Raw genomic sequence first — 55,870 nt, forward strand, 5'->3', positions numbered from 1 at the left:
ATAGCTCAAGAGCTACATCTCTGCTTTCTTGTGAGGGAGAAGAGCAAATTACAATGAATAATTTTACATTTGTAATAACTTTGGAAAAGTGGGCTTTTGAGACTCTTTTGTTTTGTGCATAATACGCGATAATGGCGGAGGAGAGGGTGCAAGGTGGTTTTACACAGTTCAATGTGTCTGATTTGCAAATGGCATTTGAAATCATGTTTAATTTATTGAGAGGCGTGCTGCTTTTTGTCTCTCTCTCTCTCTCTTTTTTTTTTTTACAAACAAACCCATGGGCGTGCGAATCAAGCAGGAAGGTAGCTAATGATCTGTAAGACACTGCTGAAATAAAAAAAAAAAACACTTTTTATTTGTTAAATGTTTAGATGAAGTCAAGATTAAAAGTGACATGACATGACATTCAGCCAAGTATGGTGACCCATACTCAGAATTTGTGCTCTGCATTTAACCCATCCAAAGTGTGTGTGTACACACACACACACACACACACACACACACACAGCAGTGGGCAGCCATTTATGCTGCGGCGCCCGGGGAGCAGTTGGGGTTCAGTGCCTTGCTCAAGGACACCTCAATCGTGGTATTGAAGATGGAGAGAGAACTGTACATGCACTCCCCCCACCCACAATTCCTGCCGGCCCGAGACTAGAACTCACAACCCTTCGATTGGGAGTCCGACTCTCTAACCATTAGGCCACGACTTCCCAAAATAAAAGCATTCTGAAATAAAAGAAAAACTAAATATACTGATTGCACAATTAGATCAAACCATAATTCACAGCAATCCATGCTTTTGGAAAGCAATTTGAGGAAAACAATTAAAAAGTTCAACCAATCATGTCATTCAATATCGGTATTACTTACTTTCTTCTGTCAAACATAAAAGATGAACGATCTCAAGGATTGTGCTCTGCATTAAAAAGAAAAGTGCATGGTGATTTAAATGGTTAAATTCCCAAAGGCACAAAAAAGCATCAATTCTGTAGGATGCATTCTTTTGTCAGTTCAAATCAACATACTCTTTTGCTGTACTGAAAACAGTGACTAAAATCTTCTCACAGAAAAAGAAAAAATAATAAATAAATGAGGTCAGAATGATGTCAAATTCTAATTTTTGGGTGAACTATCCCTTTAAATGAAATGCATACAAATATAAACTGTCCAAGGTAAACACTCGAGTAGTAACGTGCATGAAAAACAAGGAGGTATTTGTAGTCCTGACATGATGTGGGTATTTCTCGTGAGTCAGTGTTATCTTGTCCATATCCCCACCAGCATATTCTTCATTGGCGAGCAACCCCTGGGGACCATGGTCATCAGAATACCCATGAGTCTCTGCAGCCCAGCTACGTTCCAAGTCCACCAGTCCCATACAGCGCTTCCCTGGTGATTAAGGGAGAAAAGGTTTGGAAATGAGACTAATTATGAAAAATTATCTTTATTGAGCACCGGAAGGAAATCTACGCTGAGGACATTATTCAGGTTAATTATGGTCAAGAAAAAGCCCAATTTTACTGAAATCTAAATGCGTCTTAACTATTTTTTCTGAGATCTATTATCAGTCAATTAAATAAACCTCACACTTAAATTAATGCTCTGGTTTTACTACAGACATTTTAACCTTCAATCCGCAAAAAAACAAAAAAAAAAAAAACACAATGAGAGTCTATAGGGCAATACACTCTAAAGAGTTCTAAAGCATAACTGTGTAGCTCACATTTTTCATAAATTGCTTATACTGTATTTAGCAATTAGGACAAATGTGTGTTAAATGAGCTGTAAAAGTTGTCCCAACTGTCCTTAAAGTTATATATATATAATGCAAAAGGGGTTGCATGAGTTTGCTAAATTCTGACCGGTAATATTTTTTTTAAAGGATTTCAAATGTTTACCAAGGCTGCCTTTATTTGGTAAAAAAAAATGCAGTAAAAATAGGAGTTATTTTTACAATTAAAAATAACATTGATTTCTATTTTATATATTTATTTAAAAAGTTTATTCGATGTCACATGATCCTTCAAAATTATCAATGTTAAAAACAGTTGTGCTTCTAATTTTTCTAGAAACCATGATAAAAAAAAATCTGGATTATTTGATGAAAAGAAAGATCTTTCACATTTAATAAATTAATTAAAAAAAAAATCAAAAGTGGAATTTCAAATGACTTTAATAAAAGACATTTCTTTAAAGAGACTGTTATCTCAGGGATAAAACAGTGAAACTTTAAGCAGTGCCTTTTGAAAACGCACTAACGACTTTAAAACAAACTTTACCATCGTATCAAACTGTAATTAACAGCTCATCTCAACGCAAAGATATCTGCCTTTGAAAGCTTTTGGAAAGTCTTGGCTTTGACTGACATGGCAGAGGAATCGGTGCTGGTTAGCATGTGTTTTGTGAAGAGGCTGAAAAGCTGTCATCTCACCAACTGTAAAAGATGGGCAGTGGAAAGAGAGATGACAGTGGCGTCAGATTTCTGTGAGAGTGCGATGAGACTGAGAAGCTGAATGTGTGCTGAGAAATTTGACGGAGAGAGAGGGAAGATGCATCCGATACATTGTTAGAGATTTACCATTTATACTAAACTAAAATGCTTCATAAGAGTTTATTGGTAACCTATCAAGTGCTTTTGGTCCAGAGAAACATTTACAAAGGTTTTTGACTGTCCAAATGGAAATGCAAACAATAAACCCTGATGCCATTTATTTTCAAAAGTGTACACTGAACCATTATATAATAATATATATTTGTTGCAGCAAAATCAATACCAAGCAGTGTTTTTTTAGTATTTTATTAATTTTTTTTATTAATATTGCTATTTTTTTTTATTTGTATAAATTGTAAATTTTCATTTTAAAGGTGCTGTATGACTTTTTTTTTTTTTTTTGACTGCACTAAAGCTTAACATCTTACCAATTAATTGTCGTTCTGCAGAGTAAACTGAAAGCCGTCTGGTCTGTGAACCTGCACAGGATCGTATACTCCTGTGGAAACCATATAACATACCGAAAACACGCAGACACATCAATAAACACACTTGCATCTGAATGTACGTGCACAAAAATATCTAAAAACAGCATGCGTGCGGCCGAGCTAGCGTAAAATGCAGAGAAACATCGATGCATCAGATCGTTAGGGTTGTGGTGAGGGAACAAGCCATTTATCAACTCTTACAACCAGCCATTAAAGGCAAACCCAGTTGATTTTATATTAATCAATATACTCTTATTGCGTTTTTTGCAAGGAAGTTTGCAAAACGACTTCCTCTGCTGTTGATGACCAACGATGGCTTCAAGCCACCATTATTCTGCATTAACTGAGTCAAACAAGTGCTGATGGAAAGCAACATAACAGCTCTGGCAGATTGATTCCTCCTATCAAGTCTAATCCTCTAGGCTAATAGCTGCGATCAATGCTATAATTCAGCATAACGTCTCAAAAACAGGCTTTAGATAAGTGTTTCTAGAGCATTTTTAGTATTCGCACCAATAGGAAAACATTGCGTCGATTATGCTAGCTTGGAAAGAAGCACATAAAATCTTTATCAATCAATTTTATTTTTGAACACATCAAACTCAAATAAAATCCGAACAATTAAAAGAGTTTATTTTATTTTTTTCTGGGCGGAATTTCAATACACTGAAATCATTTTATCAATGCATTTAGTGCACTATGACTTTAAATCACAATGCAATGTATAACCTAGTCAAATTGAACAAACCAGAAAGAAAAGTATTTGTATCTAAACTGTGTGTAGATCCAATTTTGAGTGATATTTTCCCGTGCCAAAGTTGGTAGGGTGTTAAGGGCGGTTGCCAGGTTTGCTATGTATCACACCTACAGTATCCTCAAAACAGTTTAATTCAAAATTCGTTTTGTTCAAACTCCAATGGCTAAAGCAAAAGTGAGGTTTGTTTTGGCAAACAATACTAATTAAATGTCTGTTTGCTGTAGATCTACACTCAGGGAACTGCCTGTCTCTTTTAGGGCCCTATGTAGGTGATATCTCTGCAGGGGCCATGAGCGCAGTTTGAGAGAGGAGTCAAGTGAACACGGATGACTGTGAGATACGACTGATTAACCTCATCCATTATACTCACACTTCTGCCTCACTGTTCTGTCAGCGCCTGGAGATAAGACTGGGAAAAATACAACATGCAACTACAGTACATGGGCACACTATTCCCAGGAAAACCCTATTTCAGCAGAGCTCGAGAAAAACAACAATGAAGAGAAGGGAAAACAGCTTAACAGATGTTTTCTGCTCCTCGGAATCTGTGTTGAAAATATAATTTTTGGTAACAATTTAGATTAGTCAACACTATTCAATTATCTTTTAACCAGCTGCTTATTAGCATGCAAATTACTAACATATTGGCTGATTTTGTGTACTTATAAAGCATATATTGTGCATGATCCTATTTTAGATCCCAGAACCTAGCTAATACCTAAACATATCTATTACAACAATTACCTTATTTACTATGATGAAGCAGCAAATTAGTTTATTTAGCTGTTTAAATCAGTTTATTGAGGGAAAATCTTAATAGTGAATGTGTGTTGGCTAAACTAAAGTGTTACCTAATTTTTACACTAATAAACACTGGTCAATATTTTAAATCTATATGGCTTTCAAAGCAAAGCAAAGCACAACAGACGCAACACAGCAAAGCAAAGCAAAGCAAAACAAAACAAAGCAAAGCAAAGCAAAGCAAAGCAAAACAAAACAAAACACAACAAAGCAAAGCAAAACAAAACAAAACAAAACAAAACACAACAAAGCAAAACAAAGCAAAACCAAACAAAACCAAAGCAAAGCAAAACCAAACAACACAACAAAGCAAAGCAAAACCAAACAAAACACAACAAAGCAAAACAAAACCAAACAAAGCAAAGCAAAGCAAAACACAACAAAGCAAAAAAACAAAACAAAGCAAAGCAAAATACAACAAAGCAAAACAAAACCAAACAAAGCAAAGCAAAACAAAACACAACAAAGCAAAACAAAAACACAACAAAGCAAAACAAAACCAAGCAAAGCAAAGCAAAGCAAAACACAACAAAAAAAACAAAAAAACAAAGCAAATCAAAACAAAGCAAAATACAACAAAGCAAAACAAAACCAAACAAAGCAAAGCAAAACAAAACACAACAAAGCAAAACAAAACACAACAAAGCAAAACAAAACCAAGCAAAGCAAAACAAAACAGAAAAAAATATTAATAAAAGGATATTAGAACAGTGAATCAAAGTATTGAACATACATAATCAATTATTTAATTTTTTTTGTATATTTGATTTGATTAATATGACTTACAATCTGATCAAATGCTCATGCCACTTTACAACTGCTTTTTGTCAGTTTATTGTCTCAGCATTTTATTTATAGCATTACACATATTTTGGTAACACTTTAGAATAAGGTTCCATTAGTTAATGTTAGTTAATGTATTAATTAACATGAACAAACAATGAATAATACATTTATTACTGTATTTATTCATCTTCGTTAATGTTAGTTAATGAAAATACAGTTATTCATTGTTAGTTCATGGTAATTCACAGTGCATTAACTAATGTTAACAAGCACAACTTTTGATTTAAATAATGCATTAGTAAATGTTGAAATTAACATGAACTAAGACTTATAAATGCTGTAGAAGGATTGTTCTTGCTTAGTTCATGTTAATTAATACATTAACTAACATTAACTAATGGAACCTTATTCTAAAGTGTTACCCATATTTTATTTATAGCATTTAACATACTATAGTAATTTTTCATCTAAAATGTCATGCAGACTGCAGATTCACTATTCCCTAATTTCTATAACACACACGCAAAAAAGAAACAAATAACTTTTTACAAACTTTCCATCCATGGTCAGTAACTATAAAAAGAGCATCTTGAAAACAAAGTGGTTCTGATTTTTTTTTTTTTTTTTTAAGTTTTGGATTCCCTTACCCCTTTTCACACTACATAAAAAGGATATTTCATATGAATACAGGCATATTTTAAAAAGTAAAAAAAAAAAAAAAAAAGATTAATGCTTCCCTGGCAATTAACTGAAATAAATGTTTCAAAAAATGATTCAACATATTTATTAAACACTATAAAAGTATATAAATAATCCTACATTAACAATTGACATATAGCGTATTAGCATTAAGTCCTTTATTTTCTATACCAGTTCTCAAAAGCAGTCGAAGTTGGAAAAACAAGGCATAAATATCTGCTTCTATCAGGCTAACAAGACTCATTCCAATTATAGTGTCAGTAGCTCTAGTCAGTCATGAGCTGCACATGACTAAACGCTGCTCTTCACATACATGAGGCATATTATGAGGCTCTCCTCTGGAGTTTTCCCAGAAGAGTCTCGCACTCAGGACCAGGCAGTGTGACGTCGCACACATGTAGGTGATAATGAAAAGAGTGAAAGCGAGGGATGAAACACTTACCTTACAGCTCAAAGTCTGTGTGAACCTCGCACTGACTTAATGAACTCGCACAAACACACTGAGGCGCGAATGAAAAATGACATGACGTTAAAGAAAGAACAAGTTTAAGGAGAGGACAATCTATCCGGATCAAAGGAGATGCTGAAAACATTCTCTACAGACAAAAACACATGTAGCGGTTCGGTTGCGGAAATAAGCCGTGTGTAAACACAGCCGGATGTCTCTTGCATGATAAAGAAGAGCTCTGAAGCTCTTGGAGATTATGTGTGTGGTAGGTATTGTTTGCTACATTAACTGTCTGTCATCAGGTCGCCCTTTCTGGTCTACTGTCGAATGCCACAAATGACAAATCACTGTCATGGCAAAAATAAAATTCATGGTCATGGAAAAATAATTTCCGACTGCTCTTGCCACCCTGATGCTCAAGCCCTGCGGCGAAATTCCTGGCTGAGATAAAATGAAAGTTAACACCAGATTTGGAGAGAGATAGGTTGTGATTGGGGGAAAACTGATGACTGTTGGAAAGTGATTCTTACTGTTAGGAAACTTTAAAACACCCACTCTCCGTTTTACCTCATTTTTACATGTACTTGCCAACATTAAACGAGGCTCAGCTGTGATTGTTGATACAGGACATTCAACTCTGAGAACGATGATGTGAAGTATAAGACAGAAACAGACCCAATAATGAATGTTTATTATGGTTAACTATTTTTGATCGTGTTTTTATTCATTCTTGTCAGTACTTTTTTCTGAGTATGCAGAGCTTAGCATTTAATTCTGTGGATTATTATAGATCTATACTGTCACTGTGTACTGTGGAATTAGGCGAACAAATGAAAAGAAAAATCTGAAACGCAGTTTTGACCTCTTGGGAAAGTTGAACTTGAGTGTGTTTTGAATGAACCCATAGCAGCGAGGACTAATCACAATCCCCGCCAGTGCCTGGAGGCAGCGATCCAACACCGTGTCTGTCACCACTCCACACGCATGCAGGGCCACCTGAAATAGACACAAGACACCAGTCACGCTGGCCCTTAACCAAGAGCTGGAGAGCAACCTACCACCACTGAGCAAGAAAATAATGTGTCGCTTATGGATAATAGAGTCTATGTCATTTTTCCGGGAAGATTTGTCTTTTTTTTTTTTTAAATAACTCTCTTTTGCTCACCTAGCCATTTATAGTAAAGCAAAAATACACTACAATTTAAAATAACCATTTCTTCTAGAATATATAAGAAGATATAATATAAAATGATTCTTCAGAAATCATTTAATATGCTGATTTAGTGCTCAGAAGAAAACCGTAGAAAACTGTTGATACCTAATATTTCAATGGAAACTGTGATCATTTTCTTTTCAGAATTTTTTGATGAATAGAAAGTTCAAAAGAACACCATTAATTTAAAAATAGAAATCTTTTGTAGCATTATAAATGCCTTTACAATCGCTTTTGATCAATGCATCCATGGTGAATAAAATTGTTAATTTCTTCTTCTCCAAAAAAAAAAAAACTTTCTGATCCAAACTTTTGATATGTTATGAAATCAGCTTGAATTTAATCAAATTCATTTACAAAAAAATACATTTAAATGTCATTTATACAGACAATTACTTAAATACATGCCGATTTTTTATTTTCGGAATTAAATAAATTTTCAGATTCTTTTTATAGGGTTTAAATTAATATATATATATATATATATATATATATATATATATATATATATATATATATATATATATATATATATATATATATATATATATTTGAAGGTATAACTGAAATGGGAAGGATTACAGGTCTCATTAAAGCATGAAATAGTTAAGAGGAGAAAAAGGTGGATCACACTTTATTTTAAGATCCAGTTCTCACCATTAACTATACTGCATTAATTAACTCCTAATTTGTTGCTTATTAATAGTTAGTTAAGGTAGTTGTTAAGTTTAGTTATTGATTAAGGATGTAGAATATGGTCATTCAGAATGTGTGCTTATAAGTACTAATAAACAGCCAATAAGTTAATTATACACATGCTAATAAGTAACTAGTTAATACTGGTTAAATAACTGGTCCCTATACTAAAGTATTACCAAAAGGTATAAGGAAAACATTTGATTAAACAACTTCACATTTTTGAAGTCATTCAATAAAAATAAAAAAATGGAGAAAATGCTACATACTGTAAATATTTTATTCAAAGATCACATTACCACAAACTTGTACAAGGTTGCTGTATACATAAAACCAAATAAAATGAGTTATATCATTACAAATGTGTGTATTAGACTATTTTCCAATGCTCAGGGTGGTGTAAATCAATGTGTGTCAACTAAAAACCAGATTAAACTCTAGATTTCCGCCGGTTCTTGACCACATGTCCACACATCATCTCAAAGCTCTTCCCACCTTCCTGGATCTCGCTGTGGTCTCATTGATCTGTTAGTGGCTCAGGCACAGAACGAGAGAGAGAGAGAGCGCAGCAGTCATACCCCATCACTGTGACACCGCATGACAGCAGACGTCTCTCTGCCTATTAGCAGGAAAAGTGGATCGAACAGCTTGATGGAGGGTAAAGGAAAGTCTTAGATGTCCTCACAGAAGCTCAAGTGAAGATCAAGCGATCGGCTCGGCTCACGGACCAGTGCCTGTATCCGACACTGTTCGGGTGAGAAACTGGAACAAATAATGCAAACTGTTGTCTCAGAGAGTGTGTGTGTGCGCGCACAGCCGACCAAATCCACGGATTAACACCCTTCAAATCCCCCATAAGAAGTTTTCCGGGGGAAATGTGGCCAAATCTCAGAGGATCAGCTCTACACGCCGCTTGGAGTTGCCATAGAGGAGGAAATATGTCTGTGAACTCTGTGTGGGAAAAACACAGCCTTAGCTGACATTTTATAAGCCGAGACGGAATAAATTAGGAAAAAGCAATATTGGCAAGGCGTCCAGTGTGGCTTGTAATTAAGTTCTCGAGACGCTAATTAGACTGAAATGATTCATAATGTCTTTTTAACAGGATCTGGAGTAAAGCCATTCTCAGAAACCCTGGGCAGGTGTTTGAGTATTCAAGGGCCACCCTTACGTACTAATCAGAATCCATTAACGCTGGGTCTCGGCTCTTTGAAGTAGACCACCTTCTTATAATGGGACCATCCATTCACATCTGAAGCCAACAACAGTGTGCCGCATCACCACAACAAGCAAAATCGAGCGTGAAAACCTGGAGCTTTGAAGACGTCAGCAGATGAATTTCTAAAGTTAACAATGATGCAACAAGACCACAATACTACAGATGGCGTCTCTTAAGAACGCCGAGAGACACTTTCAGAAGACGTTTTGTGAAAGTACAACTTTTCATCATTTACTGATGAAAAAAAAAAAAAAAAAAATCACAGGAATGCTGACAATGAGGGACGAGAAACTTTAAAGAGTAAATCAATGCGCAACTGCTATACGACTTCAGGTACATCGCAGTATGAAAGAATAAATATAGCAAAAAAAAAAAAAAAACATTCACAAAATGAGAAAGGATCCTGGCAGATGCAGCACAATTGGAAAAAACAAAATGATTTTATAAAATACTTTACTTTTATGTAGCTATATAGTGATAGTATTATAAAGGATGAGGTAACACTTTATTTTAAGATGTCCTTGTTACATGCACTTATTATTATAAATACTATTATTATGCATGCAAGTAACCCTAAGACAAACCCTAACCATATTGTAAGTACATGTAGTTGATTAATATTACTTTCACCTTAAAATATTTTAATACTATTAAAATATTAATATTAGTTTCACCTTAAAACAGTTTGTTAAAATGTTCTTTCTTGATAAGGATGTGAAGCAAACACACTTGAGCTTACATGATGAAATCACTCTTGGCATTCTTTGGGAAAGCGATTAGGCCTGAATTTCTTTTTTCAATTGCAAAGAGGTTGAAAAACACTTTACAGTCATTCCAAGTCTTTCATCGGAATGTCGGATGCTCCGTCTCTAGAACAAATTTACAGTCATAATGAGACAAAGCTGGTGGGCCCTCTCCCAAGAGATCAGATGAATGTTGTTCAGCATGAGAAAGAAGCTCAAGTTTGTTTTCCCTTTGCAAGCAAATAAAGTGGAGTTCGCATCAGTTTTGTGTGGTCTCTTGTACTGAAGAATCCAACAAACAAAATAAATGAAGGTTTTCTGAAAGCATTGGAAATACAAGACATTGACAAAGAACTTGACGTCAACCTCAATGCTAGTTTTTCCTCGTATAAATTATTCAGCATTGGATGGCAAAATAATAAAGCATGCTGCAAAAGCATATTTCTGTATTAGTTTTTTTTTTAAAGCAGAATTTCCTTTCTGCTGATGATATTTCATTTACTTCCCTTCAATAGGGGTAAAAAACTTTTCTGTCTTTATAATTAAGTAGTTTGCCCGAGGTGTGGAAGGCACAGCTTCATGACTACGATGCAAGTTCATTACTCACAGCCACAGAACACAGCAGTGCACTTGTTTCACCATCATTCAACAGGTACAACAAATCAAGTTTGAACAAACAGCCCATAACTTCTCTTTTCATATCATTACCCACGTTTAGTCATTTTTTTCCTGGTGTAGCTACAAGCCTTATTACAGACTGTCTTAAAAAAGGAATAGTAGCTATTTTCACATATATCTAACCCTCTGGGAAACAATATTTCCCCGTTTACAAGCAGTTCTGGTTGTGCTGCTCTAGCAAGCAAAGCATTTTTATCATTTATGCTAATGAAATGTGAGGGATGCAAGATATTACAAACATTTAGAAACTCAAAGACGAGGTAAAATACAAATTCGATACCCCTTTGTCTCTAAACAGCTAGGCAATCAGTCTTATATTACCAACACACAATCACTTTCAAGAGCTTTCATATTAACTGTTGCTCAGTTGGTGGAATGATCTTCTAAACTCAGCCTAACATGAAAAGTCTTGAAAATCTAAAGACTTTCTGTGATGCTCCCTGTCTCTTGTAATCATAGAAGTTTTAGTAAAATCATGCAAATTCATGCACCAATTAATAATTTGCTAACACTTTAGAATAGGTAACACCTATTAGTTGCTTATTAGCATGCATATTACTAGGATATTAGTCATGTATTAGTGCTAATTGAGAACATATTATTGCCTTATTCCACTTGACATTATTCTACATCCCTAATCTTACCCAATACCTAACAACTACCTTACTATTTATAAGCAAATTGTAAACTAGTTCAATAACATCATTTTCAATAACATGATGTCAACAACATAAATTTCAAGATTTTAGTAAACATTAAGTTTTGTATTTAATATATATATATATATATATATATATATATATATATATATATACACACACATATATATATATACATATATATATATACATATACATATATATACATATATATATATATATATATACATATATATACATATATATACATATATATATATATACACACACATATATATACACACACATATATATATATATATATATATATATATATATATATATATATATATATATATATATATATATATATATATATATATATATATATATATATATATATATATACATATATATATATTGCTTTTGCAAGAATGGAACATTCTAGAAGTTTCTGTAACATTCTGTAATATTCTTGTGCTTTCTGGAACATTTCAGAACATCGTGAGACAATTTCATCCAACATACACTTTTGAAGTTTTGGGGACTCACTTTTGTTAACTCTTATGTTAATTTGATGTTAGCTTAATATTATTCATGTACCATGCAATTCTTATGCATGATGAGTATTAACATATTACCTTGTATAATTTGTTAGAATTTTTATGTTTTCATGAGCACTGTTAATTATACACAAATAGTAATGTATCATTAATTGAAACAATTAGTAATGTACCACAAAAAGTGATTTTCGTATTCAGCATGTCAAACTTAGTAAAGAAGCATAACAAAACTTATAAAAAAATTTGTTTCACTGTGTTGTTCTTTATCAAGCCTGTGAGCCACTATGTTAAAATGTTCCTGATAATTTCAGGTTTTCCATGAATGAGATAAACAACAACAAGCAAATAGTATAGTTTGAAGTGATAGTTCACGCAAAATTACATTAATTAATGACATACAAATGACATAATTAATGACATACAAAATGTCATTAATTACACACCCTTTTGTCGTTCCAAACCTGTAAGACCTTCGTTCATCTTCGGAACATAGATATTTTTGATGAATTCTGACAGCTCTCTGACCCTCCCATATATGGAAGCATATGGGTACCAAAATTCATTTTGAAATGTAATTAGCAAAATGGCAATTAAATGCATTTTTTTTTACATTTATGTTTTCCCATATATATGTGCAAACTTTAGTGCAAAATGACAATGAAAATTCAATTATATAATTTACATTTGACATTTCCTACACTAGTTTTAATATGTAAATTAAAAACATATTTTAATGCTTTATAAGTTGCAAAATTAAAATGTATTACCCAAATTAATTAGATGTTTAACATGTCAATTTAACATGTCTTTTTGCTAATGTGCATCAATCGGAGTGTAAAACAGTGAGATGTTGAGGCAGATGAAAAGCATTTGGTCAGTTGTGAATATTGACCTATTGTGCGTCCTGTTACTGAACCTTGATTGTATTGTAATGATGTAATGTAATGCATTGATGTAAGGATTGACAGGTTGGGGGCGTGATCAGCTCGAAATGCATTTTCAAATCCACATTGACTTAAACTATATTATTGTGTGGTATTTAATGAAAATGCAATTGAAACGTCTTAAGTGAACGTGTCAATGCATTTAAGAAAAATAAAAGACATTTAAATTTTTGCTACACCTTTGACTCAAAATGCGTTTTTTGAAATTCCCATTGCATGTTGCTACAATTATCTTGCGGTGTCACAATGAATAGTGTCCTACCCATAAGTCTTAATGCATTCAGGAGAAATGATATTTAAATTATAATTTTGTTTTTAATTTGAATATTAAAACTATAGGAAATGGCTAATGTTAATTATATATACTTTTTTTTTTGCACAAAATTTTGCACATATGTATGGGAAAATGTAACTGTAAATACAGAAATACATTGCCATTTTTTATATTGCATTAACATTTTACATATTATATTTCAAAATAAATTTTGCCACATGCTTCCATACCCATAGACCGCAAGGATCCTAACACGATATCCACAAACGTATTAAGGACAATCCATGTGACATCAGGGGTTCAACTGTAGTTTTACAAAGCTATACGAATACTTTTTGTGCGCAAACAACTTATGCAACGTTTGTATGTGGATGCATCGTTTACACTTTGAGCTGAACATAATGTTGTTTACGCAAGTGATACTCTCCAAAATGGTGCCAGGGTGATGCAGAAGATACGAATTGTTGAATAAAGTTGCTATTTAATTCTCTTTGCACACAAAAAGTATTCTCATAGCTTCGTAAAATTACAGTTGAAACACTAGCCTCACAAGGATTGTTTTACTGATGTCCTTACTACATTTCTGGACATTGATTGAGTTAGGAACCTTGTAGAACTCTCGGAATACATCAAAAACGTCTTAATTTGTTCTCCGAGGATGAACGGAGGTCTTACGTGTTCGGAACAACATGAGGGTGACTTATTAATGACAGAATTTTCATTTTTGGGTGAACTTCATTTTTGTTTAACAACTTAATGCAATTAACAAAATGTCATATCGCTTGCACAGGCACTAAAAGAGTTCGAGGAATATTTCATCTCCACATGGAAAAACGTTTGAGGGGGGAAAAAATAACTAGATACACCTAGAATGGTAAATTTGAAAAAAACATTTTAGGTGACTGTTCGATATGAATTTTGCACGTTGCCCAAAATAAGCTCTACTCGGAGATACAGGTTTTAGCTTTGGGAAACAGTGAAGGTTTGATAAAGCCCCTTTGTGTGGGTAGCTGATAATCCCCTAACCCCAGCCGCATGTGAAGCTCAATACTGCAGCCGCAGCTCTCTGTGGAGATGAAGCCAGGGCTGCAGGCCCAAACATCTCATTACTGCCAGAAAACAAACACAACAACTGCAGCAAGCACATACTGTACTTCCTCATTTATTACAGACACAACGGTGTCCCTCAAAGATTACACACACAAACAAAAACAAAGTTTATTAATAAGCATTTTTATCAGAAAATATCCTGCGTTATGTTTATTTTTGGACTTCATGGAAATTTAGAGATTCCTGCTAGAAACAAGACAAAATTATTTACCAGTGCTGTACGAAAAATAAAGAATTCAGATTTAATATTTTATAAAAAGCAAATATATTTCTGTTTTAAGGTCAGAGATTGCTCAACATTGGTATAATCCAACTAGACTTCTGTAACAGAAACGTGCAGTCTTGTTTCTTATATGTTTGTGGTTACAACACTTCAGCAAATAAAAAGCTATGGAAGAACTGAATGCAGTCTGTTTGGATATGTTGGATAGGTTCATCAGTCAATTTCATCACTCAAAACACCGAAATGAGAAACCTACTCACTTTTGAAGCAAAAAAGAAGGACAAACGTGATGGTTAACTGCATAATTAATATGGATGGCAGGTAGAATCAAACATGCTGTGTCCCAGAATCCAATCCTTTTCAACAGGCTTTACAATGCAAATGAAGAGACACCTATAACTTTTGGCAACAAAATGTATGCTCTTCATTTGAAATTATTGAAACTGCTCTTAGCAAGAAGACATGCTGTAAGCAAACATTAACAAAAGCAATTATCTCTGAAAGGCTATAAGTGGGGTCCAAATGTCTGAGATCACACTGAAAATAAAGGATTCAAAATACATTATGAATAATGCAACAAAGAAACACTATAAAATATATAACCTTCATATCCAAAATGAAACAATGACTGCAATACATTTTTACACAAATTTATGAACTCACGATGCAATGCAATTTTTATCACATTGTTTTCAACAAAATGAGATTTAAGCCAAATTAGTAATAAAAAAAGGTGTCCTTTTATTATTGAGTGGACAAAACGCTGCAAGTTTCTTTGAGAAATTTAAATAAGTAGAACAACATTACTAAACTGAAATTTTAAAACAAACCCGAAGTCAAATCTCTTCATATAAACAAACTAAGGCTTTGCCTGTGCTCTTTCCATTTACAATTAGAGGCAACCACTGCATTTTAATTATGATCCAAGCATGCAGCATGAGCATTTTTAATCTAAATAAAAAAATAATCTGAAAAAAAAAATCCTACCCCGACTGTATCGCGATTCGTTTAACATCTAAACCGATTTAAATCGTCACATATTTGCATCGATTTTAAAGCCCTACTATTTATTAAATGGTTAAAGACTGCACAATATTTAAGAATTTGGATCTCACTATGTCAATATTATATTACACACTCACACATTCTTAAAAGTATCATTCTGGACAATAGCACAAATGCTGGATGAGTTACTTATGAACCAAATCCAACACACACATACACAATTACAACAACAACAACACCTGTAAATACATTTAACACACCTGCTAAAAAAAGATTTCTGTCTTGTTCTTCACAGACAGATATCATGCATGCGTACAACAAAATGTGGTGCTCACCCCAAAGCTGAAGATCCCAGTGAAATAGTCGAGGTTTGTCTGGATGAAGCCGATGTTTGTCAATCCGAGCTGAGTGCTTCTGTCTCTGACCCTGACCAAAGATGCCTCTGTATTTTCAATGATAATAACCTGAGTGATAGCAAAAAAGAGGATATTTCAACATGCCACATATAATATATTTTACAGTTTACTGGTTCATTGCCAAATTGCTCATTGATTCTCAAACTGCTCTTCTTTGAAAAGCCATTTCATCAAAAGGAAAGAAAATCAGGAGAGAAAACAAAGTACAGTACATCTTCTAAGTGACTAACTAGTAATCCACTGAACCATCAAATGTGTATTAGTGCTCAAAGAGTATTCTAATGCAGAGCTGATTTTCCTATTTGCGCTGGTTACAAGTACAAGCTTCCCAACAAGGTCTTTGGGGGAGAAAAAAACCCAACAACAGTGTGGAATCAGTTTATTTTTCCAGTGTCTACAAATGAGGTCACCTGGGAGAAAGACAGATTTAGTTTCTCTTCTTTGACTCCTCTAACTTGAACGTGCTGCATTCGAACAAATCAGAAAGTCTTACCTGACATTTAGGAAGCGTGTGCGCCAAAACAATCCCAACGTGCCCCTAAGAAAACAAAGAAAGAGAAAGCTGCAGGAGATCTTTAAAGAGCTCATCAGATCAAAGTCTGCTGACGGGAACACAGACGCCCATCGGAATATTGACCTGTTGCTCACAGGGTTTATATGTACAGTATGCACAGAATAACAAGAGCACTCCCTAAGATTACATGAGAGGAAAACAGATGCTTACTGACACACAGACAGACTCTCGGAAGAAAACAGAATCAAGTCCAAGACATTTTTAAAATGTCAGAGGGTAACTTACCATGCCCCCCCCCCCTCCAGGGCGGGCCAGCTGCATCACCATGGCAACCAGGTTGTTGAGATGCTGTTGTCTGCGCATGGCAAAGGCGTCTGAAATCTTACCTGGAGAAAAGTGAACGTTAAGACTGAGACGGCTAACAGCAGCACACTAAAACATGATTCTTAACAAAAGACAAAACAAAAACGAGTGTCTATGCGACAAATGTTACATGAAACGGTAGAATCAGTCCATTAGATAGTCCAAATAACAGATAAATATAATAAACAGATAAAGAATAAAAAACAAACTTATTGTAAAAAAAAAAGTTTAAATTGTTTTATTATAAGATAAAAAAGAGACATGCATAGCTATGTAAGAAACAACAGATAAAAATAAAATAAATAAAATGTAATATAATATGAAAAACTATGGTTTTTGTACATTTTAAATTATTAATAATTTATATTTTAAAATTTTTTAATTTTTAATTTTTTAAAATTTAATTATTTTATTATAAGAGAAAAAATGAGACTGGCAAAGCTGTAGGAAATAAAAAAAAATAAACAAGATAAATATAGTTTTTGTTAAAAAAATGTTTTAAGTTTCAATTATTTTAAGAAATGAAAAAGGTGGAATGATTCTAGAGACAACCAAAGATATGTGGGAAATAACAGACAGACAGATAGACAGACAGACAGACAGATAGATATACTAAAGATGAAATGCATTGTTATTAAGTGCATAACGGGTCAAGATGGGGTATACATATCATAAAAGCTACTAATAAGACATGAGGTTGTCTAGTGATGCGAAGCGTTCTTGTCCTTCGCTCTGAACATCAGTATAAACAAGCTAATGAATAAAAACACCATTGGCTATATTTAGTATTCTTACAGTTCACAAATGGAACAGAGAACCACCAAGAAGCACTTTCAGCAGTTATTAAACGGAGTGAGTTATTTCAACGGCTGTGTGAGAAATGTTAAAAGCTCTAGAAAATAGATTTTTACACCTTTTTTTCCTGGCCACTCAAGTCGTCTCAAACTTTAATTGGAGTTGAAGGCTGTTTTCACACAGCCACACTCTCTGCCATGGGGAATAAATTTGCAGCAGATTTCCTGTTTTGAAGCGAGTGCTCAAGCTGCGTTGAAGAAACACCATCAATGTAATATAAATCACAGATGCGTCTGCTGTGCACTGCTGCGTTCATTTATGCACAACTCTCTGATGAGAGCAGAAGTGCTACCTGGAGCCAAATAGGAAACAAACCACAAAACAGCCTAACAATGCTTTGTACCATTTTGTTTATCATGTGCTATCAATGCCTGATAATTAACGTCTATGATTGTGACAGGCAACAAAAGAATCAGTCTGGCTCAGGTGAGGAAGAAAAGACAAACAGGCCGATTCTTTTGCAAAAAGAGGCCTGTGGAATTTGCATGTGCTGTGTTTCTCTAACAGGATTGAGCGCTATCAGAGTGGAGCAGATACGCGGTATGCAGTGAAAATGTAACTCATTAACTGAGAACAGTCTCTGAGAGGAATGAATCCAGAGGAATGTCAGTGTGCCGTCAAAAAGCCATCTCTCGCACATCAACAGAATCAAATCCTTATGAAAACCTGCAATCCTTCCAATGAACAATGAGCTTTTGATATACAGTATAGTGTATTTTGTTTTTTTACCAGAGAAGGCAATGGATTAGAATACTAAAATGAATTTGCTGATTATCGTAATTCATTAAAAGCACATGCAGATAAGAAGATCATTAAAAGGTATTAACATGAGTAGACAAAGAAGAACTGAATAAACAAAAAAGTGGCTTAAGTCTACATATTTATATTAACCATAACCACAAACCATTTTACAGATGAGACTGTCAATTACATCACCACATGTTCATTAATGATCCCATTAGTCTCATATTTCATAATTTGCTGTCCTCACACCACTGTGAAAAAGTGGCAAAAAAACAAACAAACAACAACAAACAAAAACATGCAGAACAAGCAAATAAGCAAGTAAATTACATTTGAATCCTGTGAATCCATAATTTGCTGTGCTTTCATCACTGTCAAATCAAAAGTGGCAAAAAAAAAAAAAACTATTTTAAAAAACTATAAGCAAATAAGAAAGCAAGTTTGAATCCTGGGAATCTCATTTCCCATGATTTGCTGTCCTGCACTGTCAAATCAAAACTGGCAAAAATGCCAAAAATCTATTAAAATAAACCTACAATAAGTAAATACTTTATGCAAACAAACAAGCAAATAAATAAGCGAGTTTGGATCCTGTGAATCTTATTTCCCATAATTTGCTGTTCTTTCACCACTGTCAAATCAAAAGTGGCTAAACTAAATGTATTAAATTAAAATAAAGGAAAAGAAAAGAAAAGGAAAGAAAAAAAAAAAGAAATACTCAAAATACATAAAGGTCAACTCCTAAAAGCTGTATTCTGCAGACAGAAAACTCTGGGGCTGAGAGGGATGAAGGACGTTCACAGAATAATGAGATATATTGATCAGGCAGAGTTTTTAATTTCCCTGAGATTGGCAGGTTTGGTTCACAACCCCCTGCAGTCTTTTGAGACGCACAGAGAGAGTGATAGAGGAGACACTGATGATTGAGACCAGACGCAAGCAAGTTGTGTATATATTAGGAAGAGAAAGGATGAAACAAACAAGAAAAGATCATGAGGTCCTATCAGAGCTGCACTGATATAATCATACATCAGTATTGCAATTCTTTTCCTCAAGATACTGCTTTTTCACTAGACTTTAGATCCATGTTTATTTATGTGCCCTTTCCTATATATTATGCAACAGTTCAATTAATGATGGAACATGCAGGCTGTTTTAATAAGCTGACATTTCTCAGTGTGGTCACCTGTGTACTACCTGTACTTCAGTTCCTCTGAATGACGTCACTAACAACAATACCATCATGTCCAGCAATGTATTGATCTTTAGGGGTGGTTATCTCAGCTACCTTACAATGCTGGTTTAAGAGACTAGTCTTTTCATTAACTGAACTGTAGGAGATAACATAATAGGAAAACAGAATTAAAAATCTGATTGCATCAACACAATACTGTAAGATATAATAATAGGCTAATAATTATAATATCATAATCTAGAATTAAATCATAAAAAAATCTATATAATAATTATATTTGCTTGTATGCTCACCAAGGCTACATTTATTTGGTTAAAAAACAGTTAAAACTATAATATTTGTGAAATAGTATTACAATTTAAAACGACTGTTTCTATTAGAATGATATGTTGAATGATAAAAAAATAATAATAATCTTACTAATCCCAAACTTTTAAACAGTAGTGAAACGATATGCGATTCAAATTGCAAATTATTGCAAAGTGCAATGTTCCCACTGAACTTGCACTTTCAAAACCGACAGAAAAGAGGATGAGAAAATGATAAACAGCGTCTCTCTTTTCAACATAACTCAGCTTATAACAGCCTCCGATGGCCTTCCAGCCAGCGAACCAACAGGAGAATATTTTCCAGCAATCCAGACCTCAATTTCCTTCCTTTCTGCAGTAAAGTGTGAATGTGTGAGCGTGAGCAGGGGAGGGGGAACACACCAAAGCAGAAGAAAACAGGCCCCTCGAGTGGACGATCTGAATAGCGTGTTCAAGTGGCTACATCTGTGTTTGCGAGATGAGGAGAGGCCTGAATGAAGGCATTTAAGGAAGAATTGTTCAGGAGGACATCCTCAAGGTTGTTTTTCTGCTAACAATTCACAGTCACAGCTTCAGTGAGCAACTGGGAGCTCGAACAATATATACAGAGTTATTAGATAAAAGGCCAAAGTCAGTGTCGTCAAATCACTTGGAGGGGAAAATGTGATCATGCCACCCACCATTGCCTTCCAAAGCTACCTTTCATGAACTGAAAAAGCAAGCACCTTATTGTTGGGCCACATGTCCAACTCAATGTACAAAACTATTATAACTTAAAGCATCACTTGTGTTATTTTAGTAAGTAGAGTTTTTGTTTCTTTTTCATTCTATTCTTCACAATGTATGCAGTTAACACTGTAACATACAAATGAGCACAAAAACACTAATGAGGGAGTGTAATTAGGCAATAACAAGAGGATTTCAACACAAGCCACATTTTGCTCACATTCTGGCGTCTCGGTCTATATAAATCCATTCAAAAAGCAAATGTGCCATTTTCTGCTTAAATATACAGATTTGTACTTTCTCAGAGAACTGAGCCAAACCTCAAAGACTTGAGCTCAACCATTTACCAAACAAACGTTTTGTTCTTGCTGTTCTGGATACTATGCAGTGGCACAAAACAGTGAAACCGGAGCTCAAGATGGAATGCTGCGAGATGGAAAGTAACAGAGCCATGGAGAGGTTAGAAACAGGTCAAATTTGTATTAATTGCTTTTTTGACATCTGATCTTCACAGCTAAACACTTCTAAAAACAGTCCTACTTCTCAAATACTGACACATTTAGGTCAATCCATGCAAGGTTAATCCTCAAAGTAGGCAAACAAGAGTTTGAAAGCATATTTGCATTATCCAGCGTGTCTGCGAGACACTCCAGACAGACATCATGACGCGGCTCTGTTAAATTAAGTCTAAAAGATTAACCACACAAACATCTGCATTAAAACACATACCATGATACTGAAAACGAAAGAAGCCTTTCTAAAAGTCTTTATCAAACTTTTTCAAAAACTACTTAAAAATTCAATTCAATTAAATAGAGTAGAATGAATACTATAATATTTTTTATTGTGGCACTACACTACGTCACAGATATACTGACTAAATATCTATTAGCCTGTCCTCCAACAAAAAACGACCATATAGGTCGTTTGTGCAAGCACCTTATTACGACCTATATTTACGTTTTAAGGTTAAGCGCCCTCTAATGGGCGTAAAAATAATGAGAGTATCGCATTGCGTCTGTCGTCATGAAATGATGTATAATGTCATTACCAATCAATACGCACGTTTATTTAAATGCAATGCGTTGGCTTTTTACACCGATCTCACAGTATTTCCTACATATTTTACTAGGTGGCTTATTCGTTCGAATGACCACACCTAACCCCACCCCTAAACCTAACCCTCACCGAAATCATGCTAAATTATGATTTATTGAGCATATACTTTTTTGTGCACGTCTGTTCTCTGGGATCGAACCCGTGATAGCATGATCCCATATCAAGGTATAACGCAATAATCTACCAACTGAGCTACACGAAACGCAAACCAGAGTGCAAATAAAAGAGTACAAAACATTAATATGAAAACGACCTTTTGTCGATAGGGGCGCAACTGTAGTATAAGCTCTGATGAGTCGTATTTCAGGGATTTGGACAAACGACCTATACCAGCGTATTGGTTGGAGGACAGGCTGACTTTTTGATAGTGAACTAGCATGGCACTTACCATACTTCATGTCCAAAACAAAGGTTTTGCTGTGATATTTGATTGAAAAGAGAGCGGAAACAGAGCACAAGATGTATATCCACAGATATCACATGATTCTACAAGTCAACCCAAACAAAAAGAAAAAATGAGACACAAAAAAGAGCATTAGTTATTGAATGCTTATGAAGCCTGCGGGTCATTTTCCAGGAATGCAGAGACATTTTCTACTGGAGCATCTAACGGCCTTTTAACGACCTCTTAGTGATTTCAAAAAGAACATGCATATGAAGTATGACAGGAAAGCTGTTTTCTGACAAACTAAAGGCCTGCGCCTCCACGATTACATTGTTCAGAGGAAACTGGAAGAGCTGTGGGGATGAGGCGGCACGGCCAGCAATCCCTCCCCAGCCCTGAGCTCTCGTTTGGAGACAGACACATTTGCTGAGAGAGAAAAACAACAGCTGTATGGCGAACACGTCCATAATAAAGCATGAGCGGCGGCGCTGGTGCAGCCCATCTGGCTGGGCTCACGTTTCCAGGGATTGTGTGGGAAGGCTGTGGGGGAAGTTAACAGAAGCTCAGAGCCGCTACCATGAAGTGACTCTGAGGTTAACCAATATAGGGAAACTCATTAGTAAAGATGGCAGCTTGATTAGTGCAACCCGTTATTGACTTACGAGCTTTTTGTGGAAGGGCAATGAAATAAAAAAAGGGTAATAAATGAATACGGAACCTTCATTCTCACAGTGACAACGAGCAATTAGAGTCAATGTTTATTCTGCTCACGTACAGCACTGGGCGAGATGTCAGCTTTTGTTTTCCCTCCAAAACACTTCAGATCATCCCCCCAGTGGAACCGCCACAGGTCAGTCTGTCTCACAGGGGCACAGAATTTACACAAAAACCTCAGCAATGAAACAAACCGAGGGAAACCTGCATGAAAAGTCCAAAGGATAAGTAAGCAAAGTTTGGTCCTGCCGAGCAAATCTATTCAAAACTCTTCCCTCGCTCTGTATGCTGAAGGTCTCTTATCAGGCATCCATCAGCGAGGTTTTGTGCCTCGGATGACAATATCTCAGAGATCACAACGTAAACAGGGATGCCTTTGTTGAAACTTGAGTTCCAAAACATTCTTGAAGCTCTCAGACAAAGCAAGATGGACCCAATTGTGCCCAAAACAAACACTGTTTTATACTAAGAGTGATCATTTTAAATTACTTTTTCAAATAAGACAAAAAGTGTCTCAAAATTAGTCAAAACATAGAGAAATTATGAAAAGGATAAAAACTGATCTCTATAACTTAATTAGGAAATGGTCTAAAAAACAATACTACATGTCAAGCTCTTAAAATATTTTATGTCGATATTGATGTTGTCTGGGAGTTTGAAAATTTTAAACAAATAAATAAATAACGAGGTGGACTCGTATAAAACGCACTTGGTTATTCTGACCATTTAAAACGGCAAACATTGTTCATCGCAAATTCACAGGCAGATGCACCGTAAACACTAAAGCCTGTGAACAGAGAAGAGATAAAACACCTACAGAACTGAAAAGAAAGTTTTCACTTTTATGCCAGTTTAACCTTCAGAAGGCAATTTTCTTCAGAAGGAAGGACTCTTTGCTGATCAAGTTCAGAAACTGTTTAATGCTCTTTGTTTGGATTCTTCATAGGTGGTTCTGAAAATAAAGCGTTTCACATCCTAACATGATGTTCCCTAACCGCCTCTCTGAGGGCAACCAAAATCACTGCAGAGTTTCTGAAGAGAACCAAAATAACTTCAAAACCTCAACCTCAAATTGCTCTTGGGAAATTTGAGAACATTTTATTTTTTCCCTCAACACAATTGGCTCTTACAAGAACATGGTGTGAAAAGGGGGAAACCACTGTTTCTTGGCTGTTTCACAGTAAATAAGCAATAAGGCAGCACAGGAATGTGGTAAGATCAAGAGATCAGGTTAACATGATTTTAGCAATCAACATAAACCATTCCTTCCATTACAGTAGATGTTTCAAAAGTTTTTAAAGGTTTTGAAAATGGAGGAAAGATGCCTGGAAAGGTCACATTGCATAGTCCATTGCCAGCTTTCACCAGCTACCACCTTGGTTTTGATGGACGTGCGCTTCTCATTCTTTCAAAGACATTGAGAGGGAGAAGAGTGACGGCGAGCTAGAAAAAGACAGACTGCTGTCAGAAAGAGATTCGGTTTATTAGTGAACCAAAAAAGCCAGGCAGAACAGCCATTAGGCAGTGCGGAAAGAAAATATGAGGTGATTTGTGCAACCCTTCATTCTCTCTAGAAGACTTTGCACCTTCATTTCACTGCACACAACTGAACTTTCAAGACAAGGGTCGGATTAAAATTTGACAAAAACGCCCAAAACAGTGACCCACCTGGGTAGCAGGGATTTATGTCCTTTCAGCCAGAATGATTCAAGTTCTGACAGGAACCATCCGATAGAGAAATGTTTTACTCTCACAGAAAGATGGGCATGGTGTAGAAAAGCCCGGCTTTAAGTCAGGATTTAAGAGAGGCCTGAGAAATGATCTCCATCTGAGAAAGAAAACAGAGACTCTTTATAGATGCTGGAGCCTAGGTACTCAACCTGCGGCTTGCGAGCTACATGGGACTCTTTACTGATAGCACTGTGGCTCAAAATCTCACTTCCCATAATACAGTTTCATTTTACATTCTTTTCAATACAACTTTCACGGTGCAAGGAAAGATCTTCGCCTTACAAGTTTACTAGTAATTAAATGACAGACCAATCACCGACAGATTCCCAGTCTGAATTACACTAATTAGTTGAATCATATAGTAGCAACAGACTATGAATTTAGATTGAATGATTTTACTCAACTGGTCTTTGGATTATGATGAATAATTAAAAACTTCATTATATAATAACTCAATAGTTAAGTGTTAAAGACACTAGCAACAACATCAGCCCACATTTTAGGGGCCCATCTTACCTGAATGGTCTCACTTTAAAACATTTGTGTACCGTACAGTACACATCTAAATGTAACACTGTCAAATCTGCCATTAGAATATAGAGAAAACACGTTTAAGATGCAACATTCATGGATCACTTATCCGATGACAAAGAAATAAGCTCATTTTAAATTCAAAACTATACAGATTTACAGGTATAAATCTGTCAAATTTGATTTTCAGATGAAGAGTCAAAATAACAACAACATAACTATATCTACTGTACATCTACAGACTTGAAAAAATGTACGGCACTCAATTTACAAGAACACTGATTCATTTGTTTAACTAATCCTAGAAAAATTTCCTTAAAAATAAACATTACATTACAAAATGCCTTAAAAAAATCACATTAACTGTATTAAACTAAATAAATAATTGTCAGCTTAAGTAGAAGAGCTTTAAAAGCTAAGTTTCAGATACCCATACACCCCTATACATCAATGCACACTACACTACTTCCCCAGGAAATAATCTGTATTTAACACCCAATCCAACACCACTATGATACCACTGATGTCCTCATGCGTACCTTCAGTATATGGGTTCATGTCAGACAAAGACGCCGCCAAAACATACAAAGGCCTAGTCTGGAGAAATGTAAATACAACCTCTGAAACCGAACACCACCCTTACACCACCTTCTAACAACACGTCAGAGATTACATTGTTCCACGGTGATGTGCACAATAGTTGTTCTGTACACATCTCTTCCATAACTGAGAGTTTCAAATTCACAATCGAGTTGTGACAGGGCGGGTGTTGTAAAAACAGACGTCAGATGTGATGAGACACCTACGAAAGGTGAAGTACTAAATGCACTAGATGGTTTCCGTTTCATCCCATAAACTCTATCATGAGGGCTCTCACTTATTTTGGTGCAAAGTTTTGTTCAAAGTGTGATTTAGGAATAAAAACCCAGAGGAACCTAAACTGAAGCATCTATCTTGCCTTTAACATCATGTTATCATTCAACGGAGAACTTCAAGCGAAGCACTCGCTCCCTGAACTGACGTTGACGGATATTTGAACTCCAGGAAATAGCTGTCACACCTGAAGACAGCAAATACACTCAGCACATTCCAAAGAATGACCTATATCCATCTTTTTGCACCTGCATTGTGGTGTAGACTAAAAAAATGGTTTGCAACTCTCACTAACTGTGATGCATCTGGAAATATCTAAGATCAATTCAAGCAGTGGTAAATAAAACTAAAAAAGGCACTCAAAAGGATTATTAAAGTAGTCATCACTTGGCTTGCAAAGACGATTTTTGTCAGGAAGAAAGGAAAAGTAGAAGATTCTGACATTCTGTCAATTTAACAACAGTGCTTGGTAAACAAGGATGCTGGCAGTGGCTTTTCGTCCTGCTTTTAAACATAATGAGGCCTGCATCACGCCACTCAAGAAATGTCAGCGGCTAATGGCTTAGCATAGGAAAAAAAGGACAAAAATTTGGCTAAAAACCCAGAACACAAGCAGCTGAACAACACTGCTCCCAAATTGCTAAGACCAAATAACTCTTTCCGCACCATAGATCAATAACGCAAACAGGTTTCGATAAGACTCTTTACAGCCCCTTAAACAGAATAGGTGATAATTAGGTGCTTTTTTGCAGTTTAGCACAAGCATCTTTAGTGGGGAAAAAAATGAAGAGTGGAAATCCAGTATGCCCTAGTGGACATTCATGGAAAAAACAAATCTGACAGCTAAACAGGAGTTACAGGAAGAGGTCAGCATCTGAAGGATGCTAACTAACTACAGACACTGCGCATGAAATGAGAAACTGAAAGGGAAGAAAAAAAGATACAGAGAAAATGCAGAAGGGTGAGACATGAGAAGGGTGAAAAGAGAAAAAATGCAAATAACACTTGTAATTTATGGTTCTTTGTGGCCTGATCCAAAGTATTATTCAGAATAACAATATAATAACACAGCATGAAAATTAACAAGGACAATCTAAAGGCTGACAAAAGAGCTGAAGAGATTCTTGTTTCACACTGTAACCAGGCTGTAAATTATAACACCAGCATAAATTAAATTAGCCATCAGCTGTTGGCACCAAAGCACTGAAAAAGCATATATATTTATAAATATACATAAAAAAAAATCATTATCAGGATAAGAAATTGACACACATGAATATTCATTAGATGGAATTTTGAAAACAAAAAAGACTGCTGTATTGCACTCAAATTCATGACTCAAACATTTCATCAATTAGTAAAACTCATTTAAAGCTCTCAGGAGTGTGGCCTATATTGAAACCGCTACCAAGTTGAAAAAGTGCTGATAAATCTCCAGTTGGGACCAACAAACCTGCAAGCAAGCTTTGACAGCAACATTTAATTGGTATTGATTAACTGAACCAATCTAACTGAAGAAATGGAGGCTCAATTAATCAAACTGAACGAAATATCGGCTCCTGGAAGGGAGTGTCATTTGTAGCTGGCACATGAATTGGGGAAAAGTGGGACCTACATCTGGTGAATACAGATCCTTTTCAGAATCGAAGGTTTGGCTCACTTTCAATCCAGAAATGTGAATTTGAATTGATTTGGCCACAATCCACACAAAGTTAAATTGGAATGATAGGAGGAAGAACCTTCTGAAATGCAATTATTAATAAAGGTAATGCATTCTGGGAAATGAAGTGTTCTTATACCCTGATGCACAAAAGTTCATTTTTATTAGATATGATGAAATATTTAAACAGAATAGAAATGAATATACCTGTATGGTCATCACAAATATATCAAATATACTGTATATATAAAAATACTTTCCAAAACTTAAATAAAATAGCTTTTTTAAGAAAACATTCCAAGTAAAAAATGACAGTTATATGAATACGATGTATTTTAATTCTACATTCTGATATTCAAACTGGAATTCCACATATTATTTGTTATTTTAAATTTAAGAGCTGAAATGGAATTTAAAGGTCCTATGACATGAAAATTTCAATTTTTTTTTTAAGATTAATATGAGTTTCCCTAGCCTGTATATGGTCCCCAAGTTTATAGAAATTTGAATCGGTGTAAATTGAGATTTTTCTATCTTTCTCTGCCTTTGAGAAAATGGAAGCTCAAACGGGCTGATCTTGAATCTCCTCGTTTTGACGTTGTAACGAGAATTGTTACCTCCCCTTTCTCTGCTTTGCCCGCCCAAATATTTACATATAATTCAGTCGCAATGTCAGCACAGGCGTTTCAAACAGACTTTTATGATATGGATTCGACAGCACTGGCACAAACAGTGAGTTACAGTGTTCATTAATGCCTGATCTGTGATCAGTGATTTCTGATGGGTAGCTAATCATTCAAGTTCACACAGACTTTCTTTCTAAATCGTTTAATACTGTTTATGCATCAGTGAATCAAGCCAGTGACTAAACGATCAACTTCACGTTGTTTCTCTTAGTAGCATGAAACAAATCTGTTATTTAAATTGTGATTTAACTACAGAGAGCGATCAAAGAACGCTCGCTTTTTTCCGGAGCTGTTACACATCGCGAGTATATCTGCACACTTGCCCAAACTGCCGTTACAATGAATGACGCTGTTATGCTGCACAACGGAGCTCTTACTGTATTCATGTGTTTGCTGTTAGCTGTGGTGAAAGCATTTTGTGAGATAACGTGTTGCAATAATGACGAGATCACTGCATCCACACAATAAACAGACTCTGTCTACTCAATGCTCATCACTGCAGCCTTTCATGTGATGGGAAAAGATCGAAAAAATAATTATATAATCAACACTTCCGCGATTCGTTAATCTCGACAGCTGTAATAGTAATATATATATATATATATATATATATATATATATATATATATATATATATATATATATATTTGAGAGGGGTTTCAGATATAATATGCATTTTGAATGCAAAGATGTCAGCCAATCACTGTCACAGTGTCTGGGTTGTTGTTCCCCGGGGTTCCACTAGATGTCCTCCTTCTCACGGTGTCTGTCCCAGATCACTTCCTGTTCCCTTATATGGTCACCTTCCTCCTTGTTACGTAATTGATTGTTCACCCCACCTGTCTCCTGTTTCCCCATTATCCTTCTGTGTATAAATACCCGGTCTGTCTTAGTCTATGTTACGGAGTCCTTGTTTAATGTTTAACGTTAATTCATTCCGTCACCCTTGTCTTGCCTTACCTTGCCTTGCCCTGTGTTCGTGTCCTGTTAATGTTTGGTGTTGGATTTTCTGGTTTTGACCCTGCTTGGACTGTTTACCCCTCTGGATTTGCCCTATATTAAACTCCTCATACCTGCAATTGGTTCTCTAGCCTCGTTCCTGAAACGCCGAACGTGACAGAAGGACTCCGTCACATTGAGAACCAGCAGGTATGTCTGCCCATGCCTCATCCCCAGTCACAGAGCGGGACAGAGGCGGTTTTGAAGGAACTCGCCTGGTGGTTTTCCGCGGAACCAGGGGAGGTCGTCGAGGAGGAGGTGGGCGAGAGGAAGCACAGCGCAAGATGGCCACCGACCCAACGCCGCTGTGGTGCGTAACCACCAACCCCGCACCACGAGGCCAGATGGAAACCAGCCTCACCCCACAGGGCAAGAGGGCTGCCAGCTCAGCACCGACGCCCAAGACGGCCGCTGTCTCATTCTTGGATTATTTCGCTACGCTATCAAGAATACTAGAGGTTCCCAAGACGGTTCACGTCATGGCTGCTGAGCCAGCGCTTCAGCACAAGATGGCCGTTAACCCAGCGCCACAGCTCAAGATGGCCACTGAGCCAGCGCCACAGCACAAGATGGCCACCAGCCCAGCGCCACAGCACAAGTTGGCCGCCAGCCTAGCACCTCAGCACAAGATGGCCGCCAGCCCAGCGCCACAGCACAAGATGGCCGCCAGCCCAGCGCCACAGCACAAGATGGTCGCCAGCCCAGAGCCACAGCTCAAGATGGATGACTCAACGCCTGAGTCTGCCGCCGACTCGCCATCGTGGAGGACGGAGGAGGAGGAGACAGGCGTCGACCGTCCCTCAAGGCCTGGAGAATGTTCCCGAGCGGACCGTTTCCGTTCTCGAGGCGGTGCCCGATGCTGTTCTGGAGGTCGAAGTGGGGCCCGAGGCCGAGGCGGTGCCCAATGCTGTTCCAGAGGCTGAGGCGAGGCCCGATGCTGTTCCAGAGGTCGAAGCGAAACCCGACGCTGTTCTGGAGGTCGGGGCGGAGCCCGATGCTGTTCCCGAGGCCGATGCTGTTCCCGAGGCCGATGCTGTTCCCGAGGCTGTTCCCGAGGCCGAGGCTGTTCCCGAGGCGGTGCCCGATGCAGTCTCCGAGGCGGTGCCCGATGCTGTTCGAGAGGCCGAGGCGGTGCCCGATGCAGTTCCCAAGGCGGTGCCCGATGCGGTGCCCGATGCGGTTCCCGAGGCGGTGCCCGATGCGGTTCCCGAGGCGGTGCCCGAGGCGGTTCCCGAGGCGGTGCCCGATGCGGTTCCCGAGGCGGTGCCCGATGCAGTTCCCGAGGCGGTGCCCGATGCAGTTCCCGAGGCGGTGCCCGATGCGGTGCCCGATGCAGTCCCCGAGGCGGTGCCCGATGCAGTCCCCGAGGCGGTGCCCGATGCTGTTCCCGAGGCCGAGGCTGTTCCCGAGGAGGTGCCCGATGCTGTTCGAGAGGCCGAGGCGGTGCCCGATGCGGTTCCCGAGGCGGTGCCCGATGCGGTTCCCGAGGCGGTGCCCGATGCGGTTCCCGAGGCGGTGCCCGATGCGGTCCCCGAGGCGGTGCCCGATGCAGTTCCCGAGGCGATGCCCGATGCAGTTCCCGAGGCCGAGGCTGTTCCCGAGGAGGTGCTCGATGCTGTTCGAGAGGCCGAGGAGGTGCTCGATGCTGTTCGAGAGGCCGAGGCGGTGCCCGGTGCAGTTCCCGAGGCGGTGCCCGGTGCAGTTCCCGAGGCGGTGCCCGGTGCAGTTCCCGAGGCGGTGCCCGATGCTGTTCCCGAGGCCGAGGTCGTTCCCGATGCAGTTCCCGAGGCGGTGCCCGATGCGGTGCCCGATGCTGTTCCCGATGCCGAGGCGGTGCCCGATGTGGTTCCGAAGGCCGAGGCAGTGCCCGATGTGGTTCCGAAGGCCGAGGCAGTGACCGATGTGGTTCCGAAGGCCGAGGCAGTGCCGGATGTCGAGGCAGTGCCCGAGGTGGTTCCAGAGACTTTGGCAGTGACCACGAGGACGTGGTGGTCGTCCGCTCCGCCCTGGGGGACTTTGGCTTTGACCACGAGGATGTGGTGGTCTTCCGCTCCGCCCTGGAGGGCTCTGACTTTGACCACTAGGCTGTGGTGGTCTTCCGCTCCGCCCTGGAGGGCTCTGGCCTTGACCACACGGCTGTGGTGGTCATCTGCTCCGCCCTGGTGGACGCCTCAACATGTCCTTCATGGACTTCTGTTTTGTGTTTTTTGAGTTCTGTTTCTGTCTGTTCCCTTTAGTTTAGTCTGGCCCTCCATCCCTCCCCCTGTACCTCCTCCGGTCCTCCTCCCTCCTGGTCTCCCTGTTTTATGTTTACATTTCTGGTGTTTGTTCCCCATGTGTTCCTTTTCCGGCCCTCCGTCCCTCCCCCTGAGCCTCCACCTGTCCGCCTCCCTCCTGGTCTCTGTGTTGTGTTTTGTCTTGGAGCGTCTGGGAGCCGCTCCGTAGAGGGGGGGTACTGTCACAGTGTCTGGGTTGTTGTTCCCCGGGGTTCCACTAGATGTCCTCCTTCTCACGGTGTCTGTCCCAGATCACTTCCTGTTCCCTTATATGGTCACCTTCCTCCTTGTTACGTAATTGATTGTTCACCCCACCTGTCTCCTGTTTCCCCATTATCCTTCTGTGTATAAATACCCGGTCTGTCTTAGTCTATGTTACGGAGTCCTTGTTTAATGTTTAACGTTAATGTTAATTCATTCCGTCACCCTTGTCTTGCCTTACCTTGCCTTGCCCTGTGTTCGTGTCCTGTTAATGTTTGGTGTTGGATTTTCTGGTTTTGACCCTGCTTGGACTGTTTACCCCTCTGGATTTGCCCTATATTAAACTCCTCATACCTGCAATTGGTTCTCTAGCCTCGTTCCTGAAACGCCGAACGTGACAATCACAACAGTTGTGGTTTACTCGGAGTCTGATACACCCCTTCAAACAGAGCATTCAAGCCAGAGGGCTAATGTTAGGATATAAAAATGCTTTTTATTTCTAAATTTTAAATGTAAAAATCATACTAACAATATAAATACACCTAAGGAAACATTAAAAAGCATTTAAAGAAAAGGAAATAATCCATGTCATGGGACCTTTAAAAGGTATTTTCAATTCAACTCTGAATGGTGCTTTGAGAAGTGGGAGCAACAATACTGACTAATTCAGGTATACGTCAAGCTACAGTAATTCTTCACAATGCTTCTAAATGTGTTAATACAGACGAGCCACTAAAGTGAGCAATAATGGGCAAAGCAGCATGTAATCACTGCCTCAGACTGCACTGCCACAGACTGCCTGATGCAAATTTGCACACAAAAAATGGCAAGAACAGATTGAAATCTAACTAACGAGCTTCTACAGTTTCCAAGTTTCGGGGTGCAAAGTCATGTATGCAAGGTTGCTACAGGTTTGCATGCCAGCCTCGTACTGTGTTGATCACTTTTATAAGTCAGCCAAGAAGGTCTCTTCCTGCCTAAAAAACAGTACTGAATGAATGTTTGCCAACTGTCACAGTCTAGCTCCTTAAAATGAAGCAGCATATGTCTTTGAGGGTTTAGAAGTCATTTCGAAAGCAATAATGCTTCTTTGAAGGTTCTGGAGGCTTTCATTTGACCTTCCTTCCTCTATGGCTATAAACTGTCTAGAGTTGAAGCATTTCATACAAGTAGCTGCCAAAACAGGCAGACGCATCCGGAATGCACCTTCCATGTAAACGGCCCCTTCCCACATAAACACACAGGAGTGTCTCAATGCTCAACAGGGCTGGTGTTGACAGTGGGAATGAATTCACATTCAAGCACCACCGCCAACAACGTTTCCCAGGTGGCCCCCGGGGCTTCTCTCTGCTCTGTAGTGGTGACAGCGACTAGTTCTCTCTCCTGCTCTCGACAAACTGCATAATAGACACCCTTGCTATGCAATCCTCCCACAGACTGCCCTCAATTTAAAACAATATTTATCAGCACTCTGGAGGTGGTTAGCAAAATGTGGGTGGTAGTTGCGGTAGTCTCTCAAACGTCTAAATGTTTAGCTAAAATGTCTCCCATAGAAAACTGTCAATAAATAAAATCCATTCGCTGCCATTTTGGGAACAGAGTGTGTCAAATTTCCGAAAACTCCAGTGCTGAAGCCAATCTCTCAAATGAAACAGGACTCTGTAATCTTGTCCGTACGACAGCTCCTCTTTAGATGTGCCCACGTACCAACATCTTATCCAATGACGCAGACATTGAAACTAAAACCCCGGAAACAACTAATTGCGGGTAAAAATATTACAAGGGAAGTAGAAAATGTCCCAGAGGACACTCTGAATGTTTAATGAGAACACGGGGTTATCATCATCACACACATAGTGGGAAAATCATGTAAAGATAATGTTTAGTCTGACAATGGGAAGGGGCCCAAAACAGTGCCTTGAGGCACTGTTTTCCATTGTGTGGGAAGGTAGGATCTGCTGACTGCACATCTAAATGTTTGCTTAAGTAATCTGGTTTTAAAGTTAAGATGCAACAAATCAAGAATCAGAGCTCTGGGCAGCACAGGCAGACTGCTGATACACTTTCTCAAATAGTTGAGGACTATGACAATCCCATAACAATGGAGCTTGTCTTCACACCACAGGTTACCTGACTGTTGAAAGATGACGGGAGCGATTAGTGGAGCGCTGTAGCGATAGAGGATTCACAACAAACAGCAGGACATACAGGCCTCTCTGTTCTTACACCTTCTCTCTGTTACCGCTCATGAATCCAGCACTTGAAAAGACATTAGAGGGAGGCATGTGTGGGCATGTGCTGACAGACAAAGCTACTATAGTAAAGAAAAAGATGGTACCAAATAAAAGAAACAAACTTTCGCATGTGGGGGTTCACCTAAGTGCCTATGTTCAGAGTGTGTCTTGTTCTCAGAACTGTTTTCTCTGAAGGGCCCTGCATTAAAACACTTGAAAATCTGCAGCAGAGGCAACATGACTCATGGACCATCAAAATGTCCAGGGAATTTGTTCTTCTCAGCACACTGCAGACAATCAATTATACTCTTTCGGGAGTTCATTTCGGAAATAGACTTTGGAGTAAATGGAAACAAAGCAATAGAAGTTCACAATACAGACAGCACTGAACAGAGTGGGAAGAAAATCTCATAAAAGCCTCAAATAATAAGCAGTCTCAGAATGCAAGTGGAAGATAGTCAGTTATTATTTTGAGAGAAAGTAAAAATCATGAAACTCTTTCAACACTGGCAGGAAAAAGCAGTTACTTTGGACTTACAGTACAATACACTGAATATGTCATATGGGCAAGGGACACAGAAACCACTAATTAAACCAATCTAAACCTGTATTTCTATTTACTCATGGAAAACAAAAAGAGAAGAATGTTCATGTTCAAGTTATCTTCTATGCAATGCCATATTGGGGCTGTCAAACATAAAAAAAAAAAAAAAAACATAACACCAGTAAGTCTACTGAAAGCATATAATAGCTTTGTATAAAGAGAAGACCAAAATGTAAGTATAACCTTTTTTGATAGCTGTGGGTACCATTTACAGTACATTCTATACAGTACATGGAAAAGAGCTGCTTAGGCAATCTGCAATACATATATCCTTTTGTGGTCTATGAGGATGAAAAAAGGAAGCCATAAAGGTTTTTTTTCTTCATTTTTGGGTGACATTTCTTTGATATGCAGAGGAAAAAGCAAGAACAGAGAATCAGTGTTACTTTAGTATCACTGATATACTATTATAGTTTTTAATTCATATTTTGATTTGATTTTAAGTACATAACGTTTTATTGATAGTGCTGTACATTTGTCATTTTAATTAATATATTTTTTATGTGTCTGTCTATACAGTCATTCTATTCATTTTTATTTCCGTTTTAGTCTTGTATTACTTCAAATAAATAAAAAAAGAAAGACAATGAGACATGATGGCTTGGCACCTAGCTGAAAAAAAGGCTTTTTTGTATGTTTTATTTAAGTTAACATTTATTTTAAGTTACATTTTTTCTTTATAATACATTTTAGTCTTAGATTTTATTTTAGTTTTGGTAAAAAAAAAAATCCCTAAAAAAAAAAATTGACAATTAGGAACCAAATTTCTTAACCCTGGAGAACCCAAGAACCTTTTTCTTCTTTGGAAAATTATGAACTATGCATTAAATTACTCCTACAAGTTCACTGAACACCAAAATATCCACTTTTTCAATTTTAACCCTTTATTCCCTAATTTAGGATTAGGGCCAAATTTGACCCATTGGGCTTTCATTTCAAAGAATCACAATAACAAACACAGTCAATGCAAACTATTTTAAATTTAGGAAAATAATCAGTCAACCACACAGCTACATTTAACAATGTTTTTTGTTTGTTTTTGTTTTTTTGCTATATTTGTTGCATGTTAGAACTGGATTTCAAATGTACAAACACTTTGTCCAATGGAAACAAGAACACAGGGCCAAAATCACAACTGACAAAAACTAACAACATGGGTCTTTGCCTATCCAAAAATGTGTTCTGCTAGAGAAAGGAACACTAGATATTGTGGTAGTCTTTGAAACAACTTTTTTTTGTTGTTGATGCAGAGAGCATTTTTGCATTTTTCACAGTGCATTTCAGTTTTGAGGTCCTTGCACACAGCACATCGACTTTATTAGTCTGTGGCCCTGTACTACTAAGGTTACTTATTAAAATATATTATACAAATGAAATTATTTCAAGGCATTAGCCAAATACAGGACTGTCACCATTCTCCATCAAAGTCACTCAAAGAACCAAAGGGTCATTTTTGACCCGACATTTTTTTAACCCATACACCCAGAGGGTCATTTTTGACTCATTGTTTTTTGAACTAGCTCAGAGTCAATAATTTCACCAAAAACAATATAAAACTTACTTCTAGGCATTCTGCAAGCTAATACTAAATAGATTAACAAAAAATACACAATTTTACCAACCGCTGGTTTGCTGAGAAGACGATTTTGTTTTGGTAGGTTTCCAGCTCAACAAAACAGCATGTGGTAAGCCATCTTGTTACTACCACTCTGGCACTTGTGAGTTCAATATTGATCCACTAGGTGTCTCTATGCAGGGGTCAGAAGTGGCACTCTGGGCTTTTGAAGCTAATTTTGAAAAAAAAATTTTTGTTGGTTCATTTTGGGTGGCAGCAATTAACAGTGGCCAAATTTGACCCCGTGGGTTCTCCAGGGTTAAGCACAAACCCTGACATCCCTATTTGTTTTTTTATTCTTACCAACCAGAATTGTATGTAGTCTTATGACTCAAGTAAATGATGCTCTCAGGGGCGTGGGTTGATGAGGATTGTTCCCAGACTCTTTAAACGAACTGGATTTCTGTCTCTCCACGGAGCTCACTCGATGGTCTGTGCGAGGTGATTGGCATCTCACTCATTCCTGGTGAAAAAAAAAACAGCTGCCTGCTGTCCAAGCTAGTTAAGACCCCAGCACATGAATATTCTCTGCTCAGAAACACATTTCTACAAGTATGGCAATAATTTACTTTCAAAAAGTCAAAGCATTGCAAATATGTAGGAGACAAAAATGCTCCAAAACTGTTTTTACTTTACTTATTCTATGCCCATCAATCTTAGGCATTAAATCTGTCACTACATCGATTGTTGAAATCATATCAAAGCCAGATCCTTTGTAGGCGCTGTGTGAAGCAGAAACAGTTGAAAATGAAATCAAGGAAACCAAGGAAGCGCAGCAGTACTGTTATTTCATTCACAAGTATATTACCTGTCAGGCTTAGTGGATTACAATTTCAAATGCTAAAAAAAAAGAGCGGGAAAACAATTCTCAACATCCTTATAGGATTGACTGATTTCAAAAAAAGGTTTTATTGAGACGGAGTATTAGAGAGAGGCAAGAAATAAATGAGAAAAAAGGATAAAATGCCTCTCAGTGGCATGCCTCTCAGTTCAATAAAGCCTTGTATTGTTTAAATGCAGCACCAAAATAGATCTTCACAAATATTTCAATATTATATATGGATCAAAAAGATGCTTATCACAACTGGCATGTTAGGAGTGAAGGGTTGTGTTGCACTTGTGTGGAAAATACACCCAGGGTTACCTACAGTGGGGTTGACAGCTGGCGGTAGGCTCTCCCAATCAACTGTCCATGAAGGGCAAGGGTGAGCAGCCTAAACAGCATCTATCCCATTCTCCTGCAGGACAAAAGAACATATAAACACAGGTTAAACCATAGACTACCAACAGAAGCCTCCAGGCAACAGCTTTTTACTGAAGCTGACAACTTTTCACACTTCCTCAGAACACCTGAGACAAGCTGGTAATTAAATTAAGAAACTGTTACGCAGAAGTTCATCCAACTTAAGAAACTCCTTTAAAGGTTGAAGTCCTATAATTGATTGTACATTGTTCCTAGCTGGTACTTAATCATCAAAGGGACATACAGGAATGGGTAAAAAAAAAAAAACACTAATACATGCAATGCTACAGACACAGAAGTTAATATATGGTCTTGTGTTGGGGGACTCTATAGGGTACTTTTTAAGTAGCAAAGACAAATTTTCACCAGTCTGGCAAGATGAACTTAGTCACCTGTTTAGAATGAAATTAACCTGAACTACCAAAAAAAAACTCATGTGGAACGGGGTGAAGACAGAGTGAGATTGGTGTTAAAACCTCTAGGAAATGTTTTGTTTGATAAAACATACAGACAATAAGCAATTAAACGAATAGTTCAACCATTCAGGGCTTTATTTTTTTTTTTAAAAAAGGAGGTAAAAGAAGACTGAAGAATCAGACTAAAGAAAAACACAGTTTCAAAGGCATAAGCCTAGTCCTGGGCTGGCTCCAGGGCACTTGAGTCGGAGGAGCATTTCCGGGGGTGGGGGGGGAATCACATTATGTGGTGGGGTGGGTTATTTTTTGTAAATCTATGTTCGCGTGCAGTTGCTGACGCTCGCAACAACACGCAATGGCTCTCGTATGCATGCTATTTTACCGATTTCACTTTTAAACATGTTCAGCAAGGAGGGGAGAGGATGAAAAGAGGGGCACAGTAACACAGGCGGTGGTGGTTGCATCCCACGAATACCAGTCTAATAATATCGCATTATCTTTTATAGAATTTATTTTCAAAAATTATTTATTTCTCTTCTTGCAATATAGGTACAAATTTGAAATTTGCAATGAACACTTAAGAATCCTGCAAATGATAAAAAAAAAAAAATCATTCCAGACGGTCCCAAAACAAGATCATAAAATGGAGAATTCCAGTCCCAGGTTCTGATTGGCCAACACAACATTCCAGACATGCTAAAACACTCAATCTAACACGCAAATATAGCTAATCTGCTGTGTGTCATGCCTAACAACACCCTTTAGCCACACCTAAATTCACAAACCGTATTAAATCTTGGAGCTTGTGAGATGCTCCTGGTTATTGATTTAGAATAGGTCTGAATCTGGTCGTTAAACAGCAGCTGAAGATGGTGCATCTCTGTTTGCTGCTATGTCATTACAAATCTAGGCTGGCCATAAGGTTTGGCTCCACGGATGAAAATGTCATTTGCTCTAAAGCAATGAGCCACCAGCAACAGCTGCAGAGCAGACCTAAAGCAGAAAGCACGCAGGCTGGAAAATCCCAGTGGACTGCTATGCATTAAGAGTGCCTGCTGAGCTCCAACACATTCACACACACCAAATTGATATCCACTAGCGTGACGGGAAATATCTGATTTATAGTTGCTGAATGCCAGAGGTGGCAAACACCAAATCCACACACACAAGAAAAGCTGGATGAGAAGTTCTGCAGCAGGCCTGAAAACTAGACGGCAGCTGTGCATTTTTATCACCTGCTGGGGACCCGACTGCAGGATTGTGGTCCGGGACAGACAGAGAAGAGACCTAGCGTTGTTACTCTGTTTGCCACTCCTGTGGGAGTTGTACAGCAAAAGTGTATGAGACCACTGTGGGCTCTCTACTCATTATCTGCAGATTTCTGCACCGATGAAGTGTTGCCTGAGTTTGTGGGCCGGTGAGATGCTGGGTAAATCAGCAGGTCTGCTATGGAAGTGGTGGGAAATTGAATAAGCAGGCGGAAGACTGCACAGGAGGTTATGGCCTGAATCAGCGGTTCCTCCTGGGAAAAAGAAAGCACTCATCAGGACACAGCAATGATGTCACAAGCTGAGTTTTCCATGAAATACAACCTTATGAGTGCATTATTATCTGGAAAGGTGAGGAAACATGGGGGTCTGTGACTGACTACAGCAAGTGATTCATCATAAAGAAACAACAATATTGTATATAGTACTGCATTACAAAGTTGTAAAGTTGGTGGGAAAACAACAAACTAGTACAAAGTTACAGGGGTAAAAACAGCCCTTAAAAAGTATACTGGCAGTACCATGATAAAGCAACATTATCAGATGGTCATACCAAGGCCTTTTGAAATATGGTAGCCCTGATCCAACTGTAACACTAAATCAATTGCTTTTAATATCTTTCGTTCAAATAAAACCACTTGTAACAATATTTTGTTATATAATGTATATAAAGACGTGCATACGTTTTTAAAGTGTGATGTAAATATTTTTTTTTACCATGATCAAATAATATAGCATGCTAAATTTCCAAAAACGGGTGTGTTATTATTTTTTGTTGCACAAGTAAAAAGGTCCCTTGGTTAATATAGTTAAATATTTCAGACGTGTAGACGCTTGACTGACTTGCTATATGATCACTATGGTCCTGTTTGTTTAAGAACAAACTCCATCATACACTTGTGGTTAAACGTTAGCCCACCTCTGAGGACAAACCTGCTTCAAAAATAGATCTCCTCTTCGTGAAGAGAGATGAAATGGACTTAGGTGAACTGTGAGAAAATAATCATTTCTTTCACAGTTTTTTTTATGATCCATCACTATTAATTAAATAAAAACATGTGGTGGACTGGTTTCTTAAACACAGTGAACATAAATTAATCTGGTACTTCTTTTTCAAATAAAATTAATGGACCAAAATAAGAAACTTGTTCAATTGTTCTCTTTTAAAAATGAGGAAGACTTGAGTTTTGACTCACCAGAGCCATTTATTTTCAAGGCCATAACACCAATTCGTTCACAATGAAAACTCTTCAATAAAAACTAATCTTGATATTTAATACCAAGTTGCACTGCTGTTCAAAAGTTTGAGATTGTTAAGTTTATGTTTTTGAAAGGCTGCATTTATTTGATTAAAAAAAAACTGTAAAACAGTAATACAGTAAAATTGTACAGCAATTTAAAATAACTTTTGTTATTTTAATATATTTTACAATGTAATTTATTCCTGTGATGCAAAGGTGATTTTCAGCATCATTCCTCCAGTCTTCAGTGTCACATGATCTTTCAGAAATCAGTCTAATATGATGATTTGATGCTCAAGAAACTTTTATTATTATCAAGATTGGTCAAGTAAACAGTTGTGCAGCTGCAGAATCTTTTTTGTTTTGTTTTTGTAACAATGTAAAATTATTTAATGTGACTTTTGATCAATTTAATGCAACTTTGCTGAAATGAGTGTGTACAGGTAGTAGTGTATACATTGTACAAATACTGAACACCGTGCTCATGAAATTTCCTGTAAAAATCTAGCGGGAAAGTAAACAACGATTCAGTTCAACTATTTTTGGCCGTGTATAAAATTGTGAACATAGCGGTGATGTTAATAATTATGATTTACAGTCTGCAGAAGTGTGAAGAACTACAAAATCCATATTTATTTCTTGCAATATCTTATTTTTAGGAAGAAAAATAAGCAAATGTGCACTGAATTCATGTTCTTTTGATCTGCTTATGCATGAAATTAGGTTACTGATCACATTCATTTCTTTTTATATGAATCTCATGAATGCTTTCTTTTATTCACGGATTAGAACATTTCCTGATAAATGCAAGCATTTCATAGTGTGTTAAGGTTTATCTGTTATAACCCTCCACATATTCTTTACCACAACTAATGAACGTCAGACACACAGCTGAAAGAAATCGCAGCGCTTGTCGGAGTCAGACAGCCCCGTAATACCAGCCTCCTTAAAGTATCAAGTGGCAGGGAGTCCCATCAGTTAAGAGCGAGTCAGTACGGCTGCTGTTCTGCCTCGCTGGAGTGCATAAATCCTTTATCATCATGGTTCAGGCCCGCAGTTGCACACAGGGCTGCCGTAAAGGGACGAGAGCACACCACTGAACGTATTGAGAGCAGATCGCTGTTTAGGGATTATGTGAGTTCGCCTCTGACAGGTTTAGTGAAGTGGCAAAGAGAAGCGCTTCTGTGCGCGCCATGTGTAATCTCCTTCCGTGAGCGGGAAGAGTTAGGGAAAGACGAATGAGGAGAATAAAATAAGAGAGCAAGAGAGCGGCAGGAAAAGAAAGTGAGTGAAATTCAATTACTTGCAGTTTGGAGAGAGTTGGCCGCAGGCCACCGATGAAAGCCTCTTGCTTGAGTTTCGGCCCTTCCTGCTCTGCTCCACTGGGTCGTAGGGCCTCCGGATGGGGAGGGCAAGGGTCAACCGGGCTGAGACTGAGGAGGGACATCCCACAATCCTTTGCAGCCCTCAGTACACTGGGGAACTCCTGTACACGCTGGTACAATCTCAGCAGCAAGGGGAGATGGGAAAGGGTGGAGTGGGTGTGCTTTTGGAGGGAGATCTGGAATGGAAATATTATATTATATTACACATTAAAATATAAAAAAATAAGTCTGGGTATGAAATTGACATGAAAAAATTATTTTGCATTAAGAAAATTGTGTTGGTTTGTAGGACTGTTCTAAATATTAAGTGTTTTTATAGTAATTTATTTTTTGAAAATTAAGCATACTTATTGCAATGCAATGCAAAAAAGATATTTAAATTGCAAAATTTTCATGCATCTTGGAATTATTTGTAAGACATTTGTTAATTTAGACAGACAGACAGACAGAGAGACAGATAGATAGATAGATAGATAGATAGATAGATAGATAGATAGATAGATAGATAGATAGATAGATAGATAGATAGATAGATAGATAGATAGATAGATAGATAGATAGATAGATAGATAGATAGATTCACAAGTTTAAGAGTAGGTCACATTTCAGGAAACAATGGACAATTGTTATGGCAATTGGGCGAGACAGCAGAAGGATCTGCGTGTACGTTGTGCTCCTGTGGAGTTTTCTAAAAAGCATGAATGCATATTAAAAAATGCACACTGACAGCGAGGCGCTGTGATTTTAGTAACCCATCAAAGTGTTGTGCCCACTGAACCGAGATCAGCTCCCGAGCTGTGATGCTCCTATCATCGCTCCACAGAGGAAAGATGGAGAGAAAGGGATGAGGAGGACAGAAGGAGGGAGACATGCTAGACGGAGTGTGAAACTAGGAGGCACCGATGCGCCACTGACCACTGAGAGCCAAGAGCGAGAGAACGACAGGAGGAGAATGAACAATGCAGAGAGGAGAAAGAAATGGACGACAGACACACAAACTTCACCTTAAAGACACACCACAGGGTTTCTGAAGGGACAAAGCCTCTGTGATATTCTGCTCCCATCACTTCATACTACATCTGTGGTGTGGAGATCTATGTCTAGAATACATTAAGGTATCATTCTTGTCCACAACCCTGGGGATGAGCAATAATAGCAGTCATGTATGACTAATTAAAATGTAAATCATCAAAATTGAAATAAAATTATAAAAAGCATTAAGGGGATATTAAATTGCTGTATGTTCACTCAACCATATGTGTGGCATTAAGTCATTTCAGGGCATCCCTCTTTTCTTCACAAAACCAAACTGGAGAGAACAGTTAGGCAATTTACAATAGAAATTAATGGGGCCATTTTTTGATCGATTTAAAAGCAGAAATTTGAAGCTTATAATTTTACAAAGGCACATAAATTATTCTTTGAAACAGATTTTAGGGTTTATCACAGTATGGTGTCAAACTGGATTTAGCAAAAACATTTTGCAAGTGACTCTTTCACATTAAGATTATGCCAAAATACATGTTTAGGTTGTATGGATACACCACTGAAACAGTATAGTCGTATATTGGTGTGTAACTTCATATATTTTTACTGTTTCAGTAAAGTGTAAATACTGCGCTGTACTGTATCCTATATCTTTATTTTTTTAAGATAATGAGGAATGAGTAATCAACATTATGCCATAAATGCTATCCATTGAGCTTAATTTTTACAAGGTGAATCACAACATTATAAAACTCAAGTCAAAACTGAAATCAGGAGTCAGCGGTGATAGCCTTGTGGGCAGCGAGGCGGCGCTTTATGTTGTCCCGAGTTTGAGGATTGAGGACCCTTCTCAATCTCTCTCAGGATACAAAAAATAAATAAAATTCATGTACTTGTACTGAACAATTCATTATGTAACTGGATAGTGGAGTTTTTAACCAACCCCTCTCAATGTGTGTAAATAAGCGAGCACATTTCAAACACCATATACATCTACACTGGTGCCCCTCAGGGTTACGTGCTCAGTCCACTACTCTTCACACGACTGTTCTACCTCCTTCCCCTCTCATCACATCATTAAATTTGCAGACGACACACTTGTGCTCGGCCTCATAACAAACAACGAGACGGCATTCAGGGAGGAGATTTAACTATTGGCAGGGTGATGTAAAGAGCACAATCCGCATCTTAACATCACAAAAGACCAAATAAATTATAGTGGACTTTGGTAAATTTAACCATTCTGGTTAAATTCTGGTTAAATCTAGAGGTAGTCTCTCTAACAGAGAGGTAGTAGAGAGGGGGAACCATTTCAAATTCCTGGGTCTCACTGTGTCAGAGGATCTGTCCTGGGGCAGTAACATCACCTTAGCTGTAGGGAAGGCCCAGCAGCTTCCCGGGGAAGCTGAAAAGAGTCAAACTCCCCCAGAGGTTCATGATAAATTTCTACAGTTGTGCAATTCAAAGTGTGCGTACTTATGGGCTGCCAGTGTGGTTGTCATTCTGCACTGTAGTTGAACAGCAGATGATTCAGAGGGTGGTGAAAACAGCTGGTAAAATCTTCAGGACTGTCCTCCCAGAGATCTCTACTGTGTACACCTCCCGCTGCCTGCGTAGGACAAACAGCATCACTAGAGACCGGTTTCACCCGGCACACAGTTTATTCCACCTGTTGTCCTCTTGTAGGAGGTACAGGTCCCTTCAGGCCAGAACCACCAGAATGCCAACAGCCTCTATCCCCAGGCAGTCAGACTGCTGAACAAACACTGTTCCCCTCTCCACCCACTCAATTCATATTCATTATGCACCATTCTCCAACAACTGCAATAACTGTGCACTGGACTTTACACTGCTGCAGCACACACAACAACAATACACATATTTTTGGTTACTACTGCATCCACTGTATTTCCTTGCCAAATTCATATTGTCCTGTCTACATAATGTGCAACTGCTGATAATAATGTTGGACTTTATTATCATCACACTGTTTACATTCCTATACATTTGCATTGTATGGAACTGCACTGTCGACTAATGCTCTAATGTAATATTGTTGTTCTGCAGCAATGACAATAAATAAATTATTATTAAGATTCTAAAGAATCATATAAACTTGTGGAAAATGGGCATCCAGTGACCCCTTTAAGTTTATTGCAAAATATTCATATTTGTTATTAAAAACTTTATAGTTATACTGTTATTGTTTGGCAGGTGATATAACCAAAATAATGCTGTCTATTGCTTTATTTTATTAGCGTATCTCCACCAACAGATAACATTCTGACTGTTAACCTCTGTTGGTGTAGTCACTAATGCAGTCATCCTTATAGCTAACACTCTTGACGAGAACAGGCCTTTATTAAATGCACTGCCACAGATTTTCTACTTCTCAAGAGTAATAGTCTGACAAACACTGATGTCAGACTGCGTCAAGCTCTTAGACTGAAAGAGTTCAGGGACATCGCAGCGCAAAGAATCTAATTCACCGTCCCACGCAACACTCATCCATTTCAATTGCAATGGAAACTGCTGGCCTTATCAAATGCAGGACTGAGAGAATCACCTTTAAGTAGGAGAAGTCAAAGAGGGACAAGGGACGTCTGCGTTTGATATAACTTGAAAGCACCTGTGGCTAAAACGAATGAATGACTGGATCTCTTTGTAAAGAATTTCGATTTATAAGTAATGAGATAAAAACTGCTTTCGATTTGTTTGTTTTAGCAGGTATTGATGGATGCAGGGCAGCAGGACGACATCAGTGAGAGTGAAATAGAGTCCTTCTGCAAACACATTCTCCAGCTCTGGCAGAGCTGTGGTCTTGATCTTCCTGACGTCAGAGCGCTCCCTGGTGGAGGGAGAAGGAACTGCATCTGCAGAGAGCTTTCTCCAGAGCAGCAATGAGCTCAACACCTGGATGTAACTCTCCATCTCTTTATTAGGGCCTTTTAGCTGAGAATCGCCCTTATTCTGCTGTTGTAGCCTCTGTCGGCATCTTGTCATCATTGTGAACCTTGACAGGCTCCCCTAGCCCCTTTTCTACGTTCATGATCGCAGCAGGAAGTCGACACATCTGGACTTCAGGGTTTTGTAAGTGTTGCTCCACTGCAGAGGGAATATCCAGCTCACACAGTCTAGTCCACTGACACACCTGAGAAGCAGAGACTGATAAATAACTGATTAAATTTTTGGCATAATTTTTAAATATCCCTTTAAATTAGAGCTGGATAATCGATATTGATCCTAAAACAAGCAGAGACAGTAAAATATGCAATTAGGCAGTCAGATGCAAATATCAGCCAATAATGAATATGGTGCACATATATTGTTAATCTCTACAGTAAACCAGGGTTATTTTAGCATTGTTTACATACTATTATAGTATTTATATATAATTTGAATGAGCATTTTATATATATAATTTATATATATATATTTATTTTTTTCAATTTAGTCTGGTCTTTTAAGATTTTAAAAGTAGTCTCTTATGCTCACTAAGGCTGTGTCTATTTGATAAGAACAAAAAAGACAGTAATAATGTGAAATATTATTACAAATTAAAATAACTAACTTCCATTTAATTATATTTTACAATTTAATTTATTCCTGTAATGCAAAGCTGAATTTTCAGCATCATTTCACCAGTCTTCAGTGTCACTTGATCCTTCAGAAATCATTCTGAAAAAGACGCTGACAGGCCAACAGCGAAAAAAAAACCCCAAACAAACAGGAGAGCAGCCCAAGTTTGTTTTTGCTCTGTTATGCCTTATAATAGAATTCCAAAATTTAAGTGATTGTGCCTGTCAAAACATGTCAACATGCTTGTCCCCCTACAGCTACACTATTGGTTCACACTTTTGAATACTCAATGGGATTTTAAACACTTGTCCTCTGGTGATGATGAGCACTCTGTGTAGGACAGGAGGAAGAGGAAGAGGAAGAGACACCGCTCCATTAACAGTGGTCATCTCCAGTGGTCATCTCTCTCTGTCTCTTTGTGGCTCGGTTTGCTTCATTCTGACGGTCTAGTGGAGGGGAGACAACATGAAGAGCTTGAAATCTGCAAATTAAAACAAGAATGGACGCTTTAAAATGTCAAATCTGTACATTTAGGTGACATACGGTAGTAATGTCAGGAACAGTGAAGGTCTGGAACAGTTACAAACAGGTGCAGTGTTATGAACAAGATGTCAAATGATGACAATGAAAGTAAATGTGTTTTACTTTGTAGCATGAATTGAAAAAAAAAATACATTTGCACATACATGAACGTTACAGTAAGTGGTCAAATAGTCTTTAGCTGTATTTTAAGTCCCTTAAGTTGTTATCTGACTTAGTTTTCCGTGGAGTCACGACATCACTAAGCACGACAATCAGTGAAAACTGAACAATTAAAAAGGAAATGACAAAAGAGTGTGAATGTGCCTATATACAGTATTTGAATCGAGCAAAACATCCACTAGGAAAACATGTGAAACTCTCGGTGTTACATTGAAAATAGTCCGAGTATAAACCGAAAAGCACGTTTGAGTTCCACACCAACGCTTTACTCGACTTGAGTCGTTTAGCCTATAAATATATAAAATTAAGTAATAACATTAAAAAATAAACTTTATAATAGTTTTATATTAATTCATATATAAAATATATATAGTAATTTAATATTATATTTATATTAAACTATATTACGTTAATGTTAAAAACTATGCTGCACTAAACTAGTTTTAATTTTTGACACATGATTAATCTAAGGAGCATTGCGTGAATTATACTATAAACTAAACTAATTTTAGTGATGTTGTAGCTGTTTTTATAGTCGCATTTTTAGACGCTTGGAGCAGGGAAATCTATTTAGAGCGCCTTTGTTAAAATATCGATATTTGGACCAGTGTATCAATTCTCGCATAGATACAGACGGTTGGTCTTGGAACGCCCCCGGGAACGCCCCGTCACGTGATGTGAATTTAGCCCGTGGGGGAAAACATTAGGCTTGTTCGACTTCATGCAGTTTTGCGCAAACCGATCGTCGGCTGACTTGAAGCAGTGCATGCCGGTTAGAAATTTTGTCCGACTTGATACAGCGCTGACGCCACGTGACTGTGACGTGTGCCGTCAAAGTACCACGAGAGCGATTCGAGAGTAGCCGGAGAACTCAGCCAGCGCAGCTTCTGAAGAGCGGCTGCACAGGTTCTGATGACGACACAACTGATCCACGATTGGCTGAATTCACTGATGACACAGATGACGTGCGTTTCAAGTTTATTGCGAGTCGGCTTCAGTTTCAGAAATTCTCATATGGACTTTTAAAACAGTTCAATACGTTTTTATGTCGTCTTCATCTTATAAATCATATTTATTAAATATTGTTTTACTGTATTTACTTTATTGTTAATATAAAGTTTGTGTATGTTTATTTTGCATGACTTTCTTTTTTATACAGACCTTTTACAGTATTCAGCAGCATAACCTATTCAAATGAGCATTTTTAAGAACTAAAATGTTAATCTTAAAAGCATACAATCTAATGTGGTCATAAATGTATACTCCTATACAAATGATACATAATACATTATGTTCCTCCATTTGTTTGGTTTCTTCATATTCTTTAGTTTATTTTGCTGTGTTTATACTTCACCTGCATGTGGTTAGCAAACTGCTAACAGCTTGCTGTAACTTCAACTTAACAACTTGACAACATTCTGTTCACTTTCAAATAGTTGGTCTAAATCACAATATAAATCCAACAGAATTGTGCTCTTCTGTATATGAAAATCAGTGGTGTTATGTTTAAAATGTTAAAAAGAGCTCAGCTGGAGTGTACTGTAAATCTTGTTGCTGAAACCTTCTTAAAAAACACATACCCACCAGGGATTTTTTTTTAGGTTACTTTTATCATTTTGTATTAGCAGAAACACCCATGTCATACTGCTAAAGTATATATTCAATATGTTATCTTGTTTTGGAAGACACCCTTCCAAAACACCACTTATACACGCATCTTAAACGCGATCAAGTAAGCAAACGCCACGTGATCTGCCACGACTGACGTAATTGCAGCAAACTACGGGAGCCACAACGTGTCCGGCTTCATATCTCCGTTTGCAGCTCCTCCCCACCTGCCCGCGGCTACTCTCGCCGATCGGTTGCATCCAGCCGCAGCCGATGTCGAACACACCTATTGCCTTGGCGACAATTGAAATAAACGGGACAATTACGCCGAAGAGTTGCTGTGTCGTTTTCTGTACCTCCAATAAACTAACAAATTATCAGAGTTGGGTATAACGCGTTACAAAGTATTCTACTGTATTCTAATTACTTTTCGTGATAACGCAGTAATGTAACTCATTACATTTAAAATAAATGTAATTTGATTACAGTTACTGATGTCAATAAAATTACGTTACTTGCGTTACAAATGTATTGGTAAGAAAAAATATTAAAGTAAATACATTAAAATGCATTTCTAATCACGTTTTGGGGCGGCTGCGTCAGTTATTGAGCATGCGCTTTAATGAATTCCCGGAGAACTCGTGCTGTTAAAATGGACGGAGATTTTTGTTCAAGATCGGGAGGGAAGGTAACTTCTGGACAGGTGAAGAGAGCTGTAGCAGCGTGTGTGGTGGAGGAAATGCTGCGCTTGTCGACTGTGGAATCGCAGTCATTTACCCAGCAAACACAGAACGTTGTGAGGACGTTGCCAGTTAGTCGTCATTTGGTCAGCGCGACATTACTTTATGGCAACGTTGTGAGGACGTCGTGGTAAAGTTCCATTTTTTTAAATCTTGGCTAACTTCCCAGAAACGTCTTGGGCACGTACTCAAAAGACGTCACTAGTTAGTCCCATTGGGGACGTTGTAGCGACGTGGTCAGCTGGTCTTCAGATAACTTTTAATATTATTGCACTAGATGTATTATTATTATTAAGATACCATTTGAACAGCATATTCTTTGGGAAATATACAAAAAAATTAATCAAGCATGTTAAAATAATATATATATATATATATATATATATATATATATATATATATATATATATATATATATATATATATATGCCATCAGTTTAAGAACAATAAAATAAACAATTTACTTAGCAAATGGTGATAATGTTTGTTAATGAAAGAGAGTACGGGACAAATTAACATTTAAACCTTAAACTAGCAGCGCACGTCACTTTCTGAGTGAAGTGCGCGACGTGCGCGTGCCCGTCATTTTGTAACGGTCAACTTCCAGCAGACGGACACGGAGGAAAGGTAAGTCCTATAAATCTACTTTTATTCATAGATTTTAACTGATATAACGTTAAATGCCATCAAAGAGGAGTAGTGTTTTGTATTTTTGTAGGTTTTCTCTTTCAATTTAATGAATAAATGCTCTGTTTGGTTAATTAGCTCAAAATCAGTCTCAGAGGTGGTCTAAGGTAACGGTAAATGTTAAAATCGAATATAACCTTACCTGTTTTAAATTATTTGAAATTTATCACTATAAACTATACAGTATTAACTTTCTAATAATTAAATTTTTAACCGTAGTAACTAGAGCCCGACCGATATATCGGCCGGCCGATATTATCGGCCGATATGAGCTAATTGCATTTAAATCGGCATCGGCGTTTATAACGGCCGATGAAACATGAAAAAACAGAGTCTCATGCTTCACTCATGTTATGAGTGTTGCATACTTTGCCCACCAGAGGGCGGTCTGCAACTCCAGAGTTGACAACAGCGCCAGAAATTCACTACAGAAGGACAGCCAAGCCACCCAGGTGAGTCTGTCGTTCGTCATATGAAATGATTGTAGATTTAGTTCATACACTGTATATAAAAACGGTGTGGTAGTTCTAGCTAACGGTCCTATCATTATCACTTCTAAATATTCTGCAACATCACTTACAGCCGCTCATGCATTGCTATATTAGATTAGCCACAAAGCTAATACCATGTTTATTAGTGGAAGAGCGCGAACGTTAATAAGAGGTCAAACTATAACGTTAGCATTTAAATTATTCTTATACTATTGCGGTGTGTTTCCCACATAATGACCGCGTAATGGTCCTTTCACACAGGACGCGATATGCTGGGTTCAGCGTTGCCCTTCAGATACAACGCGATTTGCGCTGCGCTGCGCTATGGCGTTGGCGGAGTTTTAATAGTCTGTTGTTCCTCCTTTCGGTAAGCAGCAAACATGTATCTGTCCCGTTGTAAGAAGCGAGCGATAGCGCTAGTCCAGCTGATGATAATTAAGAGAGAAGCAAGGAAGAGAAGGCTACCCTCAGGTCCAGAGCACAATTTGGTGAATTCAGGCTGGTTATGTTATTCTAACGCTAATATAGCTTCCTTTTTAGCAGGCCCCTTAAATGCTTGCTATTAACTTGTTTGAAGGTGGTGCTTCTCAAAATTGACAGCGGTGTGTTCATGACACTAACGTTAACCATTCAACTTCGAATTGATTCCGTAATCTTCCGGTAACAGTAGGCAAACTTTACGTTCGCCAGCGCATGACGATGTTTTGATTCAGACTGCACAAAGAGAAGAGGAGAAGATATACGGGTCCGTTGTGAATGTGTCTGTGAGAGCAAATATAGTGTAATTACAGTAACTACAGTAGGTGCGTAAGAAATGATTAAACCAGAGGGGACATGTAAATAAATGTGAGCTGAACACGCGCTTTTTTTTTTTTTTTTTTTTTTTTTTTTTTTACATATTGTTTCAAAGCAGCTTTACAGACATAACAGGAAAATGTTGAAATAATATAGTTAAATATAAGTAGGTAATACCTATTGCTTGACAAATAAAAAAAATATATAAATTTCTCATTTTTGCCTATGTAGGAGATCCCTGTTTATTATTATTATAATTCTAATGATGACATGAGTAATGATACATGGTGATATTATTAATACACATGCTTATTCTTTCTCTGTCTCTCTTTCTGCCCTACAGATACCTGAAAAAGGTGAATGCTGTAGCAGCAAAGTGTGGGACTACTTCTGCAAATACTTTAACTTTAGTATTATAATTTATTTACAGTACACACACAGACTGTTAAAACCAGCTTCAGCTGGAAGAAAGTAAAAGTGTTAAATGTTTAAAACCAGACTGTTTTTTGATCATTAAAAAATATATACTTTTGATGTGCAATTGTTTAGTCATTGAGACCGTAATCTAAGGCTTTTTTTTTTTTTACATAAATCCCTTCTGGAAAATGGTTTATACAGCCCACATACATAGAACAGGTAGATATTTTGCTATTCAATGTTGTGTAAGTGCAGTTTATAGGAAATGGGTCTAATATCCAGTTTACTTTCAAAATCAAAATATCGGCTTATAAATCGGCTATTTTCGAGTTAATATCGGCATCGGCATCGGCCCCCAAAAATCCATATCGGTCGGGCTCTAGTAGTAACGTTAATTAGTTTGTTTGAATACCTGCTGCTCGAGCTTGATGATGCTCATGCTATCCATGCTGTGAACTTGAATATAAACCGATATAACGTTAAATATAAAGTTTAACGTTAATTAGACCGAGGCTGCCGAAATCATGTTCAGTGTAACGTTATGTGGGATTAATAATTTCCCCTTTTCTCCCTCAAGTGGCAGGCTTGTAAATTCTGTCATCTGTTCATTATTGGTGTTGATGGTGTTTTTCACATGCATGCTTTTTAATGCTAGTTTAATTCTCAAATTGATCTGATACTTTCGTTTCACAAAAAGTAAACAAATTGTTCACTTTCTTAGGGCCTGACAACCACCAGTTGAGTCCATGATTCAGTGAGTTCCTTATAAGGAAATATATTTGTTACCACCTAGTAATTTAAATGTATTATTTATTGCTTTAAAATGAACACATATATTTATCATCAGGGGAAGAGACAGTCTGGGCAGCAGCAACAAGACAACTATTACAAGTAGAGATGGGTTTCAAGAACTGGTACTAATTTGGTTCCTGACTTGTTCGGTACTGAAAACATTTACATAAGTTACAGGATCAATAGTGCTGCTATCAGTATTCTTGTAACATTGATTCATTACCCTTTAGACACAACCACATATCCTCCAAATCATCTCTGCGTGGATGGCAGCAAGGATCCAGGATCAAGAGATCATTCTTCATGGAAGCAGTTTCTCCTGGGTGAAAAACTAAACCTGGTTGTTTCAGCATCACTCAGGCAAGACTAAATACTTTTAAATTGATTTCAGTTGGTTATGTGTTTCAGGTCATCCTGACCATTCTGCTGTCCTGGATGTAAGGCCGTGCTGGAACTACATTTCTCGTTGTTGAAAGATTTGTGCAGCGGTAACCCGACATATAACGCCCCATCACATGGGGTGTCAATGCCTCTCGTTTACTTTTAAATGAAGTGACGTCAAGCATGGTGAAATAAATTCTAGAAATTAATTCTAAATAGAAGTTGAAGACTTTTTAAGCGCCAATGCAGCCGTCCTCCAGTCAGAACGTCTTATGCAAATACCCTAGCGCAGACGCAAGCCAATCAAGTGCATGCAATACCAGAAAACTAATGTGATTGGCTGTCACTATGAGAAGAGACAGTAATTCTGATCCGATATCAGTGTCGTTTTTTGCAAAAAAAATTTTTAATCAATGTAGAATTTTCTATACTTCTGTGTAGGGATGTCAATTTTCAATCATTTCCATGATTGATCGTCGTTTATATTAATGATCAAATAATCGATTAATCGTTAACCTTAATGCTGCAAAGTCTATTGCAGTAACACCCAGTCACTGGTATGACAGGATGTGCAAAAGTGTGTGTGTGTGTATATATAAAAAAACTGTAAAATATATATTTTACAGTAAAGACCAAAAGTTTGGACACACCTTCTCATTCAAAGAGTTTTCTTTATTTTCATGACTATGAAGATTGTAGAGTCACACTGAAGGCATCAAGGGCTATTTGACCAAGAAGGAGAGTGATGGGGTGCTGCGCCAGATGACCTGGCCTCCACAGTCACCGGACCTGAACCCAATCCAGATGGTTTAGGGGTGAGCTGGACCGCAGACAGAAGGCAAAAGGGCCAACAAGTGCTAAGCATCTCTCTGGGAACTCCTTCAAGACTGTTGAAGACCATTTCAGGTGACTACCTCTTGAAGCTCATCAAGAGAATGCTAAGAGTGTGCAAAGCAGTAATCAAAGCAAAAGGTGGCTACTTTGAAGAACCTAGAATATTACATATTTTCAGTTGTTTCACACTTTTTTGTTATGTATATAATTCCATATATAATTCCACATGTGTTAATCCATAGTTTTGATGCCTTCAGTGTGAATCTACAATTTTCATAGTCATGAAAATAAAGAAAACTCTTTGAATGAGAAGGTATGTCCAAACCTTTGGTCTCAAACTGATATATATATATTCCGGTCTGTGTTGTGTATATCGGTCTGGCTGCGGTGCCATCTACAAACGCAGTTAAAGGCAAGGTGATGAGTAGACTGAAGTTGGGCTCAGGTGGTTGTGCTGCGGGATGTTTCCCATACATTTATTTATTTTTGGAGACTCGCCACAATTTTAAAACTGATAGATTTTCAAAAAGGCTTCGTTGAATAAACATGAGTAACGTTACGTACTGCACGTTTAATAATTCCTAACATTTATATGTTTAAATATCAAAACGAGGCACAGGTGTTTTTATATCGCTGTATTTCTGAAGGAAGACTTGCATGTTATATGCCTGAGAGAGCCGCGTGTGAGCGTACCAGCTCTGCTTTGTTTACAGCTGTTACTGGGAAAACCTCTATTTCTCGCACTTTATGTCTATGCTTTAAAACATCTCCTGCTGGCAAAGGATGAATTTGCATTTTCATCAAGTCCGCCTGATCTACACAGAAAACATATTTTGTTTGTTATCAAAAAATATCTACTCTAGAGGGACTTGGCTGTTGTTATTGATTCTATTTGGAGTCTACCGGTTAGGTTAGGTCTACAGAAGCGTTTGTTTATAAAAGTTTGTTTATGTTGTTGCCGTTGAAACCGTCTATATATATATATATATATATATATATGTGTGTGTGTGTGTGTGTGTGTGTATAATGTATGTGTGTGTAAAATACATTTTTTTTAAATTTATAGCACAGTAATGAAGGCAGCAACATGTGGTAGATGGGACAGAACAAGAATCTTTCATTGTGCTAATGTATTATAATACGAAAGGGAATGGCTCCTATACAGCGTGCATCGCGAAAACACAACCAGTGCGCAGAATGATGCACTTGAAGCAACACAGAGTCACAGCGTGTAGCATTACTCACAGAAATGTTCAAAGCACCAAAGGAAGAGATATTGTTGTGTATTATATGTGTGCAATATTTTGAGCCTTTTCTTTTAACAGTTTTAAATATCAGTTATTGTGCGCTCTTGAAGAGAGTTTCATTGTTTTGACTGTAGTAACTAGGGCTGGGATGATACGCTAATCTGCCAATTCAATACTATCCCGATACTTGTGTGCCGATTCAATATATATTTATAATTATATATATATATATATATATATATATATATATATATATATATATATATATATATATATATATATATATATATATAATTTAGCATTGTGATTATAGTTATATAACTATTGCAATTCGTGACTTATCCAAATTGACTGTAAAATGATGTTTGTTTCTGTAGATTTGAGGGAAAGAGTAAAAACAAGGAGGTCTGGGAATGACTGAAGGGAACTGACAGCAGTGAGGGAAGGAAGTTATCACCAGAATGTAAGTTCTTTGAGAATGTGTGCATTATTACAAGTTGAGTTTTCATTTAAATGTGGCAATGTACACAGT

At 37.7% G+C, this 55,870-nt stretch overlaps 1 protein-coding gene across 1 annotated transcript; it reads right to left on the minus strand.

The window, feature by feature from the left end:
• Nucleotides 1-333: 333 nt before the first annotated feature.
• On the minus strand, nt 334-47,033 carry gstcd (glutathione S-transferase, C-terminal domain containing). The gene is given in 12 exon segments (XM_052544806.1): nt 334-1,389; nt 7,333-7,466; nt 16,112-16,240; nt 16,686-17,092; nt 36,829-37,365; nt 37,674-37,763; nt 39,420-39,706; nt 41,997-42,254; nt 43,083-45,789; nt 45,792-46,057; nt 46,059-46,275; nt 46,931-47,033. Coding segments are annotated over 4 exon segments (675 nt in total). The 3' UTR covers nt 334-1,389; nt 7,333-7,466; nt 16,112-16,240; nt 16,686-17,092; nt 36,829-37,365; nt 37,674-37,763; nt 39,420-39,706; nt 41,997-42,254; nt 43,083-45,700.
• Nucleotides 47,034-55,870: the final 8,837 nt, after the last annotated feature.

The sequence above is a fragment of the Carassius gibelio genome, chromosome B1 (assembly GCF_023724105.1).
Source record: "Carassius gibelio isolate Cgi1373 ecotype wild population from Czech Republic chromosome B1, carGib1.2-hapl.c, whole genome shotgun sequence".
NCBI classification, from domain to species: Eukaryota; Metazoa; Chordata; class Actinopteri; order Cypriniformes; family Cyprinidae; genus Carassius; species Carassius gibelio.